At 40.0% G+C, this 72,089-nt stretch overlaps 3 protein-coding genes across 6 annotated transcripts; 1 reads left to right on the top strand and 2 right to left on the bottom strand.

Moving 5' to 3' along the window:
* Positions 1–43,244: 43,244 nt before the first annotated feature.
* LOC145113530 (uncharacterized) lies at positions 43,245–43,736 on the top strand. The gene has a single exon (XM_079049602.1). The coding sequence runs from the start codon at positions 43,245–43,247 to the stop codon at positions 43,734–43,736; it is 492 nt and encodes a 163-aa protein (XP_078905728.1).
* A 21,147-nt stretch (positions 43,737–64,883) lies between these two features.
* On the bottom strand, positions 64,884–66,868 carry LOC145116775 (uncharacterized). 4 transcript variants are annotated; one of them, XR_013712298.1, is made up of 6 exons: positions 66,513–66,863; positions 66,143–66,232; positions 65,678–66,062; positions 65,515–65,599; positions 65,266–65,316; positions 64,884–65,133 (listed from the first exon to the last, which is right to left on the bottom strand). XR_013712298.1 is itself a non-coding variant. In XM_079053097.1 (6 exons), exons 4-6 carry the CDS (start codon positions 65,591–65,593, stop codon positions 64,946–64,948), a joined length of 315 nt encoding a protein of 104 aa, XP_078909223.1. In that variant the 5' UTR covers positions 65,594–65,599; positions 65,678–66,062; positions 66,143–66,232; positions 66,513–66,868; the 3' UTR covers positions 64,884–64,945. The 4 variants fall into 4 exon arrangements, 1 of the variants encoding a protein (XP_078909223.1); XR_013712296.1 differs by having other exon boundaries at positions 65,266–65,408; positions 66,513–66,862; XM_079053097.1 differs by lacking the exon at positions 65,266–65,316 and adding an exon at positions 65,361–65,408 and having other exon boundaries at positions 66,513–66,868.
* A 1,916-nt stretch (positions 66,869–68,784) lies between these two features.
* On the bottom strand, positions 68,785–69,228 carry LOC145113529 (uncharacterized). Its single transcript, XM_079049601.1, has one exon. The coding sequence runs from the start codon at positions 69,226–69,228 to the stop codon at positions 68,785–68,787; it is 444 nt and encodes a 147-aa protein (XP_078905727.1).
* Positions 69,229–72,089: the final 2,861 nt, after the last annotated feature.

Raw genomic sequence — 72,089 nt, 5'->3', positions numbered from 1 at the left:
AGCAACAACATCATCCATTGCATTAATAGTAAAATTTTAATACATGTGTGTTCTTTCATAGAATAAAGTATGAATATAATGTATCAAAATAAAAGAAGAGTCTTGACTGCTCCGTCTTCTCAAAACCTGGTCATCGTACCTGTCTACTGGTGACCTGAGAATACAAGTTATTTTGAAAGCGAGTACCAGCTTTAAAGCTGGTGAGAACATAAGTATTTTAGTGTCATTGCTTTGTAAAACTGTAAAGAAAAGACTTGTAATTGTTTTATGAAAACTTTGTATAGGAATGAAAACTCTAGAAATCCCATATTTCCTACTAGTATAAAAAGTAGTCTTCTACCAAGACCCGACTGTTTTGAAGGTTTGCACCCCTGCAAAAATGAAGGTTTTTCCCCTGTAATACTATTATTATCTAAATATAGTTTTACATAAATATGTATGTAATAAAATCACAAAGTAACTGTAATAGGGAAAAATAATATTTTACCTCAGCAGTGACACTGCTGGCTATAAAGTGAATAAAACATAGACTCCAGGTGGTATCGAATGAACAATACGTCTCGAAAAGTCTAAATGAATGAAGTGTAGACTTCAGGTGGTATCGAATGAACAATACGCCTCGAAAAGTCTAAATGAATGAAGTGTAGACTCCAGGTGGTATCGAATGAACAATACGCCTCGAAAAGTCTAAATGAATGAAGTGTAGACTCCAGGTGGTATCGAATGAACAATACGCCTCGAAAAGTCTAAATGAATGAAGTGTAGACTCCAGGTGGTATCGAATGAACAATACGCCTCGAAAAGTCTAAATGAATGAAGTGTAGACTCCAGGTGGTATCGAATGAACAATACGCCTCGAAAAGTATAAATGAATGAAGTGTAGACTCCAAGTGTAGGATGGTTAGTCCCGTGAGGAGTAGTGTATGTACTAGTCCATCTTCATATAGTATGCAATAGTGTCCCTATATATAGTATGTAGTCGTGTCTCTTCCTATAGTATGTAATATACTCGTATAGACTCATGAATGAACTGACTCTTGTGTGATTCCTTGCACTAGGAATAGTAAATAGTATCTCCTAACTATAACCATTATAGTTACTAGTAATATATGTATATGAATAAACGGAAGTATGCCTTTGCTACCCAAAGGTACTGAACTGACTGATAGAACTTTTATGTCTTTATATGTATACATAATATATAACTAATATTTAGACGACCTTCGGACAAATAACAGGATACCCTAAGTCCACAACCAAACAAGGAACAGGAAATAAGGCGGGTTAGCAGTCCTAAGTCCTTTAAACATTACTTATATAACTATACATATAGAGGCATGCAATTGATAATCTAAAAGTTTAAAAGAAGTTTTGTAAAACATTTGAAAAGTTTAATAATAAGACTTGATGACTTGATGTCAATTTGTAAGACGATTTAAAAGCAGTTTATTTGATATAAACAGTTTAAAGTATAAGAAATCCCTTATTTGGAACATAGCTTGAAGTACATGAAAACCTTTGTTTGAAACATAGTCATAACAGTATTTGAAAGGAAAGATGTAGTTTAGAAAACAAGTTTGATAAAGAGTTCAACGTGTAAAAGCATTCGAGAAATCATTTGGAAGTAGTTTGCTTGGTAAGGCAGCTAAAAGTGTAGTAAATCCATAGTTTGATAGTTAATAATCACATGTGATTGATATAGTAACTATCATGATTCAACTTGTATCCCCCCCCCCATAAAAGCATTTAAAAACATTTAAAATGTTAATTAAGGGGTATGAACTCACCTATAGTGAGTGGTTTGGATGGAAGTGCCGGATAGGATGCTAAGTGTCAAGTGAGGACTTGAACACACAGACGGATCCTATTTAACATGTAGTGATACATAAATGTATCTAATTAGTCATTTAATAACTAATTAATCAAGTAAAGACACCCTAATACGTGGAAACACTTTGTTTCAAGTGCTAGGAGTACTAAAGGGTTGCATCTAAAGAGAGTATGACCTCACATTGGAGTTTACTTCCCATATGGTAACAACACATGAGTTTACGGCCCATGGTCATTTCCCCCATGAGTTTACGGCCGTAAACTCATGGTAATTTGTACCATTGTGTGATTTAAGGTCTTATACCCCTCAAGGAAGTGTTCTAGGTTTGTATCAAAGGCTTAGGAAGGGACTAGGGCTCAAAATGACCCTTCATTGGAGTTTACGGTCCATGGACCACTCCCTTGGAGTTTACGGTCGTAAACCCATGAGTTTACGGCCGTAAACTCATGGTCACTTATACCATTTCATGTTTTGGTGTTTCTAGCTCATGCATGCAAGGTTCTAGTCCAATATCCAAGCCCTAGAAGGTGTTGGTGGCACTCAAACACCACTTGATGGTGCTTACGGTTCAAGGAGATCCCTTGACCGTAAACACATGTGTTCTTGAGGGTTTTTGATGTTCTTCAATGGTTTAACAAGTATACTAGGTAAGTAATTAGTTAGGAGGAGCGTACTTACTTATAGGAAGCTTGTAAGAGTGTTTAAAGTCCAAGAACACTAGAGTGTGTTCTTGGTGTTTTGAAGAACACTTGAAGATCTACATAAATGGAATGATTTCATGGATGAAATCATGTAAGATCACTAGATTAAGGTAGAGAACAGCTAATCAAGGCAAGAAACACTTACTTTCTTGAAGATCTTGAAGAAAAGTCGGATGATACTTGAGAGAGAAATGGGTTTTCTAGGCTTGAAATGGTGAAAAAGTGATAAAAATGACTAAGTGTCATATTTATACTCCTTGGGGTTTACGGTCGTAAACACCATGTTTGGGCCGTAAACTCCAAACTCTTGGAGTTTTGAGACTTTATTGATACACAATAAACCCTAGGGCATCCTCTCTCTAGTTATTTGTTACAGTACTAGGCTTTATAACACTCAAACTGACTCTACACAGCTCAAAAGTTAGCAGAAACAGTTCTGACTTCTATTGAAGTGAATGGTTGTACAAGATAGAAATTTCGGGTTGTCACACTATGACTTGGTCGGACTTTGTGACCAAGTTTAGGGCTGAGTTTGCGCCAGTTGTGGAGATTCAACAGCTAGCCAGTGAGTTTCTTGATATGAGACAGACGACTGAGTCAGTGGCGGAGATTACCGCCAAGTTTAGGGAGAGGGCCTTAGTAGTGCCTCACTACGCGGGTGATGAGGAGATGAGGAAGACCCGGTACTACGATATGTTGCGAGATGACATCCGAAAACATGTCAGCAACTCAGCATGCCTGACTTTGGAGGATATGATAGCCAGGGCGAAGGAGAGGGATATTGATATAGAGCACATCCGGAAGAGGAAATCGGAGACCGGACAGGTGACTGGGGTTTTTGGGAAGAAGCCCAAGGGAATCGACTCGAGGTCGCAGGACCAGCAGGGCCGGAGCCACTGTGGGAAATGTTGCAAGATGCATGAAGGAGTTTGCAGATTAGGGTCATCAGGTTGCTATAAGTGCGGCAAGCTTGGGCACTTTGGCAGGGATTGTACCGCCCCTACCCCACCCTTCAGACATCAGACCTGATTTGCTTTCATTGCAATCAGAAGGTACATAAAAATACCAACCGACCGAGATTGACATCAGGAGCGCCAGTGGCGGCACCAGCTCCAGCGAACCTGCAGATCACGAATGGCCGACAGGGCAAGACAGATGCTCCAATGGTGAGGAGCCGAGCCCTCTTGCTGAGTGCAAGAGAGACATATGATCGGGTAGCCCCCGAATCAAATAACACATGTACTGGGATACCGTTCACATGGAACGATCCTAAACAAAAAACAATAAACATAGAACATATATATATCATAACTGACATGCGATAAGAGTTAGGACGAAGAAAACATACCCGTCGCCACATCCGGTGCGGCACGCGCCTCCTCGGTGCGTGCCGCACTGGATGTGGTGACGGGTATGTTTTCTTCTCCCTAACTCTTATCGCATGTCAGTTATGATATATATATGTTCTATGTTTATTGTTTTTTTTTAGGATCGTTCCATGTGAACAGTATCCCAGTACATGTGTTATTTGATTCGGGGGCTACCCGATCATATGTCTCTCTTGCACTCAGCAACAGGTTTGTTGAGTCTTCAGGCATGTTGGATTGTCCTTTAGAGGTCGAGATTGCTGACGATCTGTTTATACAGGCATCTGAGGTCTACAGAGATTGTGTCTTGAGGATGTATGACGAGCGTTATCTCGTGGATTTGGTTCACATTCCGTTGAGGGGGAACAAGGTTATCATAGGCATTGATTGGCTAAGCCCTAATGGGGCGGTGATCGACTGTGAGCAGTAGATGGTTCGTGTCAGGACCCCAAGTGGGGGAGAGCTGGTGATTCAGGGCAAGAGACCGCAGCGTGGGCCATCTTTCTGTACAACAGCGAGGGCTAGGCGCTACCTTCAACAGGTTTGTGCAAGTTACGTCGCCTACGTTATGGATACCCGGGAGGCGGGTAAGGCGACCGTGAGTGATGTGCCAGTTGTGCGAGAGTAGCTGGACGTATTTCCATAGGAGCTACCTGTGATACCTCCGAATAGACAGGTGGAGTTCAGGATCGACCTAGTCCCTGGTGCGGCTCCGATAGCCAAGGCACCATATCGGTTGGCTCCTCCCGAGATGAAGGAGTTGTCTACACAGCTGCAGGAGCTGTAAGACAAGGGATTTATCAGGCCGAGCAGTTTGCCTTGGGGAGCCCCGATCCTTTTTGTGAAGAAGAAGGACGGGTCGCATCAGATGTGTATAGACTAGCGGGAGCTGAACAAGGTAACGGTGAAGAACCGTTACCCACTCCTGAGGATTGATGATCTTTTCGACTAGTACAGGGGGCATCTTGGTTTTCCAAGATAGATTTGCGTTCAAGCTATCACCAGATGAGAGTCAAAGATGAGGATGTATAGAAGACTGCTTTCCGGACTCGCTATGGCCACTATGAGTTAGCGGTGATGCCCTTTGGGCTCACCAATGCCCCTGCTGCATTCATGGACCTCATGAACCGCGTATGCAGACCGATGTTGGATCGGTCTGTGATAGTCTTTATTGATGACATCTTGGTTTACTCTAAGACGCAGGAGCAGCATGAGGAGCACTTGCGAGAGGTGTTCGATACCCTGATGAGGGAGAACTTGTATTCCAAGTTCTCCAAGTACGAGTTCTGGTTGCGTAAGGTGCAGTTTCTGGGACACCTTGTCAACTAGAACGGTATTTTGGTCGACCCGGACATAGTGGAGGACGTGATGAGATGGGAGGTTCCGAAGTCTCCATCTAAGATTCGGAGTTTCCTCGGGTTAGCAGGCTATTACCGAAGATTCATAAAGGATTTCTCCAAGATAGATGTACCCTTGACCCGGCTGACGAAGAAGGCCGTTGTATTTCGCTGGGGGACCGAGCAGCAGGCAGCGTTCGAGACATTAAGGCGGAGGTTGTGCAAGGCGCCGATTTTAGCCATACGAGAGGGCATTGAGGATATTGTAGTATACTGCGATGCGTCCATTTCGGGTTTGGGCACATAATTGATGCAGAGAGGGCACGTCATCGCCTACGCCTCGAGGCAGCTGAAGCCTCACGAGGCGAACTACCTGACGCACGATCTAGAGTTGGGGGTGGTTGTTTTTTCCCACAAGATTTGGTGACACTACCTCTATGTGGTCCATTGTACCATTTACACGGACCACAAGAGCTTGAGGTACCTCATGGATCAGCCGAATCTGAACATGAGGCAGCGTCGGTGATTAGATGCGGTGAAGGATTACGACTGTGAGATCCTCTACCACCCGGGGAAGGCCAATGTTGTGGCCGATGCACTTAGCCGCAAGGCATTTGCAGCCCCGATCAGAGACATCTGTCTGAGGATGACAGTAGTGACTCCGCTTTTGGAGCAGATCCGGGAGGCCCAGCAGGAGGCTATGAAGGAGGAACACCGGAAGAGTGAGCGTATCATGGGCCATATTTCCTCCTTCGACTATGATAGCCGCGGGATGTTGACACTTCACCGCAGAGTGTAGGCTTTGTACACAGGCGGTGTGCGCCAGATCCTGATGGAGGAGGCGCACAAGTCCATATTTTCCATCCATCCCGGGGCGATGAAGATGTATAGAGATCTTCGCCCTGATTATTGGTGGCCCTGCATGAAGCGATATGTAGCCTGGTATGTTAATATGTGCCTGACCTGGATGAAGGTCAAGGCCGAGCACCAGAGACCTCACGACATGACGCAGTCGTTGGATATCCCTGTGTGGAAATGGGAGGATATTACTATGGATTTCATCACGAAGCTTCCAAGGACTACACGAGGAGTGGATTCGATTTGGGTCATCGTGGATCGGTTGACCAAGAGTGCCCATTTCATCCCGATCCAGGAGAGCATTTCGGCCGAGAAGCTGGCTGACATCTACATCAGAGAAGTAGTAGCCTGACACCGAGTGCCAGTTTTCCGTGATTTCTGACCGTGACGTACGGTTCACTTCCAAATTCTGGAAGAAATTTCATGAAGAGTTGGGTACTCGTCTGCATTTTAGCACAACTTTTTACCCACAGACGGATGGTCAGAGTGAGCGGACCATCCAGACTTTGGAGGATATGTTGCGGGCGTGTATCTTAGACTTAGGTGGTAGTTGAGATACCTACCTTCCCTTGGCAGAGTTTTCCTATAATAATAGCTATCACGCCAACATCGATCGTCCTCCCTTTGAGATGCTTTATGGGAGGAAGTACAGAACCCCGATATGTTGGGGTGAGGTTGGATAGAGGGTCATGGGGAGTACCGAAGTGGTACTCAAGACGATAGAGAGGATCCAGCAGGTCCGGAGTAGACTCCATACGGCCCAGAGTCGGCAGAAGAGCTATGCCGACAGACGACGATCAAACCTGGAGTTTCAGGTAGGAGATATGGTCCTCATGAAGGTGTCACCTTGATATGCTAGACAGTATTTGACTTATGTGTTTATGTGCTAGGATATTATATGGTAGAAGTAGGGGTGAAATTGATGGGTTTGGAGCAATACATCAATCCTATGGTGCATATGCAAACCCTAAAGCTTTGGATCTAGGTTTCTCTAATTATACATGCAAATCATCCAAAGCTTGTAAACCCTAATTCTAGCATACAAAAAATCGAAAATCATAACTAAACTAGGGTTAGGAAATTACCTTTCAACTGTAGCTTGAAGATCTTGAGCTTTGAAAACCTAGCACCTTAAATGCGATGCCTCTAATGAATCACAAACACCAAAGCAAGTTGGATGATCTTGGAGAGAGGGGAAGGAGGCTCAAAATTAGGCTCTTGATCTCTAGGGTTCAAGTGGTAGCCGAATTGTGAAGCCCTAGGGTCCTTTATATAGGTGAGCTGCTAGGGTTTCAGTCAAAACCTTAATTGGATTGCTTAGGCCTTAAGCAGTCCACAGGAACCTTCCAGAAACAAGGCTTGGACGAATTCAATGTGGGCTTTCCCCTTGATTTCGTCCACCCCTTTCTAAGGGATCCACAGTGCAAAATCCAATTATCTTATAATTGCAATTCCAGTCCCCTAGGTTCAATTAATATATTTTTATCACAAAATTAATTCTTAATTAATTCTTGACCAATATTAATTAATCAATATGATTTATCTTTTAATATATTATTCATATAATATATTAATAAACCATAATAACCTCTTTCTCCATTAATCATCCAGTCAAGTTGCTATGGTGAAGGCAACCCAAAAGGACCATGCTACAACCGGGTCAAGTACATACCAAATATAGTTGTGGGCTTAGACACCAAATCCAATAGTCTCCCGCTTGGATATGTCTAATAACTATAGATGCAAGTACGACTTCAAAATCCGATTAGCAATCGTAGCTCTCAAAAGCCGCTGTCGAACTCTGACACGTCCTTTAGATAAGGGATCGTATAGTCCTCCGTTCTCAAGATATCGTGTGGACAATGACATGGAACATAGTCATACTTATTGTCCAGCAGTTTGTTTCTCGATCTCTGATTCGTCTGACATAGAACTTAATTGAACACATCAATTCAGTCATGACCGGGCCCGACACATAAGTCAAACCAAATCATCGAGGGGCCCAAGATATCGCTTTTACCCTCATAGGATAAAAGGAACAGATAAACTTCGAATTATATGCTTTTACTATTTACTCATCAAATCATACACAACAATGTGTTTTATAACATCAAGTTACTGATGCGTTTATGCATTATCAATGCACATCCAACTTGCAAACAATAAACCATATATCTAGGTTTAAAGACTATATGATATTATCGTCTCACAATCACTCGTGATTAATTCCATGAAGCGATTCAAGTGAGCGCGGGTTTAATCCAATACTCAAATCTTATTTCATGAGCACTCATGAACATTGAAGCAAACATTTGCTATGTCTAAACGCTTAGACAATCTACAAGCTAATTCATGACAGTCTTCTTTCATACCTACTTCCAATGTATGAACGACTGTGGACAGTTTAAATAATCTTATTATTTTGGAAGTCAAAACATGCAAAGTGAAACAATAGTAAATAATTTACATAAGATAGTAACATTACTTATAAATAATACTCCTTTATTTAATCATCAAAATGTCAATTATAATTTATCTATTACAAGTTTATAAAAGCTATCTAATCACTAAAACTAATATCGTCCTTCAGCCCAATGCTCGTAGCATGCTGCAAGTGCTTAACCCTACTCAGCCCCTTCGTAAGGAGATATGTTGGGTTCTCTTCTGACGATACCCTCTTCACTACGAGGAGTCCCTCTTCTGATATTTCCTGTCGATATGTCTGGATCTGCCATGATCCCTCGGTTCCTTGGTTAAGGCAATCGCACCTTCGTTATCGTAGAAAATCTCCATAGGCTTCTTTATGGCTGGCACAAGTGCAAGGTCTTCGATGAACTTCTTCAGCCATATTGCCTCCTTTGACGCTTCGCTAGCTGCTATGTACTCTAATTCGCACATTGAATCAGCTACGGTCTCCTGCTTGGAACTTTTCCAAGTCACTGCTCCTCTATTTAGGGTAAAGACCCAACCTGACCGAGATCGATAATTATCTTGGTCTGTTTGAAAACTGGCGTCACTGTACCCTCGCACCCTTAAGTCAACACTCCCACCGAGGACTAGAAACCATTCCTTGGTCCTCCGAAGGTACTTAAGAATATTCTTGACTGCGGTCCAATGTGCTCTACCATGGTTCCCTTGATATCTGCTGGCCATGCTCAAAGCAAAGGCCACATCAGGGCGAGTACAAGTCATAGCATACATGATCGAGCCAACTGCGGAAGCGTAAGGTACTCGACTCATCTCTTCTATCTCAGCTTCGGTACTCGGGCTTTGAGTCTTACTCAACTTGGTATTGCTTGGGATTGGTAACTCCCATTTCTTGGAATTTTCCATACTAAAACGATTTAGTACCTTATCCAAGTAAGTACGTTGACTAAGTCCTATTAGTCTTTTACTCATGTTTCTCACTATCCTTATCCCTATAATATAAGCAGCTTCTTCGAGGTCCTTCATAGCGAAGCACTTCCCAAGCCAGGACTTAACCTCCTGCAGGGTTGGGACGTCGTTTCCTATGAGTAGTATGTCATCCACATACAAAACGAGAAAGCTAACTATACTCCCACTGGATTTGACATATACACAGGACTCATCCTCGCTTCGCAAGAAACCAAACTCTTTGACTTTCTCATCGAAACAAAGATTCCATCTGCGAGACGCATGTTTCAATCCATAAATGGATTTCTCAAGCTTACACACTCTATTAGGGTGCTTCACATCGACAGAACCCTTTGGCTGGCTCATGTAAACATCCTCAGCCAACTTCCCATTAAGGAAAGCGGTTTTGACATCCATCTGCCATATTTCATAATCATGAAACGCAGCTATGGCTAGCATAACCCTTATAGATTTAATCTTCGCAACTGGTGAGAAGGTCTCATCATAGTCAACTCTGGGAGTTTGAGTAAAGCCCTTCGCAACCAATCACGCCATATATGTGTGTAATTTCCTATCCATGTCGGTCTTCTTCTTGAAGATCCACTTGCACCCGACAGTCTTACGACCCAGTACATTGTCAACCAAGTTTCAGACTTGATTGTCATACATGGACTGAATCTCGCTGTCCATAGCCTCTTTCCATTTTGCAGACTCCAGGTCTGCCATGGCTTCCTTGTAGCTGTTAGGTTCATCTAAATTTACTAGTGTACTATCACTAATAAACGTATCACCCTCACTTGTTATATGAAAACCATACAACACAGGTGGAACACTAACTCTACTGGAACGTCTAAGAGGTAAGGACTCATCAATTAGTTCAACAGGATTTTCCTCCTCGGGTTGAACGCCAACGTTATAGGTTCCTTCATCGCTTGATTCTTGAAGCTTTTCAAGATCAATTTGCCTCCCACTGTCCTCTTGTCTTATGAGTTCTCGCTCTCGGAAAACCCCTCTCCTCGCAACATGAGACATGGATTATAATCATTCTCTCCGTCTATGTGTTGTTTCCCGATTTCCAATTTATGACGACTGACAGCAGACTACAATTGAACACATCAACTTAGTCCAGGCTTGGCCAAGCGCTTAGGGTGTCATCACTAAATCATCGAGGGGCCCACATATATCGCTTTTATCCCTCGCTTGTACTTACTCATCAAATCACACACAACAATATGTTTTATAACACCAAGTTACTGGTGTGTTTACATATGTCAATGTGCAACCGACTTGCAAACTACAAATCACATGTCTTCGTTTCAAGAATATAAGATATTATCGTCTCACTAGTCACTTGTGATAAAATCTATGAAGTGATTCAAGTGAGCGTGGGTTTAATCCAATACTCAGATCTTATTTCAGGATCACTCATGAACACTGCAGCAGACCTTTGCTATGTCTAAAACGCTTTAGACAATCTACGGTCGGATTCATGACAGCCTTACCTCATTATCTACTTCCAAAGTATAATTGACTGTGGATGTTTGAATAACCTAGTTATTCTGGAAGTCAAAACATGCATAGTGAAACACAAGAATAATACTAATCGTATATGGCCCCAAAATTTCGAGTATAAATAAAACACCTTTATTTAATCACCATATTGATTACTCATTATCCATTGTATAATGTTTCGGATAATCAACCTATTACTTGAATTATAACAACATTTGTTCCATGCTCCAAGCATGCACACTATGTTCACCTATGGTCCTTACATTGTGAAATAAATCTATTGAACACATTTCCAACGATACTCATTTCACAACTCCTAATCCTTGTCATAAGTGTAAGAATATCAAATTCTTTCCATTATTAGAATATGTTAGATTCTAACATTTTATGCAATGATCCTATCGTAATGTCACAGCACCAAAGCTACCAAGACTTTGCCAATGATATTACAAAGTGCTCTATTGGAGATTGTTACAAGGCAATTCCATAGATGTGAAGTCTCACATTCAAAGTACATTCCTTTGAACATCCTTCTTGCATAAAAGTTTCTAATCTAGACATAGATTCTTGATATCCAACTCCCAATATGAAAACATTTCCATATTTTCCATACGACAACTCATTATTAATAGAATCCTATCTAAAATAATAATGTCGATATGGTCCATTCATTACTATACTTCCAACTTTCCACAAGCGACCAATCCTTAGTGAACCTTAGATCTTCCTTGACAGTTGTTTAATTATTTTATTCAAATCCGGTTCTAGTCCTTTTTCCCTCTTAATGCCCTAGGCATTTGGAAAATTTAGAACGGTCGAATATTACAGCATATGCAATCGATCCTATACCCGAAGCGCATGGGACACAATTCATAATGAAAAACGTGATACTTTACCAGTTTCTTGCTATAATATTGCCATATATAAAATTCCCTTATGTTGAATCTTTTCAACACAACATTTATATATGTCCTTTGACTAAATTTGATTAAAATTTCTCGATCTAAGCTTTTATATTTGAAATGAAGTATAATATTCTCTCCCTTGATTATAGCAAAACAACTTTTCAACCCCTGCAACTTTGCAAAGGGAAACTTTTGTTTTCTATAATTAATATTGTTATCTTGCAACACTTAAAATAATAATCATGCTCCCACTAACATGATAATTATATTCAGCATAACACTTATGCTCCCACTAGCTTTGACATGTATTCAGAAATTAACTGAACTTCTAGAAATCAATGCTTGTTGACTTTCTTACCAAAGTTCATATTTATGATATTAGATGCTTCGATAAGCCTTTATCTAAGCTTCTCAAACTCATACACCTTTCCTTAGATAGCTCACATTTGTGTCTAAACCATTTCAGAACCTACAACAGTAAGTCCCGAATGTTTAGACTTATTACTATTTCTCACAATTCGAACTATGAAGAGGGATGATGTAATCATAATCGAATTTGAGAACGCAAATATCATAATTGCTATCTCCTTAAAATATCTCTAGTGAAAGCGTTTCCTCACAATCATTTTCATGAAGCGGAGAGAAACCTTACCACTTAGATTTTATGGTGTATGTGTTCCTATCCATGTGAATTTTTCATAATTATAAGACAATGTTTGTGACAAATCCAAACTCATATGGACTGAACTTGTTCAATCTTAATTTCTTTCCATCTGGCAGCACAAGGGCCTACCATGTCTTCCAAGTAGTTGAGCAGCTCACCCATACAGATCAATGAACTTTCATTGGTTAAGGTGCTTTGCCTTTATGAATTCAAATGAGAACTCATAGAACTCACATGCATAGTCAACTTAACTGGAATGGCACAGAAACAAGAATATGTCAACACGATAGGTTATAAACTTCAAGTTGTGTGCTAGTGATAGAGAATAGGTTTATTCTTGATTAGTTCCTGAAGCTATTCAAGACCATTAAGACTCCCACTGACCTCTTGACATATAAGATTCTCTTGTCAAGAAACATTCCTTGACAAAAAAATATTCAAGAGTTAGTGTAGATTCTCATCAAGACAAGCACTTCACACAATTGGTCTTGGTTGGTCTTTGTCTTGTCCAAGACATCACAACTTACCAATTTCAAATGTGCAGGAATAAGAAGACATTTTCTACTCCATATTTGATGAGTGTTTTAAACTTTTTGAAGATGTGTCACTCAATATCACAATCTTGGAGTACGATTCTAAGACTTGATTTTGGAACGAAGTATGATTCATTTTTTGATTAAACCATTTCAACAATTTCTTATTCCTCTTCTTAGCCATACTAGTGCACTAAGGTGTCCTTAGAGGATTAATTGTGATACGGTTTCATAATCACTAAATTAATCATAAAACACGATACTTAAGTACTCTCCCATCTTTTCAGATTGGAGAAACTTTTATCTTTCTGCCTAGTTGATTCTTCTTATTCGTTCTGCTATTCATTGAAACTTTTCCAATGATTTAGAATCATACTTAATCTTTTAAGCATCACCATATTTACTAAACTTTTAGCAAATCATGATGAATAGTCTTTTTGTTCTTTGTGGTGGATCTGACCAGTGCACAACATTGTGTACTATATCCTTTAGTCCTTCACTTGACTCTCATGCTTGTGAGAACAAGGAATTAGTCTTAATTTTCCAAAGTACCAAGATTTCCATACATCACATGACTCAAATCATATGATTCCAAGCTTCTGTCCAATTAAAACGTGGGCGATGGGAATCTTTCCTTACTTAGAAAATTATGACACTACCACAAATAACGTAACTAATAATCACATCCACTATTATTGCTCATAATAGAAACATGCAAACATCAATTTTCACAAATAACATTGCAAGGAGATATAAATAAGACAAAATCAAATTTTATTTTATTTATAAAAGGTGCGAAAAAACTTGTCCTTACAATGCAAATTCAAATGAAAACTTTGCTATTACATATTCCTAAGCAATCTATCCTAACTCTAAAGTAGTAGCTCAAAAATCCGATCTTCGAACCATGCGATCGAAATCCATTTCTTTGTGATTAGACTCAGCTCGCTTCTTCCTTTAAGTGTACTTTCCTTTCTTTGATCCTACAAAACATCAAAATGCAATCTTATCACATCATGTATTAAGAATCTACAAAAAGAAACTTACTAGAGTTAGATAGTGGATTTTACCTGAAGCAGAGTCATACATCTTGACTCTCCCATCCTCTTGATCCTTCAGGTAGGTACGGCAGCTTCGCAACCAATGCCCCTTCTCTTGGCAGTAGAAACAAGTGGACTTCTTTGGAATATCACACGGGCCAATCTCAGACTTAGCATTTCTCTTGCGTAGAGAAAACCTTTCTGGACTTCCAATGTTGCCATTGTCAATGTCCATGGAAGTTTGGGACATTTATTTACCAGACAGATTTGCTTGACCAGTGCGCCAAATCATCGTTGATTCAGCAGCAATAAGCAAATAATTCAAATCAATGAGGGTCATGTCGTGGTCCATCATATAATACTCTCTAATAAACTCACTATATGATTTAGGAAGTGATTGAAGAACCAAGTCAACAACCAACTTCCTTGAGACTTCGACACCCAACTTTCCCAATTTGTCAAAATGCAACTTCATGTCCAAGACGGGAGCATATACAGACTTTCCATTTTCATGTCTTTTTGCCAACAGGGCTTGAGTGATCTTGAACTTTTCAAGTCTTCGAACTTGTGGGTCATGGAGAATAATAGGAGGAGGTGGAGGAAGTGAAGCATGATTTCCCTTTCCACAATCCAATCGTGGAACATCATCTTCATGTGGAAAACTTTTTCCAAAAGATTCGGGAAGACCGTAGTTGTTAGATTTTGACATCTACAAAACGGGAGAAATTCAAGTTAGTTGATAAGAATCCTTGATATAGCACCCAAATGAAATATCAAGGCTAGGATCCAACACAATATTCTACAACTCGAAAGAGGGATGCCGTAATCCAGTTGCAGAATATTTGAAGGTAGGTAAATGACGATTTACCAATTTCCACCGTGAAAAACGAAAATGAAAATTAGGTTTTAAATGAATTGAAACTCCTAGATCTTTTGAGATTCATTGAACTTTTCAATGGCATGTTTAATCTCGATTATGCCCTTCAAGTTTGTGACTGGGATACCGAGGATCACAAACAAGGTGTGGATAACCATGCAAATTAGCTTGGTACTCTCGAAGATGTCTATCACCTAATCTATGTGCCGGTTAACTACACACGCTCCATTGATCTATGAAAATATACGAGCTACCCATTGCCATCCTTCATTGGTCCCATATTAGTGTGCCGGTTAACCACACACGCTCCACTAATGACCAACAAGGTGCAATGTGCAATTTCATGGATTAGCACCAACTCCACATTTTTCCTAAAGTAACTAAGATTTAGGAATTTATAAAAGTGTTTAGTTACTTTGTATTTCATTATACTTATAATGGAAGGTTGTGTCCTATCCTACCCGTTCGGCTAACGACCCTCCACTAGTCAAGAGTGCGGTGGGTAAGAGTGGATACCCATTTAATCGCCATTTTATAGGAAATTTCCTTAAACACCCCTTATAGACCAGCTTCGTGAATGAGGCCTACTAACGGTAAGACTGACATTTACTTATACATATATAATATTAAACTTTTAATTCTATATAGTATAAGGGTGTATTTTACACTTTAAAAATACTATGTGGTTCAATCTATTAACAAATTAGACTTTTAATTTGATTAACTTAAACCATATAATTATGGATTTATTAATTATCTCTTTTAATTAAACACTTAATTAATTTAATAAAACCATAAGGGTGTAATCTTTTCAAAGTACTAGGGTTTTAGAATTCAATATTTCAAAATTAATACCTTTTAATTAAATTTTAAATTCTAAAACTTGAGGACAAGTTTTGAAACCTTTCAAAACATTAGGGTTTAACTATTTAAATTTCAAAAACTAAAACTTTTAAGTTCAAATTTAAACTATAAAACCTAAAGGGTGTAATTTGAAACTTTTCAAACTTACTAGGTAAAATATTTGACTCATAATAATCCTATATTATCCATATTTAACCAAATCCATTAATTTTGATAAGGATAATCATTCCAAACATAAAAAATCGATTTTAGGCAATAAAAACGAGTTTTGGTAATTATCCTTAACAAAATCTGCTCAAAAAATCGAAAATCCTGGCAACAGCACACTGGACTCGCCGAGTCCACTGATGGACTCGCCGAGTCGACTTCGCAGACAGCAAAAAATTCAATTTTTTGATCTTTTGGCAGTTCACTTTTGCATCTATTCAACTAGAAAAACGATCTAGGCTCTGATACCACTATTGAGTTATGAGCATAACATCATTCCTATGGTGTTCATGCAACCCTAATTGCTTTGATCTAGCTTTTTCTAATATGAACATAACAATATTGAATACCAAAGCAATGATCCTAAGAACTAGCATAAAACAATCAAATTGACATATAAACTAGGGTTTAGATCTTACCTTTCTTGTTATGTAGTAATAACAAGTTCTCCTTGAATATCCTTAACCTTTGAAAGCTTAGTGCCTTAAATGTTGCACCTCTAATAGAGTCACAAACACCACTAGCAACAAGATGACTTAGGAGAGGGAGGAGGAGGCACCAAAAATGTCTAGGGTTCTCTTAGAAGTGTTAGACACGTTTTTGGGAGCCTATGGGGTCCTTATATAAATGAGGCTTCTAGGGTTTTCAACTTGGAAACCCTAATCCAGTTGCTTAGTCCTTAAGCAGCCCAAAGATCCTTCCAGAAGGCCCTTTGGACGATTTCTATATGGACTCCCATATAGAATTCGTCCATTGCTTCCTTATGGATCCTAAGCCCAACTTTGTAACTATCTTATAATTACAATATCAGTTCCCTTTGATCATGAAGAGATTCAAGAGTCAAGCGGTGAAGGAACCTCAAACCCTAGCAATCAACCTGAGGAGGAAACTCCTGTTGAATCAACTGACGAGCCCATACCTCTAAGGCGTTCCACTAGAGTTAGGAATGCACCTGAGCATTATTATGGTTTCCATATTACTATGGAAGGTGACACATTTATCAGTGATAGTACACTGGTAAATTTGGATGAACCTAACAACTATAAGGAAGCCATGGCAGGCCCTGAGTCTGCTAAATGGAAAGAGGCTATGGATAGCGAGATCCAATCTATGTATGACAATCAAGTTTGGAATTTGGTTGACAATATACCGGGTCGTAAGACAATCGGATGTAAATGGATCTTCAAGAAGAAGACTGACATGGATGGGAAGGTACACACTTACAAGGCGCGACTGGTCGCGAAGGGCTTCACTCAAACTCCGGGAGTTGACTATGATGAAACCTTCTCGCCAGTAGCGAAGATTAAGTCTATTAGGGTTATGCTAACCATTGCTGCATTTCATGATTATGAAATAGCAAATGAATGTCAAAACCGCTTTCCTTAACGGAAGGTTGGCTGAGGATGTTTACATGAGTCATCCAAAGGGTTTTGTCAAAGCAAAGTACCCTGATAGAGTGTGTAAGCTTGAGAAATCCATTTATGGATTGAAACAAGCATCTCGCAGCTGGAATCTTTGTTTTGGTGAGAAAGTCAAAGAGTTTGGCTTTTCGAGAAGCGAGGATGAGTCATGTGTATATGTGTAACACCCAGAATCAGAAAGACCAAGAAATGAAAGGAAACCCTAAGTCAAAGGGGTCAACTCGTCGAGTCTAGGAAAGAACTCGACGAGTCGGAGCGGGTTTCGTGTCAAAGATTAAGTGACCGACTCGGCGAGTCGGCGAGTGGACTCGGCGAGTCTGGTCTGGGTTTGGAAGCCCTAATTTCGGGACTTGGTACCCTATTTAAGCATCTTATTCTCTTCCCTAGGGTTTATTTACAGCCTCTCTCGTCCAGAACCCAAAACCCTAGCCACCCAACTCCATTGTTGAGCTAGTTCTTGCCTTGGGAGTGAATTGAAGCTTGGAGAAGGAAGAAGGACCTTGGTGGTGCAAGAAGAAGCTATAGATCCAGAGTTGGGGTAGCATTTCAGACCATTTAGAGGTAAAAAGCTTACACCTTGACTCTTAATCATCTAGATCCCCTTTCTAGTATAGATTTTGTCACATTTGGACCATTTCCAAGGTCAATCCGAACATTGAGCCATTAAGGACGAAAAGGACTTAAGATCTAGGCATTTCTGAGCTTTAGAAGCTCTAAGGGGGCAGCTTTACCCAGCCATGGCTTCATTTCATGACCTAGGCCTTCATTGTAGCTTGGATTAAGTGTTCTAGCCTCATAACACCTTGCATGCACGTAAAGTTAGCAACTTTACGTGCAATGCTAGCATTAGGAGTCCAGATCTATGATTTGGAAGTGTTGGAATGGACTGTAATCGACAGAATAGAGATGTCACAAGGTGGACTCAACGAGACCGTTCATGGACTCGGCGAGTCGGGTCGCAAACCCAAACCCTTCTGTTATGATTCGGATCAGTGAGTGGAGTTAGTGAAGGATTCAGCCAGACTCGGTCCCTCATGGACATGAAGATCATAGTACTCGACGAGTTCGAGGAGGAACTCGGTGAGTCCAAGACAGTCTCCTTAGTTATGAAGATGAACTCGACGAGTTGTTCATACAACTCGGCGAGTCATGGTCTAGACATTCATGCGATGATGATGAACTCGACGAGTTCAAGGATGAACTCGGCGAGTCGGTTGAAGATAGTCCTGAAGTGTTAGATGAAGGAGAACTCATCGAGGTCTCGCTAGACTCGACGCGTGGAGTCGGGGTTGTTTGGGACTTGAGGAGCATGGACTCGACGAGTTGGCAGGACAACTCGACGAGTCGAGTCAACTGGAAGGTTGACTTTGACCAGGACTTTGACTTTGAGAAGGACTTTGACCAGAGTTGACTTAGTTGACTTCTTGAGGACAGATAGGCTAAGTGTTACTATTATTGGTATTGGTAGCTCGGGGAGCTAGAGGAGCAACGGTTCGGAGAGTTGTTGGATAGCAGCCAGAGGGTTATCAGCAGTTTCAGCTGTACGAGGTGAGTCTCCTCACTGTGTGCATGGGTCTACGGCCACAATGCTGGCCCATTATGTTACGTTTATGTATAGTAGGAAGACTCGGGGGTTAGCTCTAGGCATTGTATGCTAGTATGTTATTCCGGACCAAGGTCCGATGTCAGGCGAGTGCCTGAGGAAGGTTATGTGTTTGTTATTCTGGATCAATATCCGATGTCGGGGTAAGCCCGAGGAAAGTTGCATGTTAGATTATACTCGTTGTCTGTATGATACTTGTACGTGCCTGGTAGGGAGGTGAGTGTGGGCGAGGTCCCGTATCTTACCATCAGCAGAGTATCGACGGGGTTCCATATCTCATTAGTAGCAGAGCGGGGGCGGGGCCCGAGTTAGGGAAAGAGTGAGTGTGGGCTGGGGCCCGTATCTCATTATCAGTAGGAGTGCAGACGAGGTTCCATGACTCATTAGTAGTAGACAGGGGCGGGGCCCAAGACAGGTGAGGCCTCAGATCAGTAATGCAGTAGAGTACTATAGCTTATGTGTTATGCAATATGTTATATGTTTGTATATGTTTAGCGGGTGAGGCCCAGAGACAGGAGAGGCCTAAGTGAGACAGATCTGTATACCGAGTGGGGCTCGATGCCAGGCGAGGCCTGATGCCGGGCGGGGCCCGATGCCGGAATGAGTCTGATGTCGGGTTAGTCCCGATGCAGCAGTGGCGAGGCCCAGTATGTGATTATGAGTATGGTATGTCGTAGGTTGGGGAACTCACTAATCTTCGTGCTAACAATTTTCATTTTTGGTTTCAGGTACTTCCGGTAGCGGAGGGAAGAGCTCGGGGTGATCGCATGGCACACACCATTATTTAGTCAGCCTGGGATGTTTTACTCTGATAATAAGAATATGTTTTGAATTAACACTCTGATCTTATGTAATGATTTATGTTATGGATTGACAAATATGGTTCAAGTAATGTTTCAAAAATGAAATTTTTGGTCATGATTTTTGGGATGTTACAAGTTGGTATCAGAGCCTTGGTTTGAGGGATTCGGGCATGCTTTCGGGTGTGTCTGAACTCAAACAAAGGAAATGGTATAGGGTTTTCAAAAGAAAATCATTTTCGAAAATATTTTTTGAAAAAGAAAGTAATTTCTAGAAAAAGAAAAGGAGTTTTGAAAAAGAAGAAAATAGGTGTGGTGCATGCAATCAGCCGAGCTCAAGTAAGTACCCCAGAATACCCATACAAGTTATGTTATGATATACTTATTAGAACTGCATGCTATATTAGGACTAAGGATCTAGGAGGATGCCTTATGTTCCTGTTATATGTGTATGAGCCTTATGAATTGCATGCTAGTACAGATTCCTGAGTAGAGGATAGAACAACTTGATTGTATTATGTGGTTATCTTTCCCAATGCCTGAATGCTGCTTGCTTTGTGCTACTAGGGGTTTTAGTTATCTCCAATTAACTAGTAAACGAATATGTTAAGTTACATATCGCAAGGATTAAATAATTTCAGAAGGTTAGGTCTAGCCCTATTTCGCAGCTCTTGTTTGAGTCTAACCGTTGTAGGGGAGGACCTCTCATTCGAAGAATTATCAAGTCTAAGCAATATGTAATGGTATTCGCGAGTTAGTTAAGGGGAGATAACAGGGACTTCTTATGCAGCTGATGGCAGATAGTGAGTTGGAGGTTACTATGGGGAAAGCCTAGGATGAGAGTAATGCTGGGAGCAGTGTTAGTAGCAGTGAAAGGGACTTGGTGTAGTCGAGGCAATTCTTGAGGAAAGTATGGATAGATGTGGAAGGTATTAGGGGCCCATACTACTGAAAGCAGAGGATCTGTACTCGATTCAAGAAGGGCTGAGATGAAACCGGGAAACTTGTAGTGTGAGTGTGATCCCTCAGTAGAAGGGCGTATTCTGATAGTAGCTATGATTTGTTGCAGAATGGTGACACTACGGGGTAGACCAGTTGGCGGATCAGGTGTCGGAGAGGGTTCAGGCTCGGGATCAGGGACCGAGTAGCTCGAGGAGCGGATGCGAGAGTTTGTATCAGCTAAGATCACACGCAGCATCTTGGACCAGACTCCTGTGATATTTGGCACGGTCAAGGAGGGTATACTAGAGATTTTGGACAAGAGGCTGGGAGCCTTTCGCGCAGAGATGATGGCTTTGATGGGAGCGCGTACCTTGACGTTTCGAGAGTTTAGAGCTTGTGGCACACCAGATTACCACGGGGCTAGGGACCCTATTGCTAGCGGCAGATGGTTGGCCGATGTCGCCAACGCTTTCCGTACGAGCCGGTGTCCTGAGGGGGACAAGGTCCGACTTGCCTCCTGTCTTCTGAAGGACAAAGCACGAGATTGGTGGGAGGAAGTTGGACATGCCATTGGTGATGATGTCGCATTGGACGAGATGACATGAAGTGATTTCTCGACCCGGTTCAGGGCCGAGTTTTCACCGATGATTGAGGTGCAACAGTTAGCACGAGAGTTTCAGGATCTGAGGCAGAATACTGAGACAGTGGCGGAGATCACCGCCAAGTTCAGAGAGAGGGTTCTTCTTGTTCTGCAGTATGTCGTGGATGAGGAAATGAAGAAGGCCCGATATCACGAGATGTTGAGAGCTGACATTAGGGAGTTTGTGAGCAGGTCCAGCTGCAAGACGCTGGAGGACATGATTGCTCGGTCCAGGGAGAGGGAGATTGATCTGGAGCAGATCAGGAAGAGGAAGCCGGATGAGATTCAGGTAGCCATAGGTTCGGGAAAAGGCCCAAGGGGTCAGATTCGAGGTCGAGGGATTATCAGAGCCGCAGCCGATGCGGGAAGTGTGGCAGGACGCATGAGGGTGCGTGCAGGAGCGGTAGTGGTGGTGATTTAGGCTGCTTCAAGTGCGGCCGGACTGGCCATTTCAGCCGAGATTGTACAGCTACCATCACTCTGGGATCAGACCTGATATGTTTTCATTGCAGTCAGAGGGGCCACAAGAAGGCCCAGTGTCCGAGTTTGCTTTCAGCAGGGCAGGTGATAGCACTTGCTCCTGCGACTTTGAGGATCACCGACGGTCGGCAGGGCCGGGCAGAGGTGCCTACGGCACGGAGCAGGGCGTACCAGTTGGTTTTAGATGACATGCGAGCAGCCCCGGATGTGGCATGTGCGTATCCTTTAGCTGCTTGACAGTTTTATTTATGATTTAATTGATATGGAACTGCATCGATATTAGTGATTGTACTTTGGATTCTGTTTCCTGCTTATGATTGAGTTATATGTCATCTGCATACCATGGGTTTAGAGTAGTAGTCCGTAGTCGTACCCCTTTTTGAGCAGGTCACTCAGGATGCGGTCGCTGTAGCAAGCGTTAGATTGGGATTCTAGAAGTATTTCACCAGCTTTCAAGGACAGGTGGCGTCGTGGTATTGGTTAGTTTTAGAGCACCAGTAGCGGTAAGCTTCAGTTTTTAGCAGATCGACCAAGGAGTGGTAAGAAGGATTGGGAATCCCTTCCAGACAGTGAACCGTAAGGAGCTAGTTGAATCGAAGTGGGGGAGGAACCCTCGTATAGTCAGGAACTGAAGCAAGTGCGAAGTTGGGATAAGTTCGCAACTTTGTTGAGCAGGATAGTAGTCTGATTCGCTGTTCGGATTGAGAAACGCGTGAGTTGAGAGTTTGGGAAACTTCTCATTGTTGAGTTTGTGTAATTGCGACTAGTAGATGATTGGTTTGGGAAACCAGATTGAATATTTTCTCGGCAGGACGTGATTTTAGCTAGGATGTAAGACTACGGGACAGTCGTAGCATTCACCAGCAGGTAGACAGCATGGGGAGTGTGGTAAGACTGCGGGATAGTCAGCCTAGGGAGTGTGGTAAGACTGGTAGGTTGGGGAACTCACTAAGCTTCGTGCTTACGATTTTCAGTTTTGGTTTCAGGTACTTCCGGTAGCAGAGGGAAGAGCTCGGGGTGATCACATGGCACACACCATTGTTTAGTCAGCCTGGGATGTTTTACTCTGATAATAAGAATATGTTTTGAATTAACACTCTGATCTTATGTAATGATTTATGTTATGGATTGAAAAATATGGTTCAAGTAATGTTTCAAAAATGAAATTTTTGGTCATGATTTTTGGGATGTTACAATATGTCAGAGCTAGTGGGAGTATAGTCATCTTTTTGGTACTGTATGTGGATGACATACTACTCATAGGAAATTATATCCCAACCTTACAGGAGGTTAAGTCCTGGCTTGGGAAGTGTTTCGCTATGAAGGACCTTGGAGAAGCTGCCTATATCCTAGGGATAAGGATATTGAGAGATAGGAGTAAAAGACTAATTAGACTTAGTCAAAGCACTTACTTGGATAAGGTGTTGAAGAGGTTCAATATGCAGAATTCCAAGAAAGGAGACTTACCAATCCAGAGGAATGCCAAACTAAGTAAGACTCATAGTCCAAGTACAGAGGCTGAGATAGCTGAGATGAGTCGATTACCATATGCTTCCGCTGTTGGCTCGATCATGTATGTTATGACTTGTACTCGCCCTGATGTGGCCTTTGCTTTAAGCATGGTCAGCAGATATCAGGGGAACCCCGGCAAGGCTCACTGGACTGCGGTAGAGAACATTCTCAAGTACCTGTGGAGGACTAAGGATTGGATCCTTACCCTTGGTGGGAGTGATGTCTTGAGAGTGGTGGGGTATAGCGACGCCAGCTTTCAAACCGACAAAGATAATTTCCGCTCTCAGTCGGGCTGGGTCTTTACTCTGAATGGAGGGGCGGTTACTTGGAAAAGTTCCAAGCAGGAGATAGTAGTTGATTCGACATGTGAATCAGAGTACATAGCAGCAAGTGAAGCGGCGAAGGAGGCGATATGGCTGAAGAACTTCATCGGAGACCTTGGAGTTGTACCAGCTATAAAAGAGCCTATGGAGATTTTCTGTGACAACAATATTGCGGTTGCCTTAGCTAAAGAACCAAGAGATCATGGCAGATCCATACACATTGACAGAAAATATCACTTCATAAGACACAAGATAAAAGAAGGACTCCTCGTGGCAAAGAGGGTATCGTCAGAAGAGAACCCTGCAGATCCCCTCACGAAGGGACTGACTAGGGTTAAGCATTTGCAGCATGCGAGGAGCATCGGGATGAAGGACGATATTAGTTTTAATAATTAGATAGCTATTTTTGAAACTTGTAAAATGTAATTGACATTTGATGATTAAATAAATGTTATTTATTTAGGAGTAAAGTTATTATTGTTGGATAAGGTGTCTAAGTCCATAACAATATTTGAGATGCACTTGACCCGACCTGGCATGGTCCATTTGGGTTGCACTTCACCCGAACAATTTGTATGGATAATCTTTTGAGAATAATATGTTTATGATTTGTTAATATATTATAAGTTATAATATATTAATATTAAATCATATTATTTAATTAGTATTGATCTTAAATTAATTAAGAATTAATTTAGTGATCAAAATGTGACTAATTAAATATGGGCTCTTGTATTTTATATAGTGTGGGCTAATACTCATTTGGAATGGGCTAGGCTTGCATGGGAGTCCATGGATGGTCCATGGAGCTTTTAACCCATGGATCCTTGGAAAGGAAGAGTCATGGGTATTAGGGTTTACATGGATGTAACCCTAATCCTCCACACTATATAAAGGAGTCCTTGGCACTTGATTTGACTCTAGTTGTGTGTGTACAAGAGTGGTGGCCAATTCAAGAGTGTGCATTATTCTCTCAAGAGTTTTCCAAAGTTTGTGGTGATTTGTGATTTCCATTTGAGGCATCCACACTATTGGTGCTAGGCTCTCAAACTCCAAGGAATCAACCACTACTAAAAGGTATGTCATTCTACTAGTACTTTTATGATTCAAGTTCCCCATGCCATGCTAGTTAGGATGTAAACCTTGGAAATTCTTATTTGCATGTATTTTAGAGAAAACATAGATCCAAAGTTTATTGGGTTGCATGTACACCATAGGAGTGTTAGAATGCTCAAAACCCAACAGTGGTATCAGTGCATAGGCTTGTTTTCTTGAATACTTGATGCAAATTGCTGAAAAATATCGAAAAACTACATTCTGCCCAGCTGACTCGCCGAGTCCCTCATGGAACTCGCCGAGTTCATGCATATCTTCAACCAACTCGCCGAGTCAGTTCATGCACTCGACGAGTTGGCAGACCTGAGTGCAGATTTTCGAGTTTTGCTGCTGGAAATGGACTAGAAACATTACCCTAGACTGTTTTGGTGTTTTAAAACCTGTTTTAGATGGTGTAATGGGTGTGCTAATCCATTTACAATGGCTTATATCAAAATTTCAAGTTTTGTATGTGTTCATATGATTCTTGAAATTGTTGAAATGGATGTTCATGAACTTATGAGTTTTGTTAGATCATAGGAATTATTTACAAATTGTTTGTTAGTTAGTTCTTGATCTTGATGTGTTTTAATGGAATCCATAAATTGTCCTCAAGTTATGGATTACCAAAAGTATTTTCTTTTTAAAGTCCATTAAAAACCATAGGTTACATAAGTTGAAGAGTCTTTTCATCATAAATAGTTTTATGGACTCCATAATTTGCCCTCAAGATATGGATGTCCAAGAGTCTCTTCATTAAAAGTTTTTAAACCTTTATTAAACTCATAAGTTATGAAAATCCAAAAGTTTTTGAATTGTTCAAAACTTGCCCTCAAGTTTTGGAATTTGTAAAGTCTCACACACACTTTAGTTCCAACCCTTAGAGTTTTAAAAGTTAAAATTCAATCCTTATACTTTATAGTATTATAAGTTAATATATATATATATATATATATATATATATATATATATATATATATATATATATATATGTATAAGAGCAATTTAGTCTTACCGTTAGTAGGCCTCATTCACGAAGCCGGTCTATAAGGGGGGTATAAGGTTGTTGCCTATAAAATGGCAGCTTAATGGGTGTCCACTCTCACCCACCGCTTCCTTGACTGGTGGAGGGTCGTTAGCCGAACGGGTAGGACAAGGACTATAATTCTCATTAAAAGTATAATGATGAATATAAAGTAACTAAACCTTTTATAAATCCCAATCTTGGTTACTTTAGGAAAATGTGAAAATGGTGCTAACCCATGAAATTTACACTTTGTACCTTACCAAGTCGTTGGTGGAGCGTGTGTGGTTAACCGGCACACTAACTTGGACTAGTAAGGATGACAAAGGGTGACTTAATGTTTATCATAGATCGGTGGAGCGCGTATGGTTAACCGACACATTGATTAGGTGATAATATTAAGGGTACCAAGTGAATTTGCATGGTTATTCACACCTTGTTTTGTGATCCTCGACATCCCAGTCACAAAATCTGAAGGGCACAATCGAGTTTGAAACATGCCATTGAAAAGTTCAATGAATCTCAAAAGATCTAGGAGTTTCAAACCAATTAAAACCTAATTTTATTTCGTTTTTCATTGTGGAAATTGGTGAATCGTCATTCACCTACCTTCAAATATTCTATAGCTTGGATTACGGCATCCCTCTTCCAAGTTATAAAATATTGTGTTGGGTCCTAGCCTTAATATTTCATATTGGGTGTTATATTAAGGATTTTAAATCAACTAACTTGAATCTCCCCCATTGTAGATGTCTGGTTCAGACAAGTATGATCTTCCCAAATCTCTTGGAACAAGCTTTCCTCTTGAAGATGATGTCCCACAACATCATGCTTCACTTACTCCACCTCCTCCAATTATTCTCCCCGACCCACAAGCTCGAAGACTTGAAAAGTTCAAACTCACTCAAGTCCTATTGGATAGTAAACACAAGGATGGAAAGCCAGTGTGTGCACATGTCTTGGAGATGAAGGCACACATTGACAGGCTAAGGATGATGGGTGTCGGGTTCCCTAGGAAGTTGGCTATTGACTGGGTTCTTCAGTCACTTCCTGAGTCATATAGTGAGTTTGTTAAAGACTACTGTGTGACAGATCTCGACATGACCCTAATAGATCTTACCTATTTGCTTATTGTTGTTGAATCAACAATGATTTGGTGCAATGGTCAAGCAACTTTGATTGGAAGGTCTGCCTCCCAAGCTGACATGGACATCCCAGAAATGATTCCTTCTCCAAAAAGGAAGGAATTGGCCATGGTCAAAAGTGATGATCATAAGAGAAAGGCCATTTCTAAGACTGCTCTATGTGATGGCTCAGATGAGCCTGTGTGTTTTTTATTGCCAAGGAAAGGGACATTGGAATCGAAGCTGCCCTGACTACCTGAGATCTTTAGTCATAATATATGGTTCTGCTTCAGGTAAGTCCACTATCTAACTTTGTTAAGTTCCTAATTGTTGATTCTTAATACATGATGTGATTGGGTTGCATTTTAATGTTTTGTAGGATCAAGCAAAGGGAAGGAAGCTGAAAAGAAGAGTATGCTGAATCTAATCGCGAAGATGGATTTCAATCGCATGGTTCGAAGATCGGATTCTTGAGCTGCTACTTAGGAGTTATGATAGATTGCTAGAAAATATGTAATAGCATAGTTTCCATTTAAAGTTGCATTGTAAGGAAAAAGTTTTTTCCGCATTTTATAAATAAATAAAATTTTTGTTTTATTTTATTTGATATCTCCTTGCAATGACATTTATGGAAAGTTGATGTTTGTATGTTTCTAGCAATAATGAATTTGATTCTTTCATCTGTGGTAGTGTCTAAATTTACCAAATAAGGAAAGATTCTATTCACCCAAGTTTCAATTGGACCGAAACTTGGAATCATGCAGTTTGTATTGCATGATGAATGAGAATTTTCATTTTGTAAAGTTAAGAAAAATTCCATGACCACATGTATATGTGAGTCAGGTGAAAGACTTAAGGATTGGGTACACTGGGTGTGTGCAGGTCAAATTCCACCACAAAAGGATCGATAAGACTATTCGTCATGATTTACTAAAGTTTAGTAAATATGGTTATACTTAATAGTTTAAGTATAATTCTGAAACATTGGAAAAGTTTTGATGTATGGCCAAACGAATGGGAAGAAACAAATTTGGCAGAAAGATAAAAGTTTCTCAAATCTGAAAAGATGGGAGAGTACTTTAGTATCATGTTTTATGATCATCTTAATGATTGTGATACCATATCACAATTCATCCTCTAGGGACATCTTAGTGCATTCTTATGGCTAAGAAGAGGAGTCATGAATTATTGAAGTGGTTAAAATCGAGAAGATGAGTCATACTTCGTTCCAAAACAAGTCTTAGACTCATACTCCAAGATTGTAACTTGAGTGACACATTTTAAAGAAGGTTTATAACACTTGTCAAATGTAAGAGTAAAATGTTTTCTGCTCTTGTACATTTGAAATTGGTAAGTTGTGATGTTTTGGATAAAACAAAGACCAACTAACGCCAATTGTGTGAAGTGTTTGTCTTGATAAGAATCCGCACTAACTCTTGAATATTTGTTTGTTTGTCAAGGAATGGTTCTTGACAAAGAGAAACTTATATGTCAAGAGGACAGTAGGCGTCTTAAAGGTCTTGAAAGTTTCAAGAGCTAATCAAGGATAAAACCTATAGTTTATCGCTAGCACACGACTTGAGGTTTGTAACCTATCGTGTTGACATAATTCTTGTTTCTGTGCCTATTCCGGTAAAGTTGAGTATGTATATGAGTTCTGTGAGTTCTCAATTGTGTGCATAACAACTTGGAAGCAATGGTGGGCCCTTGAGCTACCAAGAGGCAAGAAATCAAGATTGAACAAGTTCAATTCATATGAGTTTGAGTTTGTCACTAACCTTGTCTTGTGATAATGGTTTTGACAAATTCACATGGATAGGAACACATACACCATAAAATCTAAGTGTCACAAGGTTTCTTTCCGATTCATGAAAATGATGGTGAGGAAACGCTTTCACTAAGTAGATTTTAAGTAGATAGCAATTGTGATATTTGCATTCTCAAAGTCGTCAGTGGAGCGTGTGTGGTTAACCGGCACACTAACATGGACTTGTGAGAAATGGCAAAAAGGTCTAAACATTATGATTACGGCATCCTCTTCATAATTGTTTAGACACACATGTGACTATCTAAGGAAAGATGTATGAGTCTGAGTAGCTTAGATAAAGTTTTATCGAAGCATCTCGTATCAAAAGTCTGAACTTTGGTGATGAAAGTCAATAAAGTATTGATTTCTAGAAGTCGATTTCTGAGTATATGTCAAAGCTAGTGGGAGCATAATTGTTATGATAAATAATTATTATGCTAGTGGGAGCATAATCTATTATGATAAATATTGTTAATTATAGAAAACAAAGTTTCGCTTGGAAAAAGGTTGTTTTGCTATAATTAAGGGAGAGGAGATTATACTTCATTTCAATCCGAAAAGTTTAGATTGAGATTTCAATCATCTTTAGTCAAGGATATATATACATGAATTTTATGTTGGAATGGTTCAACATAAGGGAATTCCATATACATTGCGTTCTCAAATTTCGATTATGATTACGGCATCCCTCTTCATAGCCGATTTTTGAAAACATGGCAAATAAAAAATATTGTAGCAAAAGACTGATCTAGCATCATGTCTTTATGTGAGACATCATGAATCGTGTCCCATATGCTTCGGGTATAGGATCGATAACATGTGCTATAATATTTATCCGTTCTAAATTTTCAAAAATGCCTAGAGCATTAAGAGAAAAAAAAGGAATAGAACCGGATTTGACTGAAATGATTAAGCAATTGTCGAGAACAATCTGAGGTTTACCTAAGATTGGTTTCTCATGGACAGTTGGAAGTATGATGCTAAATTTTGGAAAGGGCCATATTGACATATTCTGAAAAGAGGTAGCTCTTGTTCAAAAGTGATAGTCAAAATGGGAATATGGAAATGTTTTCCATATTGGAAGTTGGATTTTAGAATCTATGAGAAAGTTAGAAACTTCTATGCAAGAAGGATATTCAAAGGAATGTACTTTGAATGTGAGACTTCGTTTCATGGAATTGATCTCCACTGAAATACTTTGTAATGTCTGTTGCCAGGTCCTTGTGACTTTTGTGCATAGTCATTACAAGAGGATCAATGCATATGAGATTAAAATCTAACAGATTACAGTACATGACAAGAATTTGATGTTCTTACATTTATAGTAAGGATTTGGGATTGTGAAATGAGCATCATTGAAACCATGTTCAATTGATCTATTTCACAAAGTAAAGATCATAGACAAACATAGTTTGCATACTTGGAGTATGGCATAATTGTTGTTTAGAAAAACATAGTGTACATGCTTGGAGCATGGGACAACTATTGTTTTAATTCAAGTGTTAAGTTGATAAATCGAAACAGAATAATGTGTAATCAATATGGTGATGGATAAAAGGTGTTTTATTCATATTCATAAGTGCTGAGAACATATTGGATTAAATTATTCTTGTGTTTCACTTTGCATGTTTTGACTTCGATAATAACTAGGTTATTCTTTCAGAATGACTAAGTTATTCAAACTTCCACAGTCGGTCATACGTCGGAAGTAGGTATGAATTAAGATTGTCATGAATTGGGCTTGTAGATGACTAAAGGTGTTTAGCCATAGCAATGGTTGCTACAACATTCATGAGTGCTCATAAGTTCTGAATATTGGAATAAACCCACGCTCACTTGCATCACTTCATGTAATTTATCTCTAGTGATCGTGAGACGGTAATATCATATAAGTCTTCAAACCTAGAGATATGACTTGTTGCCTATGAGTTGTTTATACATTGATTGTACGTAAACGCATTGGTAATTCGATGTTATAAAACGTGCCTTTGTGTATAATTCAACAAGTAGTATAACAAGCATATGAGTCAAAGTTTATCTGTTCCTTCTTGGATTAGAAGCGATATTTGGGCCCCTCGATGATTTTGTGTTGACCCATGTATCGGGCCCGGTCAGAACTAAGTTGATGTGTTCAATTAAGTTCTATGTCAAACAAATCGAAAATCGAGAAACAAACTGCTGGACAATAAGTAAGACATTGTTCCATATATTTGTCCGGCTGATATCTAGAACAGAAGATTATATGATCACTTATCTAAAATGGCGCTTCATAGTTCAACAGAGTTTTGAGAGCTACGATTGTCGGTTGGTTCCTGAAGTCATATCTGCAAATATAGTTATTAGACTTATCCAAGTGGGAGACTGTTGGATAAGGTGTCTAAGTCCATAACAATATTTGAGATGCACTTGACCCGACCCGGCATGGTCCATTTGGGTTGCACTTCACCCGAATAATTTGTATGGATAATCTTTTGAGAATAATATGTTTATGATTTGTTAATATATTATAAGTTATAATATATTAATATGAAATCATATTATTTAATTAGTATTGATATGAAATTAATTAAGAATTAATTTAGTGATCAAAAGGTGACTAATTAAATATGGGCTCTTGTATTTTATATAGTGTGGGCTAATACTCATTTGGAATGGGCTAGGCTTGCATGGGAGTCCATGGATGGTCCATGGAGCTTTTAACCCATGGATCCTTGGAAAGGAAGAGTCATGGGTATTAGGGTTTACATGGATGTAACCCTAATCCTCCACACTATATAAAGGAGTCATTGACACTAGTTGTGTGTGTACAAGAGTGGTGGCCAATTCAAGAGTGTGCATTATTCTCTCAAGAGTTTTCCAAAGTTTGTGGTGATTTGTGATTTCCATTTGAGGCATCCACACTATTGGTGCTAGGCTCTCAAACTCCAAGGAATCAACCACTACTAAAAGGTATGTCATTCTACTAGTACTTTTTATGATTCAAGTTCCCCATGCCATGCTAGTTAGGATGTAAACCTTGGAAATTCTTATTTGCATGTATTTTAAAGAAAACATACATCCAAGGTTTATAGGGTTGCATGTACACCATAGGAGTGTTAGAATGCTCAAAACTCAACAACTATCTAGTGTCAATCGTTTACTATTGTTTCAACTTTGCATGTTTTGACTTCCAGAATAATTATATTATTCAAACGTTCCACAGTCGATCATACTTTGGAAGTAGGTATTGAAATAAGACTGTCATGAATTGGGTTTGTAGATTTGTCTGAATTGTATTAGACATAGCAATGGTTGCTGCAACATTCATGAGTGCTCATAAGTTCTGAGTATTGGATTAAACCCACGCTCACTTGTATCACTTCATGGAATTTATCTCGAATGATCGTGAGACGGTAATATCATATAAGTCTTCAAACCTAGAGATATGAGTTGTTGACTATGAGTTGGTTGTACATTGATTGTACAAAAACGCATCAGTAACTTGATGTTATAAAACGTGCTCTTGTGTATGATTCAACAAGTAGTTAGTACAAGCATATGAGTCGAAGTTTATCTATTCCTTTTAGTCCTTAGAGGATTAAAAGCGATATTTGGGCCGCTCGATGATTTTGTATTGACCTATGTGTCGGGCCCGGTCATAACCAAATTGATGTGTTCAATTAAGTTCTATGTCAAACAAATCGGAAATCGGGAAACAAACAGTTGGACAATAAGTACGATGTTGTTCCATGTATTTGTCCGGCTGATATCTTGAGAACAGAGGATTATATGATCACTTATCTAAAATGGCACTTCATAGTTCGACAAGGTGTTAAGAGCTACGATTGTTGGTCAATTCCTGAAGTCATACTTGCAACTATAGTTATCATACTTATCCAAGTGGGAGACTGTTGGATAAGGTGTCTAAGTCCATAACTATATTTGGTATGTACTTGACCCGACACGGCATGGTCCATTTGGGTTGGACTTCACCGGATTTGTATGGATAGTCTTTTGAGAATAGTATATTTATGATTTATTAATATATTATAAGTTATAATATATTAATATGAAATCATATTATTTAATTAGTATTGATCAAGAATTAATTTGGAATTAATTTAGTGATCAAAATAGGCTAGTTAAATATGGATTCTAATAGTATGGGCCAATGGATTATTTAGGATGGGCTAAGCTTGCATGGAAGTCCATGGATAGTCCATGGAGTTTTTAACCCATGGATCCTAAGTAAATGAAAGGTCATGGGTATTAGGGTTTACATGGATGTAACCCTAATCCTCCATAATATATAAACGAGTCCTTAGCACTTGAAACTGGCACTAGTGTGTGAGATAACAAAGGCTAGCCGATTATTAAGAGTGCATCATATTCTCTCAAGACTTCCAAGTTGTTATGGTGATTTGTGATTCCACTTGAGGCATTCACATTATTGGTGCTAGGCTCTTAAAGCTCCAAGCAATCAACTACAAGAAAATGTATGTATTTCTATCTAGATTTTTGTTGTATAAGAACCTAAAATTGCATGCTAGATAGGACAATGCTTTGGAAATCAACTTTGCATGTATAATAGAGAAAACATAGTTCCAAAGCATTTAGGGTTGTATGTGCACCTTAAGGTTGTTAGGATGCTCAAAATCCTTCAGTGGTATCAGAGCCTAGGCTTCTTTTCTATTATATTGTTGCTTATTTGTGATTTTGCAAAGCTATTTTTGCTGTCTGACTGCTCAACTCGACGAGTCCATGAACAGACTCGACGAGTTGATGCTTTTAGGCATGGACTCGATGAGTCTGTTCCTGCACTCGGCAAGTCTGATGATCAGACAGCATGTTGTTCGAGTTTTTTTTCCAGAATTGGGTTAGGATCATTACCTATAACTGTTTTGAATCATTTAAACTGTTTTTTATGATATGGTAATGATTATCCTAATCTAATTATAAGGTGATTGTTATAATTTCAAGAATTGTACTAATATGATTATGCTAATATCTTGAATATTGATGATATGAATAATCTTGTTCTATGAGTTTGAATATGATCATGCATGCTTATTTGATTAATTGAATCCATGATGTATGTGTTTTAATGGAGTCCATAATTTGTCCTCAAGTTATGGATTACCAAAAGTCTTTTTTCTTTAAAAGAGTAATTAAGAACTCATAGGTTATAGAAATGAAGAGTCTTCATTTTAATAGGTCATTAAACTCATAAGTTATGGAGTTGAAAAGTTTTGAAGAGTTTCAAAACATGCCCTCAAGTTTTGGAATTTGTAAACTCTCACACACTAATACTTTAATTCCAATCCCTAGAATTTTAATAGTTTAAAATTCAACCCTTATGCTATTATAACATTAAAAGTTTAATTATTATATATATGTATAAGATAAGTCAGTCTTACCGTTAGTAGGCCTCATTTACGAAGCCAATCTATAAGGGGGGTATAAGGTTACTCCCTATAAAATGGCGGTTTAATGGGTGTCCATTATCACCCACCGCTTCCTTGATTGGTGGAGGGTCGTTAGCCGAACGGGTAGGATAAGACATTAATTCTCATTAAGTATAATGATTATTATAATAAAGTAACTAAATGTTTTAGAAATTCTCAATCTTAGTTACTTTAGGAAAATGTGAATTTGGTGCTAACCCATCAAATTACACTTTGTAACTTACCAAGTCGTTACTGGAGCGTGTGTGGTTAACCGACACATTAACATGGACTAGTAAGAGTGGAAAAGGGTGGCTTAATGTTTATCATAGATTGGTGGAGCGCGTGTGGTTAAACGGCACATCGATTAGGTGATAAAATTAAGTGTACCAAGTTAATTTGCATGGTTATTCACATCTTGTTTTGTGATCCTCGGCATCCCACTCACAAACTTGGAGGGCACAATCGAGATTTAAACATGCCATTGAAAAGTTCAATGAATCTCAAAAGAATCTAGGAATTTCGATTCATTTAAAAATTCATAATTTATTTCGTTTTTCATGGTGGAAATTGGTGAATCGTCATTCACTTACCTTCAAATATTTTGTAGCTTAGATTACGGCATCCTTCTTTATCTAATCTAAACTTGTCTTTCTTCCTTTTTAGATGTCTTCCAACAATGCTTTAGGCTCAAACCCTACCGGCTCCTTCTCTCTCATGAACCTTTGTGGGAGGGTCATTTTCGATGGAACTAATTTCAATGACTGTATTAGGAACATCATAATGGTTACACACTATGAGGACAAGGAATATGTCCTTGATAAGGAGCTTAAGGAACTTGATGAGTCGTCTGCTACTCCACAGGAGGTTGCTGATTTTAGGGCACATGAGAAAGATGCCACCAAGGTAGCTTGTATCATGCTTGCCACTATGGCACCTGAACTCCAAAAGTCCTATGAGGACTTCTACCCTTTTGAGATGCACCAGGATCTGATGGAAGGTACCATCAGAGTGCCCGTCAAGAGAGGTATGAAATAATCGCCTCCATGATAGCAACTAAGATGAAGGATGGAGAGTCCATCACGGGCCACCTAAAAAAAATGCAAAGATTTGTGGACCGTCTGCTCAAACTGAATGTGAACTTTGATGAAGAGCTGGCTATAGATATCATTCTACACTCCTTACCTCCATGTTATGATCAGTTTCGCATGACCTATCATATGAGCAAGGAGGAGGTCACCTTAAGCAAGCTTCAGGGACTTTTGATGACTGCTGAAAGCAACCTCAAAGGGAAAAATGTTGTTTTTACTCCTACCACTGCCCCAGTTCTGGCACTCGGGCAAGGTAAAGGGAGGAAGAGGAAGACCCCTACAAAGGGTCACAAGGGAAAGTCCCTTGATGGTTACTCTTCAAGTGGAACCAAAGGAGGTTCTGCTACTGCCTCTGCCAACCCTAAAGAAGTTGAATGCTTCTATTGTCATGAAAAGGGGCACTGGAAGAGAAGCTGCCTAAAGTACTTGCAGGATGTTAGGGATGGGAAAGTAAAACCCACCCATGCAGGTATTTACACTATATTGTCTAATAAATCACCACATACTAATTCTTGGGTCCTTGATACAGGGTATGGAATTCACATTTGTTCTGATTTGCAGGGGCTAAAAAGAAGTGAGGATGTGGAGCACGAGAAGATAAACTTAATCATGGGGGATAGGAAAGTTTCACCTGTCACCAAGATTGGAGTTTATTCTTTATTGCTAAATAGTGGGTTAATGTTAGATTTGAATAAATGTTGTTACTCGTCTGAAATGGCGAGAAATATTATTTCTTTTCATGGTTTGTACAAGCATGGATTTACTTTTTCATTTGATAATGAATGTGGTGGTATTAATGCTTTTTATAATAATGTTTTTTATTTTAAAGCATTACCTTGTGATGGTGTATATGAAATTGTGTCTGTTGTAGATAACTTAGGAAATAATGTACTGCATATTAATTCTTCCACTAGTTTGGATAAGGCATCCTTGTGGCATTGTCGTCTTGGACATGTCAACAAGAAGCGCGTAGGCCAACTCCAGAAGTCTGGAGTCTTGGAATCATTTGACTTAAAGTCGGATGATAGTTGTGAGTCTTGTTTACTTGGAAAAATGACAAAGTCACTGGTACTTGTGCAAGGGGTGAGGGTTTGTTGGATCTCATACACACAGATGTGTGTGGACCTTTCAAAACCGCCACAAGGGATGCTAACCGCTTCTTTGTGACTTTTACTGATGATTATAGTAGATATGGCTATATCTACTTAATCAAGCATAAGTCGGAAACCTTTGAAAAGTTCAAAGAGTTTAAACAGGAAGTGGATAATCAGTTGGGCAGGAACATTAAGATGCTTCGATCCCATCGAGGTGGTGAGTATCTTAGTACAGAGTTCCTTGACTATCTTAAGGAATGTGGGATTGTTTCACAATTGACACCTCCCATGACACCACAGCTTAATGGTGTGGCTGAGAGGTGCAATCAAACCTTGTTGGACATGGTCCGTTCCATGATGAGTCGAGCTTCGTTACCAATCTCATTTTGGGGGTATGCCTTAGAGACTGTCGCCCATATCCTTAATCTAGTCCCAACTAAAAAGGTTGCCAAAACACCTCATGAGATGTGGACTGGGAAAGTTCCCACATTGGACCACATCAAGATTTGGGGTTGCGAGGCTTTCGTGAGGCGCGAGACTCATGATAAGCTCGAACCTCGTAGTGAGCGGCGTATTTTGATCGGCTACCCACAGAAATCCTTTGGTTACCTCTTCTACAAACCCAATGAAAATGTGGTCTTTGTGGCAAGAAGAGGAGTCTTTCATGAGAGAGAATTCATAAGCCAAGGAAACAGTGGGAGGAAAATTGACCTTGAAGGGCTTCAAGAGTCAAGCGGTGAAGGAACCTCAAACCCTAGCAATCAACCTGAGGAGGAAACTCCTGTTGAATCATCTGACGAGCCCATACCTCTAAAGCGTTTCACTAGAGTTAGGAATGCACCTGAGCATTACTATGGTTTCCATATTACTATGGAAGGTGACAAATTTATCAGTGATAGTACACTGGTAAATTTGGATGAACCTAACATCTATAAGGAAGCCATGACAGGCCTGAGTCTGCTAAATGGAAAGAGGCTATGGATAGCGAGATCCAATCTATGTATGACAATCAAATTTGGAACTTGGTTGACAATATACCGGGTCGTAAGACAGGTGGATGCAAATGGATCTTCAAGAAGAAGACTGACATGGATAGGAAGGTACACACTTACAAGGCGCGACTGGTCGTGAAGGGTTTCACTCAAACTCCGGGAGTTGACTATGATGAAACCTTCTCGCCAATAGCGAAGATTAAGTCTATTAGGGTTATGCTATCCATTGTTTCATTTCATGATTATGAAATATGGCAAATGGATGTCAAAACCGCTTTCCTAAATGGAAAGTTTGCTGAGGATGTTTACATGAGTTAGCCAGAGGGTTTTGTCAATGCAAAGTACCCTGATAGAGTGTGTAAGCTTGGGAAATCCATTTATGGATTAAAACAAGCATCTCGCAGCTGGAATCTTTGTTTTTATGAGAAAGTCAAAGAGTTTGGCTTTTCGAGAAGCGAGGATGAGTCTTGTGTATATGTCAGAGCTAGTGGGAGTATAGTCAGCTTTTTGGTATTGTATGTGGATGACATACTACTCATAGGAAATGACATCCCAACCTTGCAGGAGGTTAAGTCCTGGCTTGGGAAGTGTTTCGCTATGAAGGACCTTGGAGAAGTTGCCTATATCCTAGGGATAAGGATATTGAAAGATAAGAGTAAAAGACTAATTGGACTTAGTCAAAGCACTTACTTGGATAAGGTGTTGAAGAGGTTCAACATGCATAATTCCAAGAAAGGAGACTTACCGATCCAGAGCAATGCCAAACTAAGTAAGACTCATAGGCCAAGTACAGAGGTTGAGATAGCTGAGATGAGTCGATTACTATATGCTTCCGTTGTTGGATCGATCATGTATGCTATGACTTGTACTCGCCCTGATGTGGCCTTTGCTTTGAGCATGGCCAGCAGATATCAGGGGAACCCCGACAAGGCTCACTGTACTGCAGTAAAGAACATTCTCAAGTACCTGCAGAGGACTAAGGATTGGATCCTTACCCTTGGTGGGAGTGATGTCTTGAGAGTGGTGGGGTATAGCGACGCCAGCTTTCAAACCGACAAAGATAATTTCCGCTCTCATTTGGGTTGGGTCTTTACTCTGAATGGAGGGGCGGTTACTTGGAAAAGTTCCAAGAAGGAGACAGTAGCTGATTCGACATGTGAATCAGAGTACATAGCAGCAAGTGAAGCGGCGAAGGAGGCGATATGGCTGAAGAACTTCATTAGAGACCTTGGAGTTGTACCAGCTATAAAAGAGCCTATGGAGATTTTTTGTGACAACAATAGTGCGGTTGCCTTAGCTAAGGAACCAAGAGATCATGGCAGATCCATACACATTGACATAAAATATCACTTCATAAGACACAAGATAGAAGGACTCCTCGTGGCAAAGAGGGTATCATCAGAAGAGAACCTTGCAGATCCCCTCACGAAGGGACTGACTAGGGTTAAGCATTTGCAGCATGCGAGGAGCATCGGGCTGAAGGACGATATTAGTTTTAATAATTAGATAGCTATTTCTGAAACTTGTAAAATGTAATTGACATTTGATGATTAAATAAAAGTTGTTATTTATTTATGAGTAAAGTTACTATCTTGTGTCAATCGTTTACTATTGTTTCAACTTTGCATGTTTTGACTTCCAGGATAATTATATTATTCAAACTTTCCACAGTCGATCATACTTTGGAAGTAGGTATTGAAATAAGACTGTCATGAATTGGGTTTGTAGATTTGTCTGAATTGTATTAGACATAGCAATGATTGCTGCAACATTCATGAGTGCTCATAAGTTCTAAGTATTGGATTAAACCCACGCTCACTTGTATCACTTCATGGAATTTATCTCGAGTGATCGTGAGACGGTAATATCATATAAGTCTTCAAACCTAGAGATATGAGTTGTTGACTATGAGTTAGTTGTACATTGATTGTACGAAAACGCATCAGTAACTTGATGTTATAAAACGTGCTATTGTGTATGATTCAACAAGTAGTTAGTACACGCATATGAGTCGAAGTTTATCTGTTCCTTTTAGTCCTTGGAGGATTAAAAGCGATATTTGGGCCCCTCGATGATTTTGTTTTAACCTATGTGTCGGGCCCGGTCATAACCAAATTGATGTGTTCAATTAAGTTCTATGTCAAACAAATCGAAAATCGGGAAACAAACTGCTGGACAATATGTACGACGTTGTTCCATGTATTTGTCCGGCTGATATCTTGAGAACAGAGGATTATATGATCACTTATCTAAAATGGCACTTCATAGTTCGACAAGGTTTTAAGAGCTACGATTGCTGGTCGATTCCTGAAGTCATACTTGCAACTATAGTTATCAGACTTATCCAAGTGGGAGACTGTTGGATAACGTGTCTAAGTCCATAACTATATTTGGTATGTACTTGACCCGACACGGCATGGTCTATTTGGGTTGGACTTCACCGGAACAATTTGTATGGATAGTCTTTTGAGAATAGTATATTTATGATTTATTAATATATTATAAGTTATAATATATTAATATGAAATCATATTAATTAATTAGTATTGATCAAAAATTAATTTGAAATTAATTTAGTGATCAAAAGAGGTTAGTTAAATATGGATTCTAATAGTATGGGCCAATGGATTATTTAGGATGGGCTAAGCTTGCATGGAAGTCCATGGATAGTCCATGGAGTTTTTAACCCATGGATCCTAAGTAAATGAAAGGTCATGGGTATTAGGGTTTACATGGATGTAACCCTAATCCTCCATACTATATAAAGGTATCCTTAGCACTTGAAATTGGCACTAGTGTGTGAGATAACAAAGGCTAGCCGATTTTTAAGAGTGCATCATACTCTCTCAAGACTTCCAAGTTGTTGTGGTGATTTGTGATTCCACTTGAGGCATTCACATTATTGGTGCTAGGCTCTTAAAGCTCCAAGCAATCAACTACAAGAAAAGGCATGTATTTCTATCTAGATTTTTTTTTGTATAAGAACCTACAATTGCATGCTAGATAGGACAATGCTTTGGAAATCAATTTTGCATGTATAACAGAGAAAACATAGTTCCAAAGCATTTAGGGTTGTATGTGCACCTTAAGGTTGTTAGGATGCTGAAAACCCTTCAGTGGTATTAGAGTCTAGGCTTCTTTTCTATTATATGAGCCTACTAACGTTAAGACTAGCTTAATCTTATATATATATATATATATATATATATATATATATATATATATATATATATATATATATATATTCTTAATCTTATAATAGTATAATAGTATAAGGGTTGAATTTTAAACTTGTAAAATTTTAGGGTTTAAAATTTAAATATTTCAAAATTAAACTTTTAATCAAACTTTTAAATTCCAAAACTTGAGGGCAAGTTTTGAAACTTTTCAAAATTTCAAGTTCATGGCAAGATAATGCAATCAAATAATTCAAATAATTAAAGTTATCATATAAGGCAATAATTATCTAATTAATTGGCAATTATATTCTATTTTGATAAGGATAATCATATCAATTTAATAAAAATCGGATTTTTTTAATCAAAAACGTTTTTGGTAATTATCCCAATCCAAAATAGGCCAAAATCCCGAAAGATCTGCTCTCTGACTCTCCGACTCGCCGAGTCACTGACTAGATTCGTCGAGTTCATCAGGTGACTCGACGAGTTCATCTGTCAGAGGGCAGAAATCTCGACTTTTCAAGCAATGAATGATCAAACAAGGCATACAATACAATAGAAAACAACATAGGCTCTGATACCACTGATGGGTTTTGAGCATTACATCAATCCTATGGTGCACATGCAAACCCTAAAGCTTTGGATCTAGGTTTCTCTAATTGTACATGCAAATCATCCAAAGCTTGTAAACGCTAATTCTAGCATATAAAAAATCGAAAATCATAACTAAACTAGGGTTAGGAAATTACCTTTCAATTGTAGCTTGAAGATCTTGAGCTTTGAGAACCTAGCACCTCAAATGTGATGCCTCTAATGAATCACAAACACCAAAGCAAGTTGGATGATCTTGGAGAGAGGGGAAGGAGGCTAAAAATCGGCTCTTGATCTCTAGGGTTCAAGTGGTAGCCGATTTGTGAAGCCTTAGGGTCCTTTATATAGGTGAGCTGCTAGGGTTTCAGTCAAAACCCTAATTGGATTGCTTAGGCCTTAAGCAGTCCACAGGAACCTTCCAGAAACAAGGCTTGGACGAATTCAATGTGGGCTTTCCCCTTGATTTCGTCCACCCCTTTTTAAGGGATCCACAACCCAAAATCCAATTATCTTATAATTGCAATTCCAGTCCCCTAGGTTCAATTAATATCTTTTTATCACAAAATTAATTCTTAATTAATTCTTGACCAATATTAATTAACCAATATGATTTCTCTTTTAATATATTATTCATATAATATATTAATAAACCATAATAACCTCTTTCTCCGTTAATCATCCAGTCAAGTTGCTCTGGTGAAGGCAACCCAAAAGGACCATGTTACAACCGGGTCAAATACATACCAAATATAGTTATAGGCTTAGACACCTAATCCAACAAAAATTCGTCCCCGGTACCGGTCAAAAGGACCGAAGGGGTAGGCCAACACCCTAATATGCTAGGCCAGGTACCAGTCGAAAGGACCGAAGGGGTAGGCCAGCATCCTGATATGCTAGGCAAGTTACCGGTTGAAAGAGACCGAAGGTGTAGGCCCGCACCCTGATATGCTAGGCAAGTTACCGGTTGAAAGAGACCGAAGGGGTAGGCCAGTACCCAGACATGTTAGATAGTATGTTTATTGTATGGTATGTGGTATTATGGGGGAACTCACTAAGCTTTGTGCTTACGGTTTTCAGTTTTTGTTTCAGGTCCTTCTTCTGCGAAGGGAAAAGAGCTGGTACGATAGCAGCGCATCACAACACGATTTTCCGCACTATGATGTTCTTGGGACTTGTACTCTTACATTATTATCTTATGACTTATTTTGAGACATATGACTTATGGGATTTTATGATATGAATTAACTTAATGATGTTTTCAATAATCCGTTTTATGAATTATTAAATCCAAAATGAAATTTGTGGTCTTGGATTTTGGGATGTTGCACCATAAGTGAGTATTAAATAAGAACATAAGAGGGAATTCAATAAGGTTGGACGGTATGGGCTTGGCAATAAGCTCGACGAGTTCGGCGCACACCAGGCCAACCCCTCGGCTTGCCGAGCTCGGCTCGGTATCTCGGTGAGTAAATGTCGAGTTTGACTATGTTGAGTGGACCAATGGGGTGGTTGGCACCGGCTACTTCCCTTTTTTTCTTAAAAAAAACTCATATAAATACTACAACCCTTAACCATTTTAACCCATCAAAATCAATTTACAACTCATATACACTCTCTCAAAATGTCGTCTTCATCATCTTTATCGGGCATGTTTGATGCATTGCTTGAAACAACCATATAGGTCGTTCAGGAGGCAGAACAGATGATCGATCAACTACAACAAGAAAATGTGGAGAATGCACGTCGGAGGAAGAGAAGATACATACAAAGTTTTCGTGAGGCGGCTAATGAACGCCTCATGCACGATTAATTTGTGGATAACACCACGTTTAAAGGATATATGCGATATCTGCGCAAACCTACTTGTAGCGACATCCAACAATTGTATGCTCATCACTCAAATGTGTATGACTTTCCTGGAATGTTAGGAAGCCCAGATTGCATCCAATGGGCATGGGGTTGTTTTCTGAATGCCCATAAAGGGCCATACACCTGAGGCGATCATGGTTATCCAAACGTTATACTTGAAGCGATGGCCTCACAGGATATGTGGATACGGAATGCATTCTTTGGCTCAGCTGGCTCCCTCAATGACATTAATGTTCTTAACATGTCTCCATTACTTGACGACATTTATAATGGGACTGCACCCAACTCATCCTTTCAAGTAGATGGAACTTCGTATATAAATCGGTATTATCTTATGGATGGGATCTATCTGGAGCATGCTTGTTTTGTGAAGTCATTGTCTTGTCCAAACGATCGTAAAAGGTTGAAGTTTAAGATAGCTCAAGAGAGGGGAGAAATGATGTTGAACGAGCATTTGGAACTTCTTAAATATCCCGCGCCTTATATGGAGGAGAAGAAAATAAGTAAGGTGATGTATACTTGTAACATATTGCACAATACGATTCACAAAGACGAAGGAAATGCAACATGTGAGTATAACGAAAACGAGATTGTTCCACCGACACAAGCTTTTGAGGGTTTTTTCTTTGGAACGACAGAAAATTTATTAACTTAGGGTCATGAAGCCAACCAACCCAAGAAATATTAGCTTTTTGCACCTATTTGAAATCCAAAAGTGACTAAAACTAACAATATCATCAAAAATCTTCGAAAGCTTCGGATTACTCGTTCCAAAAATGAGATTATTTCTAAATCTCCATAAACACCAGAAGGTCGTTAAAACAACCCCATCAAACACCTTTTTAACTAATGTCGTACCAGCAATAGAATCCGCCAAAGAAATGTAAGCCATTATCGAAATCACATTTGGAAGATCTACATTCCACCAATTAGCAATACGCAACCAAATATCTTTTAAAGACAGGCATATGAGAAAGAGATGTAAAATTGACTCCACTTGAGACTAACAAATCGGACACATAATAGAATCAATATCCATACCTCTAGTAGATAATCTTTCTCTATTCGGGATTCTACCTAATCTGAGCCGCCAAAGGAAAATATTAATTTTGATAGGGATCCAAGAATTCCACCTTGTATTAACATCTCCATTAACCAAAGAACCTGCATCAATGAAAGAACGAGCCGATGAAACCATGTACATATATTTGGTATTAAGCGACCAACCTAGACGGTCTGGAAAAGAAGAATTAGAAACTGAACCGAGAATAGATATCATCTCATTCCATTGAGTCTCTTTCATCCCACCTCTCGCCATCCTGCGTAAAGAAGAAAGAAAAGTATCCTCAACCACTCTATCGATACCTCCAGCTTCTTTTTGCAAGTCCAGAGCATATATACGGTGGAAAATAATAGCTAAAGGAGTCTCTCCCACCCAAATATCATACCAAAATCGAGTATTTTTCCCATCTCCAATCCGAATAGGACAGAAAGGAAGCAGGTCCAACCCTTTATTCCTCAAACTGTCTATCACCTTTAAAACTCCTAACCATGAAGACATAGAATAATAACCACGATTTGAAGAAATAGTTTGTCGGGTACCATGAATACAATTAACAACCTTAACCCAAACGGCTTCCGAGTAGTGAAAATACCTCCATTTCCATTTGAAAACCAAAGACCTATTCGAGGCATAAATACTTCCTATACCCAACCCACCTTGTTTTCTAGATAAAGTTTTATCCCATCTAAACCAGTGCATCTTTTTATCACCCAAATCTTTGCCCCAAAATAAAGACGATTTTAAAGACTCAAGAGTTTTTAGAATCGATAAGGGAATCGGAAAAACAGATATGAAATAATTACCAATGCTTCCCAAAACTAATTTTACCAAATTTAGTCTTCCCCCAATAGATAAAGTCTTAGCTTTCCAAGAAGAAAGTTTAGACTTAACACGCTCAATAATCGAAGACCAAGCATCCAATCTAACCATATTCTGGCCTATCACAATACCCAAATGAACAAAAGGAATCCGAGAAGGGGAACACCCAATGCAAGAAGCTGCAAATTCAACTTGAGAAAAATGAACTCTGACGCCAATCAAATTAGTTTTAAACAAATTAATGCACAAATCAGAAGCCAAGAAGAAACATCTCAAGATACGCAATATTGTTTTAGCATTCTCCAAATACCAATCACACAAGAAGACAACATCATCTGCATAAAAAAGATGAGAAATACATATCAGATCCCTACCAATATGAAAACCTGAAAACATCTTTGCCTCTTCAGCATGGAGGAAGGCAACATGAAGACCATCCATAGCTAAAATAAACAAAAAATGGGATAAGGGGTCTCCCTACCGAAGCCCCCTCTGAATGTCAAACTCATCAGTAGGGGACCCGTTAAAAAAGACCGAAGATCTGGCAGAAACAAGAGCAACATGGATCCAACTACACCACTTCCTCCCAAAGCCCATAATATTCATAATCTCCAAAAGATAATCCCAAGAAAGCGAATCATAAGCTTTCTCAAAATCAACTTTAAAGATCATAAGAGCTTTTTGTTTCGCTTTCACCCAAGCTACCACTTCATTGAGAATAAAAGGACCATCAAGAATCTGTCGACCTTTCATAAAGCCGACTACTCTCCACTCACCACAAAAGAAATGACATTTGATAGTCTATTTGCAAGAAGTTTGCTAATGATCTTGTATTGGCACCCAATGAGGCTAATATGAAGAAAATATTTAATAGAAGTAGGATTCCTAGATTTAGGAATGAGTGTAAAAAAGAAGCATTACACCCTTTAGGAATCCTTTCCACTTCACAAAACCTCAACACAAAGGACACCACATCATCCTCGAAAACTTCCCAAAACCGGCGCAAAAAAGTGAAAGAAAAACCATCTGGCCCCGAGGCCTTATCACTACCACAATCCCAACCAACTTTTTTAATTTCCTCACGAGTAAAAGGGGCCACAAGAAACATTTTGTAACATCCGGATTTTCAGGGACATTATTGTGTATGTTAATATTGAGATTTAAGGAGGGACTCGACGAGTTGAGGGACCAACTCGCCGAGTCGAGTCGAGATTGTCGCGTGGATTTAATGAATGGACTCGACGAGTCAGAGGAGGGACTCGCCGAGTAGGTGCTGGGCAGAGAAACCCTAATTTCCTGGGTTTGGGACTTATTTAAAGGCATTTATAGCCTCATTTGCGGCTACCTTCCCCTGAGAGCAAACCCTATTTGCTATTGGAGCTAGAGAGTGAGAGAGAAGCTCATATTGTGGTTCTTGGTGCATTTCTATGAAGAAGGATGAAGAGCTTCATGATGGGGAACAAAGGAAGGCAGTGGATCTGTGGTATTGAGTGTTTCAGCTACTAAGAGAAGGTACAAAGTCCTCATGTTGTTCATTCCTTGTACTAGATCTCATTTTGGGAGTTTTAGGGCTTTGCTTCCATCCTTTTGAATCTATGAGTCGAATGAGACCTGGTTGTGGTTGGAAACCTAAGATCTGGACCTCCTAAGGTCCTTAGAGTCTAGATGTCTCAGCTTTAGTGGTCCAAATGAGGGTTGATGAGCAAAAACCTTCATGAAGAGCATGTATTGGCGTTTTGAAGCAATAGCATCATGTATGAACGTAAAGATCGAAGTTTACGTAATTATTGAGCCTTGGGATGATAGATCTATAGTTTAGAGTGATAGATCTGGTTGAAATCGTCTGAATGAGAAATCAGATCAAAGGGAATCGCCGAGTCTATGACCTGACTCGACGAGTCGGCGAGGGTTTGTCCCGATGGATTGATTGTGCGATAACTCGGCGAGTTGGGGGTCAACTCGACGAGTTGAGCTGGACTTTTGAGACTTCTGAGGATACGAGGGGACTCGACGAGTCGCAGGAGTGCACTCGATGAGTCGGGTCAACTTGGACTATTGACTCGAGTTTGACTTTTGTTGACCTTGGGGTTTTGGTCAACATATGTGATAGAGACCTTGGAGGGGTAAAATGGTCTTTTACCCACTTTAATGAGTTAGAAAGAGAAAGAACCGCCTTCGATTATCTGAGTCGTGAGAAGAATATTAATAAGAGATATTTATCCTTTGTGTTAGGGGGAGGCTAGTTCGAGATCCGAGCGTGAGGTTATTTGCTCACCTGCTAGCCGAGGTGAGTCTTCTCACTATACATTACCTAGAGTGGTAACTATGTGCAGACCGGAGGGTCTTATGTGTTCTGTGTATGTTGAGTTTATGTGCATTGTGATATATGTATGCTATGTGTTATAAAGACCGGACCGGAGGGTCCTACGATATAGACCGGATCAGAGGATCCAACGATTTAGACCGGACCAGAGGGTCCAAAGAGCTAGACCGGACTGGAGGGTCCAACGAGCTACGGGACTGGAGGATCCCGTTGAGACACATTGACCGGAGTGTCATACCAAGTTATAGCCTCGAGTGGCTTATTTGTTGTATGTGGTATTCTGGGGAACTCACTAAGCTTTGTGCTTACCGTGTTATGTGTTATGTGTTTCAGGTTCTTATCAGGAATCGCGGGAAGGCACCGGCATGATTTGTACACACTGGCGGAAGATTATGTGTCGAAATTCTGGGGAGATGTTGTGTGATGACATTGATACACGAGATTTGAAAATATTATATGAGTTTTATTATGTTTGAAAAATGAAAAATTGTTTTAAAAATTTACGTCGTTACAAGTTGGTATCAGAGCCTTGGTTTGAGGGATTCGGATGCACCTTCGGGCGTATCTGAACTCAAACTGAGGATTTGATGAAATTTTCATAAAAGAAACAATTTTTCTAAAAGAGTAAATGGTTTTTGAGAAAATCAGAATGGAGCAGTGTGTACGATCAGCCAGCGCCCGAACGGTGATTTCCCAAAATACCCTTACATTATGTGTTATGAGATATTATGTGATACGCTATGCATGCTAGAGATAGGCTAGGTATTTCATATTTTAGGACTAGAGTGGCCTGATTTGTGATGCCTTAGACTAGGAGTTGCTATTATATGTGATGTGCCTTCGAGTATGTGCTGAGTATGAGTATCCAGCAGGAATCCTTTTAGAGAGGGATCTGAGTAGAGGAGTAATCTAGGAGAAATACCTAGATGAGCATTTGAGGAGTCTACTGAGAGAGTAGTCAGATGACCGCGTGGGGTAAGGTTGCTTGAGTTCGGTGATATCCTTTGAGTATGAGGAGAGCAAGTGGGTAATAACGTAGAGTGGTTTTACATGTTGGTAGAGATTATTCGATGCCCGAATGCTGCTTGCTTCGTGCTTTGTGGAACTCCTGATGAGGGGAGTCACCTACTAAGTGAATATGACGATATTCAGGAGGTAGATGACTGGCATCATAAGGAGTTCTTCAGCAGCTGATGGCAGGGAAGTGTGAGAACCTAGGAAGAGCCTAGGAAAGGGTGACCCTAGTCAGATGAGTACGCTGACAGAGTAGAGCAATTCGTAGAGGAGCGAACACGCGTGACGGGATTGGTGATCGAGAAGGTTGAGCAGCTCCTTAGGAACTCGGGGATGGTCCGTGTAAAAAGTATGGGTAGATGTGGCAGGTAGTATGGGCCCATACTACTGAAAGCAGAGGACCCATACTCGATACAGGGAACATTCTGGAGGATCTAAGTAGCAGATCGAGAGGTGATTTCATGGTTCGAGTACCATGATTTGTAGCAGATTGAGAGGTGATTTCATGGTTCGAGTACCATGATTTGTAGTAGATCGAGAGGTGATTTCATGGTTCGAGTACCATGATTTGTAGCAGATCGAGAGGTGATTTTATGGTTCGAGTACCATGATTTGTAGCAGATCGAGAGGTGATTTCATGGTTCGAGTATCATGATTTGTAGCGGATCGAGAGGTGATTTCATGATTCGAGTACCATGATTTGTAGCGGATCGAGAGGTGATTTCATGGTTCGAGTATCATGATTTGTAGCGGATCGAGAGGTGATTTCATGGTTCGAGTACCATGATTTGTAGCGGATCGAGAGGTGATTTCATGGTTCGAGTACCATGATTTGCAGCAGATCAAGAGGTGATGTCATGGTTCGAGTATCATGATTCGTAGCGGATTTAGAAGGGAGAACATGGTTCGAGTACCATGATTCGTAATGGATTGAGAAGAGATAATGTGGTTCGGGTACCATGATTCATAGCAATTCAAGAGGTGGCCACATGGTTCGAGTACCCTGACTCGTGGCGGTTAGTGCTTCTGGTTTACCGGTTATTCTATGGTGATTGTCTATACTGAGATCAGATGTGAAAGAGTATGGGGCCAGAGGGCCATGATGAACGAGTTTTAGTGGAGCATCCCTTGAAAGGGGAATCGAGTTAGCTCTGAGGGATTTTTGGTGAGATGCCAGTTGGAGTCGCAAGACTCAGGGATAAGTAGGGATGGTACGTTATTGGAGAATACGGTCTGGGCTGAGCGACCGGACGATAGTGGAGATGTCATTTTCTGTGACCTGAGTGCTGTTATTTCTGTTCCAGTGGGAAACAGGAGAGATATTGAGATTTTTGGTTTCCGAGGTTGGGGGTGATCCCTGTGGGGTAGTTTTAGTTACGATCTTTCATCGGAGTATCTGGGCAGTAAATCTGCCGCGAGGTAAGGATATAGCATGAGCAGGTTGTCAGTGGGGACTGAGATGGTCAAGGACCAGGATACACCCTATTTGAGCACAGTAGGGCATGTGTTAGCTGCAGCAACGGACAGTCAAGAGGAGTATATCGGAGTGGTGGCTCTTATTGTCTATGCTGGGTATCGAGTGTGGAAATGAGGTCTCTGCTCTTATGATAATTCACGTGATGGGACGTCAGTTGAGGAGTCGAGGACGAGGATCATGTTAGTTCATTATTTTCAGACTGAGGGTCAGTATTACTACTGGACAGTTGAGATGTCCGGTAGTGGGATGGTACGAGATTCTGAATGACTAGAGGTAGTCATGATGAGAAGTTTCTGAGGATTTCATCTGAGATTCGGGGTAGTTGGAGTTGTTCGATCTCCATCGGGGAGATCATCGAGCATTGTGTATCACCTTCCAAGGGTAGGTGCGATGTTACTGGTAAAAACAGTATGTGGGATAGATTGTTGGTGAACCAATTGGTGATGGTTCGAACCCTGAGTGGGGGAGAACCGGGTACCTTTGAGGAGATTAGAGGTTGTTCAAGAGTGGTTGGAGAACTGGATATAGAGACCCGCGGTGCGGATTCCTGAGACCAGGGTTATTGGTGGTCAAGTCGAAGTGCAGAGCGAGATAGTGCATGTGGTATGTGTCACACCCCAAAACCGAGAACGGCGGAATACGTTCTGGGGTGGAAGACGTCATGTCAAGTATCACAACATATGCAGTATAGTAATCAAAGTACAACAACCATTGCATTAATAGTAATAATTTTACATAGGTTACATTTCATAGCAACATCATTAAAAGTAAATACAGAGAATAACATAGATGCAGCTTGGTACTAGGCTGACTTCGCAAAAGTTCCCGGGATGTACCTGTCTATCGATGACCTGAGAATACAAGTTATTTTGAAAGCGAGTATCAGCATATTTAAATGTTGGTGAATTCATAAGTATTTAATGACATTAGTATAAATACACATTTTTATTCAAAATAACCTCATGAAAGATGGTGGATTAGAATCTACAGAGTATTAGAATTCTTCCCAGAAAATCCGATATTTTCTAAATAAAAGCAGTCTTCTACCAAGACCCATTTGTTTTATGTTTAAGAAGTAATTTCCCCAAAGGTACTATCATTACTAAAACATAGTTTTTTTTACCTTAAAGGAGTTGTGAAAAAGCCTTAAGTAAAAATAATAAGGGAAATCATATTTTCCTCAGCAGAGACACTGCTGGCTAAAAGTGAAAAAAACCTAGACTCCAGGCGGGACGCCTCGCAAAGTTTAAAGGTAAATAAATCATAGAATTCAGGAGATACGCCTTGCAAAGTCTAAAAATAAGTAAAACATAGACTCCAGGAGAGTATCAAATGGGTAATACGCCTGGCTCAGTCTAAAACAAGGAGATACAGACTCCAGACAGTATCGAATGAACGATACAGCTAGCAAAGTCTAAAACAAGGAAACACAGACTCCAGACAGTATCAAATGAACGATACAGCTAGAAAAGTCTAAAACAAGGAAACACAGACTCCAGACAGTATCAAATGAACGATACAGCCAGCAAAGTCTAAAACAAGGAAACACAGACTCCAGACAGTATCAAATGAACGATACAGCTAGCAAAGTCTAAAACAACCTTTTACCCTAATTGGGTTGGTTTAAAGGTTTAAAAATATGGGCCTAGTGTATAACTAGGAAGGTATATATATAATGATAAGTTTATATATATATAAACCATAATGATACTTATTACCTTAAAGCCATGAATTATAAGGTAAGTGTAAAGATACTCGTAACGATACTGATTGACAATCAAATACTTGACGACTTGCAATCGTCCGAATGAATGTGACATTTGTCACCCCTTGGCTTGGTCGGCCGGGACTGTAGCTAGCAGTCAGGATGTGAGAGTGTCTGTCGCGTATAGATCTATACACACAATGCCCGCTCTCCATCCTGGAGACTCTGGTTACCAACTCGACGTACGGTGGAATCCGCGTCATGAGGATGTATCTCGCGTTATGAATTCTATTCAAAGTAATATAGTAATAGTATAGACTCGCGAATGAACTGACTCCTGAGTAATTCTTTGTACTAGAGAGAGAGAGAGAGAGTAAAATAGAATCCCCTAACTATTCCTATAATAGTTACTAATGTTTCAGGTATATGAACAATGAATGGAAGGATGCCTTTTCTACCCAAAGGAAAATGAACTGGCTGATGGAAACCTTTATGACTATAGATGTACACATGATATATAATTAATAGTTAAACGACCTTCGGACGGATAACCGATACCCCAGAACCACATCCAAACAAGGAAAAGGAGGTAGGGTGAGCTAGCCTTCCTAAGTCTTTTAAACATTACTTATATAACTATACATACACAGGCATGCATTTTATATTATAAAAGCATAGAAGAAACTTTGGTAAAACCTTTGGAAAACTTTACAAATAAGAATTTATGACTTGATGTCAGTTTATAAACAAGCTTTGGAAAACCTTTGGAAAACCTTTGATAATCTAAAATAGAAATTCATACTTTAAAACAAGATTTGATAACAAGATTTGAAAACCTTTCGCTGAGTAAAGCGGTTTAACATGTAAAAATCCATTTGCTATACAGTTATTAATCACATGCGATTGATATAATAACTCTATAGTTCAACTTGTATTTCCCCCCCCCCCCCCCATAAAAGCATTTAAAATCATTTAAAAGGTTAATTCAGGGGTATGAACTCACCTGACGTGGGTGATTCGGGTGAACGGACGATATAGGATGCTATGTGTCAGTTGAGGATTTGAACACACACTCGGATCCTATTTAACAAGTAGTGATAAATTTAAGTATCAAATTAGTCATTTAATAACTAATTAAGCAAGTAAGGATGTCCTAACACATGAAAACACTTTGCTACAAGTGTTAGGAGTACCAAGGGTTGCATATGAAGAGTGTATGGACTCACATTGGAGTTTACTCTTCAATTGATGGCCCTTAGGGGTGTTTACGGTTCTGGGACCATAACCCCCATGAGTTTATGGCTGTAAACTCATGGTAGTGGTGTCATGGGATGTTTAAAGGTCTTATCTCACTCATAGAATTATGCTAGAGTCGAATCAAGGGCTAAGGAAGTGATTGGGGCTCAAAATGGACATAATAGGGAGTTTACGGTCCTTGGACCACCCCCTTGGGTGTTTACGGTCGTAAACACATGGGTTTACGGCCGTAAACCCATGTTTGTCCATTTCTTTTGTGTTTTGGGTGGTTCTAACTCATGCATGCAAGTTTCTAGACACTTAAACAAGCATAGGAAGGTGTTAAGGGCATTTAAACACCTTGAAAAGGTGTTTACGGTTTTGGGAGGTGTTCTAAAACCGTAAACTCATGTTTCTTGATGATCTTCAAGGCTTTAACATGTATACTAAGCAAACAACTAGCTAGGAGAAGTATACTTACATATAGGAAGCTTGAATGGGTGTTTGGAGCCCAAGAACACTAGTGTGTGTTCTTGGTGTTCTTGGTGTTCTTGATGAACACTTGAAGATCTAAGCAAAAGTCGAAATCCATGGATGAAGTGGTGTAAAAACACTAGATTAAGTGTTATATAAACAAATCTAGGCAAGAAACACTTACGTTTTGGCGGATTTGACGAAAAAGAAATATGATACTTTGAGAGGATTTCTTGAGTGTTCTTGAGGTGGAAGTTGGAAAAAAATGAGAGAAAATGACTAAGTGTCATATTTATACTCTCGGGGGTTTGCGGTTGTAAACTCCGAGTTTACTCCCGTAATTTCCAAATTTTGGAGTTTTGCGTCTTACGTTAAACACGGCAACTCTAAATTTATACTTCCTTATTTTTGGTTCGCTTGACGAATATTATTTAAAATATTCCAACGGGATTAAATCCGGCCAAAAATGTTTTAAAATAAATTTGGCAAATTTTTGTATTTCTTAATTGCGGAGTTTATACGAATAAAAATTTTGGGTTGTCACATCATCCCCCCGTTAGAGGGAATTTCGTTCCGAAATTAGGATTTAGACAAAGAGGTAGGCATGAACAATCGAGTAAAGAGATGAGGGTACTTCCTATTCGGTTGGTCCTCGTGCTCCCAAGTGAACTCCGGTCTTCACTTGGTGTTCCAGCGAACCTTCACTAGTGGGACGCGGATCCGTTTCGTTCGCTTGATCTCTCGGTTCGTGATTTCCTACAGGTTCTTCTACGAAGTTAGGGTTCCCAATGATTTTCTATCACGACGAGTGGGATTATACAAGTCGCGTCGGACAAGCACCTTGTCCATGCTGGAGACGTGAATAGACTACGGTGGAATTTATGGAATTCCAGAAGTAGTCGAGGTCTGACGAGGGTTGGACCAATTCTTATAAGGAATCTCGGATGGTCCTAAGCTCTCGGAAGGATAGAGCTTTTTCAGTACTTTAGAACACAAGGTACTTCTATTGGTGAGATCATCACTGGCGTGATCGCCATTTCGAAGGTCCAAAAGTTCTCTCTTACTGTCGTGTGATTCCCGGGTTGGTTCTTAGAAGGCTCAGGTTGTTTTCGGATTCGTATTCCCTACTAGTTGGCTTTCGGAGGTTTTCTGGATCATCGGATGTATTGGCTACACACTGGCATCTATTGGTTACGGGACATCTATCTCGATCTAGTGCGAAAATGGACCTGCACTTCTGACTCTCGAGGTGTTTCTATCGGAAACTCTCAAGTTCAGTGAGATAGGGCTTTACCAGACGATGTTTAGAAATTTTTAAATTTTCATCATCATTTAACAGATGCTTTCACAGTATGATTCCTAGATGGCAGGAATCATGCTCTTACTCGCTTCGTTGTTTTATGGATAGCAGTCTCTGTTCAGGGCTAACTTGGCCCTTAGAGATTTTCTGAAGTGTTGGGCCATTTCAGGAGGTGGTTCTACTATCTCACTAGGGATAGTATTCTTTGGAGCACCGAGTAGCCCAACGAATCTCTAAGATATGCCCTATTTTCTAAGGTGTCGGCTCCTTTCAGTTTGTGGGAAACGCATGTTCTTGTATAACCCATCGACTAACACCTAGACTGGTGTTGAGTCTAAGATCTCTTCGGGATCTGGGTTATAAGGCTTAACGCAACTCACTTTCGTACTTTATTCAAGTATTCTTGGTTGCGGAGGTTATCCTGTGGTTCTTGGCATCCTAGTATTCACTTCGGAGAATGCAGTCTATCATCTACCGGGCAACGGTGCCTTCTTTTATGCATGAGGAGGTGGTGTATCCTAGGCATTAATCATCTGTAACTGGATGGACGAAGTGCCTGAGTAGTGCGAGTATTCCTTGCAACTACTCTTCCGGTGTTTCAGAGTTTCCTCGATCTAGATTAAGTCTAGAGAGTATAGGGTTCCGTTGCTCAGGGTTTCTAATTTCTTCATCCACTCTTCTCAGAGTTTAAGCTGTCACAGCTTCTAGGTTTCCGGGATCTCTTGTTGAGATGCTTAATTCGTGGGATTAAGCGTGAATGGATGGTCGTAGTCAATGTTTTGACTCTTACGACTCAAGTTACCTTTCCTAACCGAGGGTGCTAGCTACTATTTTGGCTTAACCGGGATGACAACAACTTTCGGATTTGTGATCCTATTAGTAGCTCAACCCACAGTGGTTCTCTTGACTCCAACTCCTTTCCTATGGGATAGGATGAAGAGTTTTACTACAGGTTCGTGGTAGAGCTCATAATCGTCTTAATCACTACTACTTGGTGTATGCCAGTCGTATATAATTGAGATCGACGGGATGTTCAGTTGTGTGGCCCCACCCCAAACCCACAACCCAACGAGGAACAGGGAGTAGGGAGGAAGCACACATCTTAAGTCTTATTGATCTGAATTACATACCACTCTAATGCATATACTCAGTAGCAGTATGTTAATCCCATGAGTTCTTTCTCTTGATTCACGAACCTGGTTGTGAGGTGCTAAGGGTCTTTTCGGGGGATCCACTGAGTAGGTTTCGGGTGGTTGGTGTCTTCTGGGATACCTGCAGTGTCTTTCGCTTCGGGTTCTATCTGCCTAAGGAAGGGTTGGTTAACAGCGCGTGGTACCTCCTCCTGGGACTTCGGAAGGTTTGGATAAGAGAGACGACTGGCGGATCGCATTAGGTTTTATGATTAGGTTCGGAAGAACCTTTATTCGACGAATTGGCTATGGTGAAAGTTCTCTTTACACAGCACTAGGAATTTTCACATGGTCGTACTAAGTCGAACCATGATTGACGGAAATGTCGAATTTAACAAACATCGACATGATGTGAATGAGAATCGATGGGACCATGTGCTGTACTGGGCACACAAGTTCTTAGCGTCTTGGGTTTCGTCCATGGTATCACTGTCGCGGATACTTAGACCGATAGAATCGACGCGGAACTCTAGGGGTCCTGATGTTTCGGAATAATGTACTTTTCATGAATGTATTTCTCACGAGGCCTCTCTATAATCGCTTAGTATACACTAGTCATGTATAATTAAGGTGTAAAGGACTGTTGACTGAGCGACTCCGCCCTAAATCCACAACCAAACGAGGAACAGGAAATAAGGCAGTATCACTCACTCGAGGTCTATCAATCTTAATTATACATGGCCTTAACGTATATATCGAGCCATTATAGCTTTTACCTGATGGATTTTTAAATTTTATAACAGTGCTACGACTTTCGCCTTAACGAGAGAGTAATTACAATTAGAATTAATCATTTAATGTATTTGGTTAACTACTCGGGATTGAGAGAGAAACGTACCAAAATTCTACCGGGTTCTTTGATGCTTCTCTCTAGGCACTAGGGTTAGACTCCTCCTGTGCCCTTGTTGTTTCTTTCAGTTGGGCAGTCCCTCTTGAAGTGCCCAATTTCACCACAGAGATGGCACACTGGACTGGTCGCCACATTGGTGGTTGATGTAATGAACTCAACCGGGGTTCTACAGACGCGAGCGGTATGCCCCTTCATGTTGCACCTAACACAAAAGAGTTCTCTGCAGATACCATGATGATGGTAGCTACACTTGCTGCAACGGGGGAGGTTTCCTAGGTATGGTCTTCTTGGAGTCGGGACGGAAGGGTTGACAGGGGTATTGACTACCTCAGCTTGTTGCCCTTAGGAAGGTCCTTGAGCCGAGGTACTTCCCTCCTTGTTCTTGAACTTTCTCTTCAGTGGATTTGGTTGAGGTTCTTGGGTGGCTGGGTACACGGGTGTTGGTTGCTGTTGTCCATTGCTAGGATTGGGAATCCCGATAGGGCTCCTGCTAACATTGGCGTTGTTAGCATTCAGGTGAGCCATGACAGCTGCTACGGCTGCTGAGACTGCAGCTTGAAACGTAGCTTCATCGAATAGGAGAGTCGGTTTCCTGCCAGCGGGTTGGTTACGTTTCTTCGGAGGCATGGTTTTTCCTACACGAAAAGGAATACAAGCTGATGAGAGACGAGGGTTAACCCTGAACGTATCTCGCTTTACTATGATAGGTATAAATTTTTCCCGCGCCTCGAGTTATGGTTATCTGAGTGTCGACCTACATCCCTATGATGCAGTCCGGGTAACAAGGTAGGAGTAAGTGTATCGGAAAGCCATAAGGTGGGAGTCGTTCCTACTAAGTTATCTTTATACTGGAGAGATTTACTCTCCGATTTGGAAAGATTTGAGGGAAGTTCAGAATGTAGATTACAGAAGAAAAGGCTCATGAAGACTTATGGCTAAACACTCTAAATCGAGGTTCTGAGATCCGATCTATTCGTATTAATTGCGACGGGAAAGACGATTTACCTAACACATAGTGTGAGTAGTTTAATCACTAACTCACTAAATTGTATTATTTTAGGGGTTTATTAGCGTGACGATGACAAGGAAAAGACACTTCTCGGGCTCCATGTACTGGCTCCCTCTGTCTACCTCTTATCCTTGACTGGGAATCGGCGTTGGTTTTCTTCGGGTGTTTTTCCTAGGGTTCTATTCTCTTGCAGACTTATTGAATCTCTGCTCCGTCTTACTTCCGATTCTGACTCTGAGTGTCATCACCTCAGGATGGATGACTGGGGTCTCGAAAGTTCAAGCGAATTTCCCACCGATGTCCCTAAAAGGTATAGGCACTTGAGAGGATTTCTTGAGAGGATTTCTTGAGTGTTCTTGAGGTGGAAGTTCAGGCGAATTTCCCACTTACGTTTTGGCGGATTTGACGAAAAAGAAATATGATACTTGAGAGGATTTCTTGAGTATTCTTGAGGTGGAAGTTGGAAAAAAATGAGAGAAAATGACTAAGTGTCATATTTATACTCTCGGGGGTTTGCGGTTGTAAACTCCGATTTTACTCCCGTAATTTCCAAATTTTGGAGTTTTGCGTCTTACGTTAAACACGGCAACTCTAAATTTATACTTCCTTATTTTTGGTTCGCTTGACGAATATTATTTAAAATATTCCAACGGGATTAAATCCGGCCAAAAATGTTTTGAAATAAATTTGGCAAATTTTTGGATTTCTTAATTGCAGAGTTTATACGAATAAAAATTTCGGGTTGTCACAGTATGTGTTAAGGAAAGGATGAGTGTCTCCACGGCAGGTAGCTGTCGATCGAAGACCGTGTGTGGCATGAAGATTAGTGGTGAATCCTGAAGGAACACATTGTTGTATCTGTGTATGATGCGGTAAGTAGGAGATTAGTGGTTGAGACAGGACATCATGAGGTTCCGTGATGATGTACCGAGGTATCCGAGTATGATGTTCTAAATTTCAGACTATTTTGAGACTTGAGTTATGGGATGACGAGTGGGGTATCAGATGTCTACGGTTCCAGTGGGAGCCCTTTCAGCTAATTGACATCAAACAGGATTATTCGAGAATGTGGATTGCAGCAGGGAAAAGTGTTTTGTTATGGCAGATGTCGTCAGAAATAGCAATGCATAATTTGGGTAAGTATGTACACCTATGGTTGGTCCGCAAGGCATGAGTTAATGATCGCAGTGTGGCGTCGACCTGAGGATGAGATTGTGAAGTGATAAGAGCAAGGGCGGTGATGCTACAGGGAGCCGTAGTACTCACTATTCAGTGAGAGGTTGTGGTGATGCTACGGGGAGCCGTAGTACTCATTATTCAGTGAGAGGTTGTGGTGATGCTACGGGGAGCCATAGTACTCACTATTCAGTGAGAGGTTGTGGTGATGCTACGGGGAGCCGTAGTACTCACTATTCAGTGATAGGTTGTGGTGATGCTACGGGGAGCCGTAGTACTCACTATTCAGTGAGAGGTTGTGGTGATGCTGCGGGGAGCCGTAGTACTCACTATTCAGTGAGAGGTTGTTGTGATACTGCGGGGAGCCGTAGTACCCACTAGTCAGCAAGAGAATGTTGCGACGAAGTACTCTCTGATCAGAGCGTGAGACAGAGGAGTTTTGGGCTTGGGTAGCCCTAATATTTGAGTTTTGTGGGAGCCTGGTGGTCGAATCAGGGGTGAGACTGGGATCTCCATAATTGTCGGGAGTTGTTATACTCTGAATTGAGTAATGGTTGTCGCAACCAAAGGGAAGTGGATAAGTGAAGAACGCATGAGTTGCGGGTCATGAGTCATGAGTTGAGTGGTTCGTTGGGACGAGTGGTTCCAATTCTGTGCCGGATCAGACTCTCGAGTTGAGTTCGATTCTAGTGGTGTATCGAGTAGACAGAATGAGATTCCAGATTCAGAGATGCATTTCATTTGGAAGGGGGTATTGTTCCATATGGTGTCTTGGACCGGAGTTCAATTCGTTGGTATGAGAAAACCGCGAAACGCATGGAACTAATGAGTAGTGGACGACAGAGATCCAGAGTGAGTCGAATTCCGTATTCGCTTGAGGTACAGCGAACTCTGTGACTGGTGTGTGTCACACTGGGCCGAGATAGTTGTTGTGGAAAGGAAGTAGACGAGACGTTTTGGGACATGCAATAGGTAACCTTTAGAGGTTCAGCTGCTGGGTCGGGTGAGGACCCGGTGCTCAGTTTTGAGAAGGGAGCTGAGGTTTATGTTTGTTAGATGTCGGAGGACGCTTCAGAACAAGCATGATCATTATCTGTGTTTGAGGTCAGGGTGTTGAGGATTCGTTGTTCAGATGGGTTTGATTGCAGTACAGTGGATGAGTCCCTGGTGTGATGTGATCCTTCCATTCCTTGTTATATGATATGGGTTGTTTATCATGTCTGGGACGAGTGATCGGTAGCCAGTTTTGGGCATGGACTTGTTTTTATCGGTCCCCACCAGAGAATCAGAGGTGCAGTGAGCTATCGGGGTTTATTATTCGAGGAGCAAATAACGAGGTGACACCTGAAGAGAGCGGTTTGGCTATGTATCGAGATACTAGAGTTTCCAGACTCTTGAGAGTCAGGAGGGGTAGCGTAGTGGCAGTGAGTCTGTCCTTTTCCAGGGAGGAGTTCCTGTTGGATTCAGGTGCCCAGAGAGAAAGATAGTTGTGTGGTATGAGATCCTTTCGATGGTGCTGTTCGATTATTGGATTAGATCTATATGTTGTTGAGAAGCGATTTCGAGGGCGAAATCTAATTCAAGTGGGGGAGAATTGTAACATCCGGATTTTCAGGGACATTATTGTGTATGTTAATCTTGAGATTTAAGGAGGGACTCGACGAGTTGAGGGACCAACTCGCCGAGTCGAGTCGAGATTGCCGCGTGGATTTAATGAATGGACTCGACGAGTCAGAGGAGGGACTCTCTGAGTAGGTGCTGGGCAGAGAAACCCTAATTTCCCGGGTTTGGGACCTATTTAAAGGCATTTATATCCTCATTTGCGGCTACCTTCCCCTGAGAGAAAACCCTATTTGCTATTGGAGCTAGAGAGTGAGAGAGAAGCTCATATTGTGGTTATTGGTGCATTTCTATGAAGAAGGATGAAGAGCTTCATGATGGGGAACAAAGGAAGGCAGTGGATCTGTGGTATTGAGTGTTTCAGCTGCTAAGAGAAGGTACAAAGTCCTCATCTTGTTCATTCCTTGTACTAGATCTCAATTTGGGAGTTTTAGGGCTTTGCTTCCATCCTTTTGAATCTATGAGTCGAATGAGACCTGGTTGTGGTTGGAAACCTCAGATCTGGACCTCTTAAGGTCCTTAGAGTCTAGATGTCTCAGCTTTAGTGGTCCAAATGAGGGTTGATGAGCAAAAACCTTCATGAAGAGCATGTATTAGCGTTTTGAAGCAATAGCATCATGTATGAACGTAAAGATTGAAGCTTTACGTAATTATTGAGCCTTGGGATGATAGATCTATAGTTTAGAGTGATAGATCTGGTTGAAATCGTCTGAATGAGAAATCAGATCAAAGGGACTCACCGAGTCCATGACCCGACTCGACGAGTCGGCGAGGGTTTGTCCCGATGGATTGATTGTGCGATAACTCGACGAGTTGGGGGTCAACTCGACGAGTTGAGTTGGACTTTTGAGACTTCTGAGGATACGAGGGGACTCGACGAGTCACAGGAGTGCACTCGACGAGTCGGGTCAACTTGGACTGTTGACTCGAGTTTGACTTTTGTTGACCTTGGGGTTTTGGTCAACATATGTGATAGAGACCTTGGAGGGATAAAATGGTCTTTTACCCACTTTAATGAGTTAGAAAGAGAAAGAATCGCCTTCGATTATCTGAGTCGTGAGAAGAATATTAATAAGAGATATTCATCCTTTGTGTTAGGGGGAGGCTAGTTCGAGATCTGAGCGCGAGGTTATTTGCTTACCTGCTAGCCGAGGTGAGTCTTCTCACTATACATTACCTAGAGTGGTAACTATGTGCAGACCGGAGGGTCTTATGTGTTAATTCGCACAAACTGCAGGGACTTGAAATCCGCAAAGTAACACCGGCTTCAGTCTCCAACGAGCTAGCGCGATCAAGACCAAACTCCCCCTCGAAGTAACACCGGTCTTCAAATCCGCAAATGAATATCCGACAAACCCGCTTCAAATACCCATCATTCTCCCCTTTTTATAATAAAAAAATGATTATAAAACCCATTAAGGGTGAGAAGCGCCCGAGAAATGAACTTCACAATACTCCCCCTTGATGTGTACCAAAAATGAATCACCAAAAATCTTGCACGGAAAACAATCACGAAAAAGCCTAAAAAAATTTCCAATTTGTGAATTTTTTTGACTTTTTGGGTGAAAGTTGCAAGATTTTCCAAAATTCGGGTAAAAACTGTTACTTTCTGAATTCTGCAGGGACCTGTTGCTCCAAAAACAACCAAATATGCGAAATTCTCCCCCATTTGCGAAACTGGGTAGAAAATGTTAATTCGCACAAACTGCAGGGACTTGAAATGTACATTCTTCAAATTCTCATAAAATCAGCCCATTTTCGAATTTGGGTACGGTCAGCCAAATTTTCGAAACTTCAGGTACTAATTTCGAAACTTCTGTACACTTCTTCAAACTTTCGAAAGTTTAGTCCTTATTTCTTCGAAAGTGGGTGCAAACTATCAATCTTTCGAAAGTTCAAGTACAATTTTTGAAATTTCTGCCTTATTTCTTCCAATATGTCGAAAATTACCCCAAATTTCAAAGGTGGGTAAAAGCTGTCAAGCTTTTGAAACTTTAAGGTCCAATTTCGAAAGTTTTGTGTTTCTTCCTTCCCAAATCGTGAACCAGATTTTCGAAAGTTGTTAACCCAAAATCTTCGACATGGACTGGCAAGCCTTCGCTTTTTAACACCAATGACTCCTTTGCAACGACGTCAAAATCTTTGACTATCAAAAGATAACTCAAACTTTCGAAATATCAATACATGAACCCTTCTCACTTTAACATGCTACCATCGACTTTTGTTGTTAGTGATCAAACCAAAACATCAACTTCCCAACATCGTCCAAAAACAAACTTTCGTTACTCAACAATCAGGGCTGGTCCAGACGGTGGGCAACCCGGGCGGCCGCCCAGGGCCCACGTCTCCAGGGGGCCCAAAATTTATGGGCTATGTAGTGCATACATAAAAAAAATTATTACCTAAATGATTTTTAGGGCTTAAAGTTGGTTCAAACTCAAACTAGCTCAAAAGATAAACAATTTGGTTTGCTTGGTATTGCTAATTGAACGCATTTATAGTGAAGATAAATGATATTTTTTTAACCTTTAATATATTTGAGTTTAAAGGTTTTTTTTTTTTTCGACAGGGACGTTTGGACTAGGGGTGTTCAAAACCGGATATCCGAAAATTCGGATATCCGAATTTCGGATAGTTGATGATTGTATCCGAATCCGTATCCGAATTTTCGGATATCCGAATTTTCGGATACGGATTCGGATACCAAACTGGATATCCGAAAATCATGTATTTCATTATTAAATATTCATAAGTTAAAAAATTTTAACCAATAAAACATAGTTGTAATTTACGTAAACAATATAAAATGATAACAAATTTAACAGAACAACGACAAACAAGTTACATAATATAGATACTAGTTTTTACGTATAAACGATAGATTGGTTGTTTAAACACATATTAAACAAATAAAATAAGATTACAATTCACTTTATTAAATTAATCAATTTGTAAAACTGTTTGTGTACATTGAAATTAAATATACCCTTAAAAATTCACCGCAACAATCTTAAAATGAGTAATAAACATAGGCAAGAACTATGTTAAAAGTAATATTTAGTTAGTGGTTTTGAATTATAAGCCAACCAACCTGGAGTACAACAAACAAATATATAGCGATTGTAAATGTCAATGTTTGCAACATCGATTTAAAAGTTTGGAAAGAATGGTGATGAAAGGGTTGAAAATGATGGGGTAAAATAAGTCCAGTAACAATGTCAACGTTTCTTATTTCTTATTTTAAAATATTACAAATAAAGAAAAATTATTTTTTTTCGGATATATCGGATATCAGAAATATCCGAAAGTTTATATAATCAATATCCGTATCCGAATCCGAAAAATCGGATATCCGAATTTCGGATATCCGAAAATCCGGATATCCGAAATTTCGGATAATTTCGGATCGGATTTTCGGAATCAACATCAATTCGTTCCAAAATCAATTCTTCGTTTTTCAGTCGATAATCATCAACATCTATTCCAATTGACTTTCACAGTGACTCGATATCGACTCCAAACGCTTCAATTCGTTAACAATCAATCCATTTGCATCGACCTTTCTCAGTTCGTCCCTAATCAATCGACATCAAAATAACGAACAATTCAATCACTGTACGTTTTCAACCATTCCATCTTTAACCCAAGCATCGATATCAAAATCTAACTCAAGACTTCGCTTTTCATTCACCCCAAACTCATCAACCATTGACCATCGGAATCAAAACAAATTCACTTATCAATCGATTGTCGATCCTTCGTCTTTCATTCACCAATAATTTTCGATCACAAACCAGTGAACCTTGATTTCTACTGTTCGTCAATCGACTCCAAAATTCCACAGTGAATGATGTCTGACCTCCAAATCGTCAACAGTCAATCCATCTGTTCTTCCCCAAACCATCGACTGTGAACCAATGAACTACCTTCGCTCTTATCAAACTCAAATACCACCAATCAAAGCGTATCTTCTCATTTCAAAATCAAAATCAATTAACCCTTCAAAATCGATCCTTCCTGTAGATTCGAAATCAATAGAACACAGTTTGACTTCAAAAAGTCAACTCAAATCAATTTCCTCAATCCGTTTCCAAACCATCGATTCCAAATATACAATTGACATACAAACTGACTTCTTAATTCCAAATCAAACCAGTCGACTTCAAGACATTCGACTCCAATGTTACATCCATTCCAAGTCAACTTTAACTATTCCTTTGTCGATTCAAGCTTCATGAACCATCATCGATTCCATACCTACTTGGCATGAAATCTCAAATTAAGAATATCAATCGAAACTGATTTTGAATACAATGTTCGACTCCAATCAAGCAATAGAAATCCAGTTTCAATTTCGATTTTAAGAGATGAAAATTAAACATCGATGATTTTGAAGGAGAATGTACAATAGTTCTGAGACTTCGAACACTTGATAAAGGAATAGATTTATGAATAGTATTCGAACTAGGGAAGAATCCCGCCCTGCGGGTGTTGGAGTTGCGGGGGTTGGAGGGTATTTCATAGTCATTTATTTAAAAACAGGAAATAGCAACAAACTTTACAATGCTTTACTTTTCTTACCAAAGTTAGGACAACTTAATAAACATTTTACACAACATATCCTACTCCATTTCTTCCTGTTACAACATTATACTTCACAATATCATCCAAATAATGTTTTAATAAGAAATTGTAAATGAACGAAAATTGAACTATGTTTGCTAAGGTTCTTGTGTCAAAAGCATACTGAGATGCTGATACTCTTGTTCCAACTCCACTTCCATTCAACTCATTCCCTTCAAAAAAAAATTCAACAATTTAAAACCATTTTCAATAATAAAATTCATAGTGTGTACTCTAATTGAATTCAAAAAGCCGATTAGGGACTAAATGAGTCAAAAGGTGAAAGTTTGTTGCTGAACTGATACCTTTGTTTCAGATTGGAAGTCATTCCGGGTCTCTTGAATTACTTCTGATCTCTTTGAAAATATGAAAAGTAAATAAATAAATAAATATTAAATACCTTCAGGAACTTCAGTATTAGTTGCAAGGCGTTTCCACTGTATAGACACTGATAATAAAACACAATAACCCAACACACCATAAAAAATATAACAAAAAAACATAAACTAATTTTTTTTTAATATTATGTGAAAATCAGAAAATGATCTACTCACCCCTGTCTAAAACAACACAGTCATTGTAGTAAACATCATAGCGACTCAACCAACCACCGGTTCCATGGCCTCCAAACATGAAAAGCTGGAAAAGATATAATTTTTAAAAAAATAATAATAATAATGTTAATAAAAGTTGAAATTTGAAGAAAAGGAGACTAACATAGTGGCCTCCAGAGGTGACAGTATGACCGCATCGGGTACCTCCTCAGTGGGTTCCAACAAAGAAACGGTTCTATGTTAATGATGTCTTCAGGAGCAGAAGACACAAATCTGATGCCTTAAACAGCAGTCACTGCTTATGCTCTGAAAGTGGCTACATCATTTGTTGCCCAAATGTTTGTTGAAGAAGTGAAGAGCGTTCTTCCACCACCAACGTTTACAGGTCTTTTCATCATACACAGACATAGAGATGTTGGTAGTTTTATCAGTTTCATCATGGAGACAGAGATTTGTGAGGGTTTTAACAGTTTCATCAAGGATATTGCTTCACTCAGCTGGAAATACAAACTTTGTTGTTGAAGATGCTTCCGAGTCCGCTTTCTCCTCTGCACATTTAGATTCGATTCATTAGCATTAGCAACTCCTAATCTTCAGATTGAATCGAATATATGATTTGATTCTTTACCTATATGTTTACAGCTACTTTAGTTTCAATAACTTTAAAGGGCAAATACCCAGGAAGCTTGCTACTCTTCCACAAATTCTGCATCTTCATCTGCAAGATAAACCCTCAAAATTAAGAAAACTGATTTTTTTTTATTTGGGTATTTGGTTTAGTCAGGCATTTAGACAAACAGGTGGTGGGCATGAATAGAAAGACAGATGAAATCCTCGTCATTCGTGTTGGATTGATTCCAAATCACGAAAAGAGGATCGTACATCAGTTTGAAATTGCTATATTTCTCGATGATTAGAAACAAATGAAACAATTTTGGTTACAGACGACCTAATTTCACGATCATTCTGTTCAGACTGTAGTTAGTACTGTAACTTACCTTGGCGAAGTACCGATTAGGATGAGCTTGGAAAAGAGATGAGGACGGCGAATAGAGGCGAGAATACCGATCATAGCGCGATGACGGCGAGAGGGTGTTCGATGGGAACGCTGTGTAGTGGCAAAGGAGATGTAGAACATAAGATCAGAGAGGTGAAGAACGAACTCCCTGGTGGGTGAAGAATCTGAGATGAAAAGCCGGTGGAGAAGAACCCAGATAAGAAGAGGCGGTGGGTTATCTGTTGCCCGTATTTCATTGGAAGAAGTGGGAGGTGGCCACCACGTGTAAAACGACGTTCTAAAACAAAAGCATGTGTAAAGGACATCGGGAAAAAAGTATTAAAGATAACATATTATTTTTTTTTTAAAATCAGGGAACAAATAACTGTTCATCATGTAGTTTAGTATATATATAAATGGGATATAAATTAGTTGATTGGACTCAAAATAATAAGAACAGTATTGGATATTTGGATTCATTATCACAGATTGGGCTTCGAAAATTAACATGAACAGTACTTGAAATTTTATTTAGAACTCAAAAAGTATGAATCAACGATATGGGCTTTAATCAGATTGGGCTTGAACAAATAGTAATCAGATCAAAAAATTTGGGTTTTCAGTGAACAATAATTTTCGTGATTAGGGCTTGATCTATTGAAAATTTATATTGGATCATTAATAAGGTTGAAACGGATTGATCCAATGAGACAAATCGATCAAAAATGAAAAACGTAAAATACGACTCGAAATCATGGATGTTTTGGAATCCATTTGAGAATTTGAGATACCTTTTTGACGAATCGAGTTCCATTTTCAACGAACGAATCAAATTTAGAAGATCTTGGTTCTTTTGTTGGAATGAAAAAATCTCCAATTTGAACATTGTACCACCCACGATGCGTGTTGTACAACTCGTTCTTCGTGTTCTTCATCGATCCAAGAACATTTTCAAAAGAACCACCAACACTTTTGGGTTTTGACTTCAAATTCAATGCAACATTTGGAGATTGTTTCTTTGGAACCCAAATTTGTTTCACGGATTTCGGCTTCACAACATTTGACGATTTTTGAGAATAAATCCACTTGTTCTTCCGTTTAATCTTCTTCTTCTTTTTCTTTCTCATCTTTTTGCATCTTGAAGATTTGATTTCAAGAACACCTTCATTATTTACAACTTCAACTTTGCAAGTTTGAATCAAATCTTTTGGAATTTGATACTTGTGAATTTCTTGGATCACCGGCTTCCGATAAGGAATCATTCCTTCAAACGAATCACAAGAACACACAATATCATCTGTTTGAACTCCAATTGAGCAAAAAACTTTTTCATCTTCATGAGAATCAACTTGAATCTTCTTATCATGAACCTCAAGAACATCAAGAACATCTTCAACAAACTTAAGAGCATGAAGATCACTTGGGTTTTCAACAAGAGAAATGTATCTTTTATTAAACAAATCTCTTTCATCTCCTTCTTTTCGGTTATCACTACGAACTAACATCATTATGGAAAGATCATACAAGCATTCAATCTTCGAAAGTGGTTAAAATACCAATCTTCCATGAACATCCTTCAAACCTCCATAAGAAACCATAGAATCCCATGAAATCAACTCACTTAACAATAACCCATAAAATTGATATTCGTTGACCTTGTATTTCACACCTTCAATGATTACAACCCAAGAATCATACTCCAAACGCACCATGATCACAAAATCTTGAAGATTTCTAGAGAGAGAAAGTGATTTTGAATGGGTTTTCTAGAGAGATAAAGTAAAAATCACATGAATTCTAGTGAAGAAAATCGAATTTTGAATAGAATCAAAGATGAATTCGATTTCTAGAATCCAAAAACTCTCTAAATCACGAAGATCAAAGATCAAAAAATGAATCACCAAATCAAGAATGCCACCATGGATCAATTCTTGATCAAATCAAGAACACCCGCTCTGATACCAATTGTAGTGATGTTGATTATCATGGCATGTGCGGAATTAGAAAAGATCTAGTGAATCATCATGTAAACTCAAGAACACAAGGAGTAAATAAATTTGTGTAAGCTCATATTAGATCTAGAAAGGATATACAAATGGGTTTGTACAAATTTCTCTCTCTAGTCTAACACTCTAAAATGATCATTCTAAATATGAGTGTCACTCACTTCCTATTTATAGGAAAGACAACTCATTTACACATCAATAAGGGTAAGCCACATCCAAGCGTGACTTTGCACCCTAACACATAATGAAAGTCACGATTCCACTCCCTTAGATTGTTTTTAAGAGTTTGAAGTTTTTTCTTAAAACAACCCACTGCTCATCTACATCCTGAATCTGTTGGCTCCAAGTATTTTTAACAATATCTTCAAAACCTTCCAAAGAGAACGAAGAATGGAAAATACGGAAAGGGTAAAGGCCATAATCCACCACATGCTCCAAAAGGAGAATGGGGCGATGATCTGGAATCTTCTTGTCAAGAATAAGCCATGTCAAATGAGGAAAAGCATCCAAAAAAACCCTAGAAACAAGAAACCGTTCTATTTTACTAAGTTTAGATCCTGAAGGATTGGACCAAGTAAACCGAGAACCTCCAAGGGGAACCTCAATAAGATCCGCATCAAGAATAAACTGATTGAAATAATGAGCGGAAGACACACAAAACTGGGAACCAAGTCTCTCCGAAGCATCCCAAACCTCATTAAAATCAGCCATGAGAATAACTTCTGCTTATGTGGCATTAATCAAGAGCAAAATAGTGGACCTAACATGTTTCTTATCATTAATATCTTGAGGAGCATAAACCCTAATAATCAGAACCTCTAGACCCATAGGAACCTACACCGCATCAACCGCAACAAAATAGTCATGAGAAAATGCCCTCTTCTTACAAAAAAAAATGGAAGGATCAAAAATGACTAGAATACCTCCAGAAAGACCGCGAGAATAAGAACATTCAAATTGAAAAGAAGAATTGCCCCAAAAATCTCTAATCGTCGCCATATCCATTGACTCGAACTTTGTTTCTTGAATTCCCAAAAAATTAACCCTATGTTTATTACATAAATTTTTGATCCAAGGCCTTTTATCGCGATTTCCTGCCCCTTGAACATTAATTGAGAGACAATTCATGGGTCCACCTTTTTTTCTCCATTCCAATCTAACATTGCTTGTAGAAGCTTTTCACAACCCACCATCGAACAGCCCAAGAATTTACCCATTTCAATTGTTTTTGAAACTTCATCTGCAGCTAAATTTTCTAAACATACACCATTAGGCATAAAAGCAGAATCAGCGTGTCTAGAATCCAAGAAGGAATGGTGATTAGATTTAGAAAAACATCTTTGGATCCAATAGAGTGGGCTGCAATACAACTCGACGGATGTGCGAGAGACATCGAATCTGAAACAGATTCCATGCCCGACTTTAAGGTATTTTCGCTAAACAGATGGTCAGCCACCTCCTCCTTGGCCCTATTGACAATAGGGGCTGTCATAACAATGCCGACATAAGCCTGCTGCGATACCCCCACCTGTTGTAACAATTGGTAAAAATCGACCAAGAAGTTTCCGGTCAACTACCATGGAAATAATTGTAATAAAAACTATTATACGTTTACCGGTATTCTAAGGAACAACTTAAGTCGTTATTTTAAATATTTGCGATTTAGTCCATTTATGCCTAGGTTTGGACCTAATAATTGATTTCAAGCTTTATGATGTCTTTAACATAAAACAAAATCAAACAAATGGAAAAGATTGTGTTAGAGTCCTTTTTTTTAATTTTGAAATTAAATACAAATTTTAGCCAAATCAATGTTTTTATATTTATTTGTTAATATAATCGCAACTAAAATAATCATCTTATTGCTAACTGATGCGACATCGGCTCCAACCACCTTCGCTGAGGATGTGCTTCTACGCCGGAGACGAATCTGCGAGGTCACAACAGACAAGGCCGTTAGAGCCGCCCCAGAGACTGTGCCCGGAAGCGTGCTCCGACGGTCAAGTTAGATCATTCTGAAGATATGAGATGGCTCTCTTTAGCTAGAGAGAACCATCTTGGTATTGGTGGTGGTGTATGGTGTCTGACGGCGGCGGGTGGCGGCTGAGCCACCCGGCCGAAGTATAGTGTGGCGGCTGAGCCCCGGGGAAGATCCCCCTCCATGGAGGAGATAATATTCATTATATAGGGTACAATTAGGTCAAATGGAATTAGGTCAGGCCTTGGGCCAGCCCAATTCAGGCCCAGCTAGCAAGGAGCTGGGTGAGGCCGCACGGAGGCGCCGGGTGAGGCTGGCGGGCGCGCACCAGGCAAGGCTGGCGGGCGCGCACCAGGAAAGGCTGGCAAGGGAGTGGCTGGCAAGGGAGCGCCAGGCCGGGCCGGCGGGAGAGTCCCCAACAAGGCTGGCAAGGGAGTCCCCAGCAAGGCAGGCATGGGAGAGCCAGGCCAGGGAGCTCCAGGCCGGGCCGGCGAGAGAACTCCAGCAAGGCTAGCAAGGGAGAGTCAGGCAGGGCTGACGGGAGCGCATCAGGCAAGGCTGGCACGCTAGAGCGGTCTAGGCCATGCTAATGGACCATATATCAACAAGTCCCCCCAATTCGATGTTATTGGTACGCGTCCAATGACATTGGACTGGACTTAGTCATATAAACCAGCAAGAGAGTCCCCAACGAGGCTGACAAGGGGGCGCCAGGCGAGGCTGGCGCGCCAGAGTTGTCTAGGCCATGCTAATGGATCATATATCAACAAGTCCCCCAGTCTGATGTTATTGGTACGCTGCCAATGAGATTGGACTGTACTTAGTCATATAAACCATGTGTCATCAAGTCCCCCTAGTCCGATCAGATCGGACTAGACAGAGCACCAATATGTCAAAGATTGAAAAGAAACGACCGAACCTTTCCAACGAGAATCGTGGCGATGCACAATGAGTCGGGCATGGGTTGGCTGAATGACCTTTCCTTGTTAGGAGTAAAATCCGGTCGATATGATGCAACGTAGATATTGTTGCAATCATGTAGAGCGAGGATGCTGATAATGCTATGCGGAGCGGGGCTGCTATGTGACAATAATGTCGATAGGGCGTCGGGCCAAGGTAGCTGAGAAGCGTAAGCTTGCCCTTCAGTCCCTAAGATTGTTATCCGATGCAACCATTGTTGTAGTTACGCACAAACAGAATGTCACCGATAACCATCTAACTAGATTCCCCCCAGTCTAATGTGGGTAGCATTGGTAGCCGGATCAGAATATGATGAATGACGCAAGGTTGCTGTATCAATACACGACGAAGTTGTTGGCATAATAAAAGGTAGCAAAACCCTTGTCCGATATGGATGTTGTCAAACTGATGACCTGTAAGGTTGTTGAATGTGATATATGTGGCAGAGATTCCGAGAGCTGGGTGATTGGGTTGCTAGCGGGGATCACGCGGTGAGACAATTGCCGAGAGCCAGGCAGCAGAGATGCTGATGGATACGTGGTGAGGCAACAGGTAGGGGTTGCGCAGCCAGACCATTTCCGAGAGCTAGGAAACAGAGATGCTGAAAGGTAGTAGGTAGCAGGGCCGCTGTCGG

This window comes from Lactuca virosa, chromosome 5 (genome assembly GCF_052849685.1).
Source record: "Lactuca virosa cultivar CGN04683 chromosome 5, Lactuca_virosa_CGN04683_v6, whole genome shotgun sequence".
In the NCBI taxonomy this organism is placed as follows: Eukaryota; Viridiplantae; Streptophyta; class Magnoliopsida; order Asterales; family Asteraceae; genus Lactuca; species Lactuca virosa.
This window is presented reverse-complemented; position numbering and strand designations above follow the sequence as displayed.

Excerpts from the sequence above, each read along its gene's own strand:
- LOC145113530 (XM_079049602.1), top strand. The coding sequence starts at position 43,245 with ATGGCCTCACAGGATATGTGGATACGGAATGCATTCTTTGGCTCAGCT.
- LOC145116775 (XM_079053097.1), bottom strand. The coding sequence starts at position 65,593 with ATGTTTGGAGGCCATGGAACCGGTGGTTGGTTGAGTCGCTATGATGTT. Across the intron at positions 65,409-65,514 it reads CTGTGTTGTTTTAGACAGGG|TGTCTATACAGTGGAAACGC; the intron begins GTGAGTAGATCA and ends TTTTATTATCAG. Across the intron at positions 65,134-65,360 it reads TAATACTGAAGTTCCTGAAG|GGAATGAGTTGAATGGAAGT; the intron begins GTATTTAATATT and ends TTTTTTTTGAAG.
- LOC145113529 (XM_079049601.1), bottom strand. The coding sequence starts at position 69,228 with ATGGCTGATTTTAATGAGGTTTGGGATGCTTCGGAGAGACTTGGTTCC.